The following is a 59,725-nucleotide window of genomic DNA, read 5'->3' on the forward strand; positions in this document are numbered from 1 at the left end:
AGGTGGAAACTACTGACCGCAAAGCCTGAACTAACACCGCAACTAGAAGTAGCCGTGGGGTGTGCCTAACAAACCCTAGACACCTCGACGCAGCCGGAGGACTAAATACCCCTATAGATGGAAATAGGAATACTACCTTGCCTCAGAGCAGAACCCCAAAGGATAGGCAGCCCCCCACGAATATTGACTGTGAGTAGGAGAGGAAAGACACACGCAGGCAGAAAACAGGATTCAGCAAAAGAGGCCACTCTAGCTAAATAGGGAAAGATAGGACAGAATACTAAGCGGTCAGTATTAAAACCCTTCCAAAAATATCCACAGCAGATAATACAAAAAGTTCCACAATCTAACTAAAGACATGGAATGTATATCTGCCACTCCAGAGAATCCAACAAGACTGAGAAAATACTGACACAATCTAAGCTGGACAAAAAACACTGAATGGCACAGAATTATTAAGCACACAGCATGTGTGCCACAGAAACAAAACCAGACACTTATCTTTGCTGATTTGGCAGAAGGCAGAAGGAACCAAACCAGGACCAAAACCTCCCAACAACCATGGACAACTGGCAAGGACTAATGAATCCTGCACGCCTAAATACCCCAGTCAGAACTGCAATCAGCAGATACACCTGACCAGAACTGCAACTCGGGGACAACTACATTACCACCTACAACCACCGGAGGGAGCCCAAAAGCAGAATTCACAACAGCTCTGCACACAGATGCGAGCCTAGAGAGTTTGAGACAACTGGCCGAGACGCTCATCTCCAAGACTGATAAGGAGAGGTTGTTCTGGGAACGAGGAAGGTTGTACCGGGAGACAGTACTCGGAAAATCGCAAAAGGAGTGGTTGAGGGAAAGACAGCTGGTCGTCCCGCAGCAATTTCCGGGGTGAGTTGCTACGGATTGCCCATGAGATCCCGCTAGCTGGACACTTGGGGATCAGCAAAACAAAGGCCCGGCTGTCTCAACACTTCTATTGGCCTAGGATGGGGACAGATGTGTCAAACTACTGCCGCTCCTGTATCACCTGTCAAGAGTGGGGAAGGCGGGGCCTGCTCTTAAGGCTCGCCTGATCCCTTTGCCAGTGATAGAGGAGCCTTTCCAGAGGACATTGTGGGCCCGCTGGCCATCCCCAGCAGCTCTGGAAAGCGATATATCCTTACTGTGGTAGACTACTCTACCCGATACCCAGAGGCAGTAGCTCTGTCGTCAACTAGGGCAGATAAGGTGGCGGATGCCCTGTTGGCTATCTTTTCACGTGTAGGATTTCCCAGGGAGATGCTCACTGATCAAGGGACCCAATTCATGTCTCGCCTAATGGAGGCTCTCTGTAAGAGAATCCAGGTGAAGCACCTGGTATCGAGTGCGTATCACCCACAGACCAATGGCTTGTGTGAACGCTTCAATGGTACCCTCAAACAGATGCTACGCATGCTGGTTGAGACACAAGGGCGCGACTGGTAGCAGTACCTCCAACACCTGATGTTCGCTTACCGAGAGGTTCCGCAGGCCTCGGTGTTCTCCCCCTTCGAGCTCCTGTACGGCAGGCGAGTTCGGGGACCCCTTGGGTTGGTCAGAGTATCCTGGGAAGAGGAGCCGAACCCTTCTGAAGTGTCCATAGTGGAGTATGTCATGCGCTTCCGTGACAAGATGCAGACCTTGACGCAGTTGGTGCATGACAACATGACGCAGGCTCAGGCTGATCAGAAGCACTGGTACGACCAGAACGCCCGGGAGCGGACCTACCACGTGAGTCAAAAGGTGTGGGTGCTGGTCCCCGTGCCAACGGATAAGCTTCAGGCAGCCTGGGAGGGCCCATACGTTGTCCACCAACAGCTCAACCCTGTCACCTACGTGGTCACGCTTGACCACGCTCTGGGTAGGCGAAAGGCCTTTCACGTCAACATGATGAAGGCTCATCACGAACGTGAACCTTTCGTCCTACCGGTCTGCAGCGTACCCAAAGACGGGGAGGAAGACACCCTCCTGGACATGCTGGCCCAAGCCAAGGCCAGTGGGTCCATCGAGGACGTGGAGGTAAGCGCCTCGCTAACTGAACCACAGCGGTTGCAGTTGCAAACCACACTGGAACCCTTCCGGGTTGTGTTCTCCAACTGGCTTGGAAGGACTGAGTTAGCAGTCCACGAGGTGGACACCGGGAATCATGCCCCACTACCTCGAACACCCTATCGAATCTCCAACCAGGTGCAGCAGGTTATGCGCCAGGAGATCGATGAGATGTTACAGCGGGGGGTGATTCGACGGTCAAAGAGTGCGTGGGCCTCACCTGTAGTTCTCATGCCCAAGAAGGACCGGACCACCCGGTTCTGCGTGGGCTACAGGGGGCTCAACGCCATTACAGCCTCTGACTCGCACCCAATGCCACGCATCAAGGAGCTGCTTGAGAAGTTAGCTGGCGCAAAATACCTGACCATAATGTATCTGAGTCGAGGATACTGGCAGATTCCCCTGAGCCCCGAGGCGCAGGAGAAGTCCGCCTTTATCACTCCCTTTGGACTGTACGAGTCCACGGTCATGCCCTTCGGCATGAAGAATGCCCCTGCCACTTTCCAGCTTATGGTCAACCTCCTGCTTCAGAGACTGGAGGAGTACGCCGTGGCATACTTGGATGACATTGCCATCTTCAGTCCCTCCTGGAAGGAAAACCTGCAGCATCTCGAGGAGGTGCTCAGTCGAATTCACCGAGCAGGACTGACTATCAAGCCCGGAAAGTGCCAGATGGGCATGAGGGAGGTCCACTACCTGGGGCACCGGGTAGGCGGAGGCACCCTAAAGCCAGAGCCTGAGAAAGTGGGAGCGATCGTGAACTGGCCCACTCCTGGGACCAAGGAACAGGTGATGTCCTTCCTGGGCACTGCAGGGTACTATAGGCGCTTCGTACACTATAGTAGCCTGGCAAAACCTTTGACGGACCTCACCAGGAAGAAGCTACCCCACATCTTCAACTGGACCGATGGCTGTGAGGGTGCCTTCCAGGCGTTGAAAACAGCACTGTGCAACGCCCCTGTGTTGAAAGCAGTTGACAGCAGTCGACCGTTCATGGTACAGACTGACGCCAGCGAGTTTGGCCTCGGTGCTGTGCTCAGCCAGGTTGACTCGGAGGACCAAGAGCACCCAGGGTTGTACCTGAGCCAGAAACTTTTGCCGAGGGAAGTGGCCTACTCCACCATTGAGAAGGCGTGCCAGGCCATAGTCTGGGCCCTGCAGTGCTTGCAGCCCTACTTGTACGGTCGCACCTTCACCGTGGCCAACCGACCACAACCCTCTGCGCTGGCTAAACGCCATGTGTGGAACCAACGGCAGGTTGCTACGCTGGAGCCTTGCCCTTCAGCAATTTGACTTCACCATTGAACACAAAACGGGCAGGAAACATGGGAATGCAAATGGACTGTCCCGCCAGGGTGAACCTACTGAGGTGTGCATGGAGGCATACTGAGAGGTTCTGCCTCCGTAGCACACACCAAAAGGGGGAGGTGTCAAGATATTGTATGAAATATCATATAAGTTTAGTTTCTTTTGTTAGCCCAGGCTGTGGGCTAAAAACCCTCCTTCCCTTTCACTCAGGCAAGAGCTCGCCTTGTCAATGTATGTGGGGGAGTTTTATTGAAGAAAGGTATTTACGACTGGCATAGCTGCAGTGAAAAAAAAAATTGTGCTAGCAGAAACTGGTCTGATCTCCCTTTTAATCCATGAGGGTCTTTGTTCTGTTTTAGTAAGATATTGGGCCAACCATTTAAGCTAGAAAAATACTACGTCCAGTTTGTGAATCTTCATCGACGCATCTATCCATCACTGTAAGCATGAGCTTCTAACTCCATCAGGTAAAAAATATGGATTTCTCACATTGTAGCAGTGGAGGGATATCTAAGATAAGCCCCCCTGCACAGGTGATAGCCGTCTGTTGGCCTAAAGTCACCCCGATCCGTGACATAGGGGTGACGGTCACGGTGTGAATCCGTGACATATTGGCAGAGGTGCGGAGTCGTGACAACGGCTTCTGGTGACTGCAGTGTATTATTGTAGTGACGATTCCAGTGACAGCAGTGTATTACTGTAGTGACAGCTCCTGGTGACAGCAGTGTATTACTGTAGTGACGGCTCCTGGTGACAGCAGTGTATTACTGTAGTGACAGTTCCTGGTGACAGCAGTGTATTACTGTATTGACAGTTCCTGGTGACAGCAGTGTATTACTATAGTGACAGCAGTGTCTTAGCGTAATGACGGTTCCAGTGACAGCAGTGTATTACTGTAGTGACGGCTCCTGGTGACAGCAGTGTATTACTGTAGTGACAGTTCCTAGTGACAGCAGTGTATTATTGTAGTGACGGTTCCAGTGACAGCGGTGTATTACTGTAGTGACGGTTCCTGGTGACAGCAGTATATTACTGTAGTGATGGCTCCTGGTGACAGCGGTGTATTACTGTAGTGACAGTTCCTAGTGACAGCAGTGTATTACTGTAGTGATGGTTCCAGTGACAGCAGTGTATTACTGTAGTGACGGTTCCTGGTGACAGCAGTATATTACTGTAGTGACGGCTCCTGGTGACAGCAGTGTATTACTGTAGTGACGGCTCCTGGTGACAGCAGTATATTACTGTAGTGACGGCTCCTGGTGACAGCAGTATATTACTGTAGTGACGGCTCCTGGTGACAGCAGTGTATTACTGTAGTGACGGTTCCTGGTGACAGCAGTATATTACTGTAGTGACGGCTCCTGGTGACAGCAGTGTATTACTGTAGTGACGGCTCCTGGTGACAGCAGTATATTACTGTAGTGACGGCTCCTGGTGACAGCAGTATATTACTGTAGTGACGGCTCCTGGTGACAGCAGTGTATTACTATAGTGACAGCAGTATCTTACCGTAATGACGGTTCCAGTGACAGCAGTGTATTACTGTAGTGACGGTTCCTGGTGACAGCAGTATATTACTGTAGTGACGGCTCCTGGTGACAGCAGTGTATTACTGTAGTGACGGCTCCTGGTGACAGCAGTATATTACTGTAGTGACGGCTCCTGGTGACAGCAGTATATTACTGTAGTGACGGCTCCTGGTGACAGCAGTGTATTACTATAGTGACAGCAGTATCTTACCGTAATGACGGTTCCAGTGACAGCAGTGTATTACTGTAGTGACGGTTCCAGTGACAGCAGTGTATTACTGTAGTGACGGCTCCTGGTGACAGCAGTGTATTACTGTAGTGACGGCTCCTGGTGACAGCAGTATATTACTGTAGTGACGGCTCCTGGTGACAGCAGTGTATTACTATAGTGACAGCAGTATCTTACCGTAATGACGGTTCCAGTGACAGCAGTGTATTACTGTAGTGACGATTCCAGTGACAGCAGTGTATTACTGTAGTGACAGCTCCTGGTGACAGCAGTGTATTACTGTAGTGACGGTTCCAGTGACAGCAGTGTATTACTGTAGTGACGGTTCCAGTGACAGCAGTATATTACTGTAGTGACAGTTCCTGGTGACTGCAGTATATTACTGTAGTGACGTCTCCTGGTGACAGCAGTGTATTACTGTGGTGACGGCTCCTGGTGACAGCAGTGTATTACTGTAGTGACGATTCCAGTGACAGCAGTGTATTACTGTAGTGACGTCTCCTGGTGACAGCAGTGTAGTACTGTAGTGACGACTCCTGGTGACAGCAGTATATTACTGTAGTGACTGCTCCTGGTGACAGCAGTGTATTACTGCAGTGACGGTTCCAGTGACAGCAGTGTATTACTGTAGTGACGGTTCCAGTGACAGCAGTATATTACTGTAGTGACGGCTCCTGGTGACAGCAGTATATTACTGTAGTGATGGTTCCAGTGACAGCAGTGTATTACTGTAGTGACGGCTCCAGTGACAGCAGTATATTACTGTAGTGACAGTTCCTGGTGACAGCAGTGTATTACTGTAGTGACGATTCCAGTGACAGCAGTGTATTACTGTAGTGACGGCTCCTGGTGACAGCAGTGTATTACTGTAGTGACGATTCCAGTGACAGCAGTATATTACTGTAGTGACGGTTCCAGTGACAGCAGTATATTACTGTAGTGACGGCTCCTGGTGACAGCAGTATATTACTGTAGTGATGGCTCCTGGTGACAGCAGTGTATTACTGTAGTGACGGCTCCTGGTGACAGCAGTGTATTACTGTAGTGACGGTTCCAGTGACAGCAGTATATTACTGTAGTGACGGTTCCAATGACAGCAGTATATTACTGTAGTGACGGTTCCAGTGACAGCAGTGTATTACTGTAGTGACGGTTCCAGTGACAGCAGTATATTACTGTAGTGACGGCTCCTGGTGACAGCAGTATATTACTGTAGTGACGGCTCCTGGTGACAGCAGTATATTACTGTAGTGACGGCTCCTGGTGACTGCAGTGTATTACTGTAGTGACGGCTCCTGGTGACAGCAGTATATTACTGTAGTGACGGCTCCTGGTGACAGCAGTATATTACTGTAGTGACGGTTCCAGTGACAGCAGTATATTACTGTAGTGACGGTTCCAATGACAGCAGTATATTACTGTAGTGACGGTTCCAGTGACAGCAGTGTATTACTGTAGTGACGGTTCCAGTGACAGCAGTATATTACTGTAGTGACGGCTCCTGGTGACAGCAGTATATTACTGTAGTGACGGCTCCTGGTGACAGCAGTATATTACTGTAGTGACGGCTCCTGGTGACTGCAGTGTATTACTGTAGTGACGGCTCCTGGTGACAGCAGTATATTACTGTAGTGACGGCTCCTGGTGACAGCAGTATATTACTGTAGTGACGGTTCCAGTGACAGCAGTATATTACTGTAGTGACGGTTCCAGTGACAGCAGTGTATTACTGTAGTGACGGTTCCAGTGACAGCAGTGTATTACTGTAGTGACGGTTCCAGTGACAGCAGTGTATTACTGTAGTGACGGTTCCAGTGACAGCAGTATATTACTGTAGTGACGGTTCCAGTGACAGCAGTATATTACTGTAGTGACGGTTCCAGTGACAGCAGTATATTACTGTAGTGACGGCTCCTGGTGACAGCAGTATATTACTGTAGTGACGGCTCCTGGTGACTGCAGTGTATTACTGTAGTGACGGCTCCTGGTGACAGCAGTGTATTACTGTAGTGACGGTGTCACGATTCACACCGTGACTGTCCAGATCCCTTAGCCGCGGCCAGCAGTTTGTCACGAAATCCACAGGGATTCCTGACCACTGCCACCAATATGTCACGGATTGGGGTGACTTTAGACCAGCAGACGGCTATCACATGTGCTGGGGGCTTATCCTAGTTATCCCTCCACTGTCACAATGTGATAAAAAAAACACACACAAGTTTATTTACCTCTTAGGTTACAGCAGGGGCTTATTTTAGGCATCCCACTGCTCTTCAATATATCATGAACTGCAGGGATTTGTGTATCCCGCTTACAGTTCCACTTAAACCTTGCAGCTCTCTGGCGCCCCCTTACCGTCAGGTCAGATTAGGTACTGCACCTGGTTAATTAGTCGCCAGAAATGCCTGCTTTGTACTGGCTATTGGGCACGCTGCAGCGAGGCGATATAACTACTCCCACTAAGGCAGGAACAATAATTATCAAGCCGCAGTCGCTGAAACAACCCCCAAAAGCCTGCACAGTACACGGTATCACTGCCACCAGCCTCGATTAAATGGGTCCGAAGCTAACCCCAAAACAGTAGCGTAATTTCCCTTCAAGAGACTTAGGGTACGTTTTTAGAGCAGGGAGAAAGAACTGGCATGAAATGATATACCCCACAAAATGTAGACAGTGCTTTATCAAAATATTTTACAAGGATGTTACAAATGAGACAATTGCAAATATGTACAAGGTAATTATGAAAATAAAAAGATTAAATGAAGAAAAGATAACACTCACATTTCTCAGATCATTGCATTGCAGGCAACCATACGGCCCAGCTCATTGGACGTGCTCTGGTCTGTCCAGGAAAAACTCAAATCTGCCTTCTGAAAGTCTCCCAGCAACTTAAAACCTGCAGTCTGTGACCTCACAGAAAGGGCTGGCTTTTCCAACCCCTCCTACTTCTTCAGTATTACTCACTGGGCATTAAATATATCTGATGCCCGTAACTTCGCTACAGAACATATCATAATCGTACCATACCCAGCATTCATCTCGTATTATCGCTGGCATTCTAGTGAGATCAAATACAGGTCCTTCTCAAAAAATTAGCATATAGTGTTAAATTTCATTATTTACCATAATGTAATGATTACAATTAAACTTTCATATATTATAGATTCATTATCCACCAACTGAAATTTGTCAGGTCTTTTATTGTTTTAATACTGATGATTTTGGCATACAACTCCTGATAACCCAAAAAACCTGTCTCAATAAATTAGCATATTTCACCCGTCCAATCAAATAAAAGTGTTTTTTAATAACAAACAAAAAAAACATCAAATAATAATGTTCAGTTATGCACTCAATACTTGGTCGGGAATCCTTTGGCAGAAATGACTGCTTCAATGCGGCGTGGCATGGAGGCAATCAGCCTGTGACACTGCTGAGATGTTATGGAGGCCCAGGATGCTTCAATAGCGGCCTTAAGCTCATCCAGAGTGTTGGGTCTTGCGTCTCTCAACTTTCTCTTCACAATATCCCACAGATTCTCTATGGGGTTCAGGTCAGGAGAGTTGGCAGGCCAATTGAGCACAGTAATACCATGGTCAGTAAACCATTTACCAGTGGTTTTGGCACTGTGAGCAGGTGCCAGGTCGTGCTGAAAAATGAAATCTTCATCTCCATAAAGCATTTCAGCCGATGGAAGCATGAAGTGCTCCAAAATCTCCTGATAGCTAGCTGCATTGACCCTGCCCTTGATGAAACACAGTGGACCAACACCAGCAGCTGACATGGCACCCCACACCATCACTGACTGTGGGTACTTGACACTGGACTTCAGGCATTTTGGCATTTCCTTCTCCCCAGTCTTCCTCCAGACTCTGGCACCTTGATTTCCGAATGACATGCAAAATTTGCTTTCATCAGAAAAAAGTACTTGGGACCACTTAGCAACAGTCCAGTGCTGCTTCTCTGTAGCCCAGGTCAGGCGCTTCTGCCGCTGTTTATGGTTCAAAAGTGGCTTTACCTGGGGAATGCGGCACCTGTAGCCCATTTCCTGCACACGCCTGTGCACGGTGGCTCTGGATGTTTCCACACCAGACTCAGTCCACTGCTTCCTCAGGTTCCCCAAGGTCTGGAATCGGTCCTTCTCCACAATCTTCCTCAGGGTCCGGTCACCTCTTCTCGTTGTACAGCGTTTTCTGCCACATTTTTGCCTTCCAACAGACTTACCATTGAGGTGCCTTGATACAGCACTCTGGGAACAGCCTATTTGTTGAGAAATTTCTTTCTGGGTCTTACCCTCTTGCTTGAGGGTGTCAATGATGGCCTTCTTGACATCTGTCAGGTCGCTAGTCTTACCCATGATGGGGGTTTTGAGTAATGAACCAGGCAGGGAGTTTTTAAAAGCCTCAGGTATCTTTTGCATGTGTTTAGAGTTAATTAGTTGATTCAGAAGATTAGGGTAATAGGTCGTTTAGAGAACCTTTTCTTGATATGCTAATTTATTGAGACAGGTTTTTTGGGTTATCAGGAGTTGTATGCCAAAATCATCAGTATTAAAACAATAAAAGACCTGACAAATTTCAGTTGGTGGATAATGAATCTATAATATATGAAAGTTTAATTGTAATCATTACATTATGGTAAATAATGAAATTTAACACTATATGCTAATTTTTTGAGAAGGACCTGTATGTCCTATTATTTACAGAGCAATCCCTACTTCACCTGGTGGAGTTAGACGCCCGTGTTTAGAGTGATGCGTAGATCCTCCGAGTGTGATTATGACGATATATTTTGGTGTTCGTATTTTAAATCGTTTGCCTAATATCTTACAAAAACAGAACAAATGACTCATGATTCTAGAAGTTTCTAGTCCAGTGATAGCTGGACAAGAGCTTACATGGCAGGAAATGCCGGTCGTAAATACCTTTCTTCAATAAAACTCCCCTCTCACATACATTGGCAAGGCAAGCTCAACTCTGAAGTAAAAGAGAAGGGGGGTTTCTTAGCCCACATCCTGGGCTGACAAGAGAAACTCAACTTATATGATATTTCCTACCATATCGTGACAGATGGCTCCTGGTGACAGCAGTGTATTACTGTAGTGACTAGTGTTGAGCGATACCGTCCGATGCTTGAAAGTATCGGTATCGGAAAGTATCGGCCGATACCGGCAAAGTATCGGATCTAATCCGATACCGATACCCGATACCAATACAAGTCAATGGGACTCAAGTATCGGACGGTATTCCTGATGGTTCCCAGGGTCTGAAGGAGAGGAAACTCTCCTTCAGGCCCTGGGATCCATATTAATGTGTAAAATAAAGAATTAAAATAAAAAATATTGCTATACTCACCTCTCCGACGCAGCCTGGACCTCACCGAGGGAACCGGCAGCGTTCTTTGCTTAAAATGCGCGCATTTCCTGCCTCCCGTGACGTCACGGCTTGTGATTGGTCGCGTGCCGCCCATGTGGCCGCGACGCGACCAATCACAGCAAGCCGTGACGTAATTTTCAGGTCCTGAATGCCTAATTCTAGGCATTCAGGATTTTAAAATTACGTTCCGGCTTGTGATTGGTCGCGTCGCGGTCACATGGGCGACGCGACCAATCACAAGCCGTGACGTCACGGGAGGCAGGAAACGCGCGCATTTTAAAATTACGTCACGGCTTGTGATTGGTTGCGTGCCGCCCATGTGACCGCGACGTGACCAATCACAGCAAGCCGTGACGTAATTTCAGGTCCTGAATGCAGAAATAGGCATTCAGGACCTGAAATTACGTCACGGCTTGCTGTGATTGGTCGCGTCGCGGTCACATGGGCGGCACGCGACCAATCACAAGCCGTGACGTCACGGGAGGCAGGAAACGCGCGCATTTTAAGCAAAGAACGCTGCCGGTTCCCTCGGTGAGGTCCAGGCTGCGTCGGAGAGGTGAGTATAGCAATACTTTTTATTTTAATTCTTTATTTTACACATTACTGTTGTTTCGATACCGATACCCGATACCACAAAAGTATCGGATCTCGGTATCGGAATTCCGATACCCGCAAGTATCGGCCGATACCCGATACTTGCGGTATCGGAATGCTCAACACTAGTAGTGACGGTACCAGTGACAGCAGTGTATTACTGTAGTGACGGTTCCAGTGACAGCAGTGTATTACTGTAGTGACGGTTCCAGTGACAGCAGTATATTACTGTAGTGACGGTTCCAGTGACAGCAGTATATTACTGTAGTGACGGTTCCAGTGACAGCAGTGTATTACTGTAGTGACGGCTCCTGGTGACAGCAGTATATTACTGTAGTGACGGCTCCTGGTGACAGCAGTGTATTACTGTAGTGACAGTTCCAGTGACAGCAGTGTATTACTGTAGTGACGGTTCCAGTGACAGCAGTATATTACTGTAGTGACGGTTCCAGTGACAGCAGTGTATTACTGTAGTGACGGTTCCAGTGACAGCAGTGCAGTACTGTAGTGACGGTTCCAGTGACAGCAGTGTATTACTGTAGTGACGGTTCCAGTGACAGCAGTATATTACTGTAGTGACGGTTCCAGTGACAGCAGTGTATTCCTGTAGTGACGGCTCCTGGTGACAGCAGTATATTACTGCAGTGACGGCTCCTGGTGACAGCAGTACTGTATATTACTGTAGTGACGGTTCCAGTGACAGCAGTATATTACTGTAGTGACGGTTCCAGTGACAGCAGTGTATTACTGTAGTGACGGTTCCAGTGACAGCGGTGTATTACTGTAGTGACGGTTCCAGTGACAGCGGTGTATTACTGTAGTGACGGTTCCAGTGACAGCAGTGTATTACTGTAGTGACGGTTCCAGTGACAGCAGTGTATTACTGTAGTGACGGTTCCAGTGACAGCACTATATTCCTGTAGTGACGGTTCCAGTGACAGCACTATATTCCTGTAGTGACAGGTCCTGGTGACGGCAGTGCATTACTGTATTTTGACATCTCTTTGTCTATAAACAGTTACTTTTGTTATTGTCAGACATAAACTGCTGTTCATAAAGTTTATTCAGGAAGAAAATCAGTTCTGTAATCACGTGGTTTACGTTGGTTTCGCTAGGCGGGACAAAGGAGAGCTCGACATTGACTACAACCAATAGGCTTACTCACACTGGGATCCGGCCAATCAAGTGTTCGTAACATGGGCGGGAGTATCTCTTCTGCTGACTGATGCAATTTCCAGCCGCGCTCAGAGGGCGGGGCCACGGGGATAGGCTGACAATCCAATAGCATTGGAGAGTGTGGTCGTTAGGGGCGGGATACAGTTTGAGTGGTAGCTCTGGTAGCCAATGACGGTGTGTAGTGACCGGAACAGCTGCGGCGAAGTAGCGGGCGGTGACTGAGCTCGGAGAAGCAGGAAACTGACGGAGACCCTGGCGCTCGGCTCTGCAGCTTAGCGGCGTCCCTCGGTCCTGGACCAGGGGACGGACATCTGTGAGGAGCTCGCAGGAAAGCCCCGGTAAGTTGTGCCGAGCTACCTAAACATAAGGCTTTCATGTCATCTTCGGAGGCGGGGCTTTTAGGAGGGCGGAGTCTGACATTAAACGCTGTGTTGGGGTGGAATCCCTTGTGACAGGTGTGGGATCTGGTAACACACATTTGGGAAGGCGGGGCTTGTTTACCTGTGTGGCTCTTTGGGGGCAGGCCTGAAATGGAAGGCAGCTGTTTGTCGCCCCTCGTGGGTGGGGCATGGGCTAGATGGCAACTGGTGTGTCACTCCTCAGGGGCGGTGTCTGTACGTCAGCTGATTAATAGTACAGCTCCTTCACTGGACCATTGGCTTCATCATGTTGGATCCTCTTTGACATTGCATCATGTTCTTCTTTGTGAGTGGTCCCTGGGTTCTGGTGCCACCTATTGGTATGTCATGGCTGGAGTCACCATGGTTGGTTGATTTTCGGAGCTCCACGTTCTTCTCCTGACAACCTGCAGCATTGGATGAGAGGAGAAATCGGGTCGCTGCATTTTATTGGGGTACATGCATGAGAGCTGTGATGTGATTGGTTGCTGTCGTTCCTACTCGGCGGCTCAGAACCTAAATAATGACAGGTCTTTATATTGCAAATTGAGATTCTGATTTGGCTATTTTTCTAAGTCATTGTAAGACTCGTTAAAGAGTTGATTGTGACTTGTGGGATCACTACTTGCAACACGTGGCGCTATAGAGTTCCTCTCTAAAGAGGCAATTTGCATATAGGTCTTTATCAAAACCTTTTACCTTCTGGGGGTGGTTGGGGGAGGAGCCTATGGGGGATTCAGTGGTGGAGGTGAATGTTGGGTTATTCGAGGCACTGGGAAAATTGAGGGGTATTCGGGCTGGCAGAGAATTTAGGGGTATCCTGGGGGAAGGTGGGGGTGTCAGGGGGAGACAAAGCGACAGGGGAAGGTGAATGTGAGATTATTTGAGGAAGGGGAAAGGTATTTAGTGGGGTATAAAGGGCGGCAGGGGGAGGCGCCGTCTGTGGCATTATTCAGAGAATGTTGGGGGGAAGCCTATGGGGGTAGAAGATATTGGGGCGGTGGAGAATGCAGAGGGTGTTTGGCGGAATGTAGGGTTTTTGGGCCTGCGGAGGGGAGTATTTGGGCGGGGAGAAGAATGTGGGGGTATTCGGGACAGTGGGGGAGGAGAATGTTGGGTTATTCAGGGCGGTGGCGGGAAAGTGGGAGTATTCAGGGCGGTAGGGGGGAGGAGAAAGTGGTGATTTTCGGTTGGGGGAGGAGAATGGTGGTATTGGTGAGGAGAATGTGGGGGTATTCAGGGCGGTTGGGGAGGAGAATGTGGGGGTATTCAGGGCGGTTGGGGAGGAGAATGTGGGGGTATTCCGAGCGGTTGGAGGAGGAGAATGTGGGGGTATTCCGAGCGGTTGGGGGAGGAGAATGTGGGGGTATTCCGGGCGGTTGGGGGAGGAGAATGTGGGGGTATTCCGGGCGGTTGGGGGAGGAGAATGTGGGGGTGTGGTGAAATCTGGATATATCTATATGTGTGTAGTGATATGTCTAGGGTTATATGTGTAACTAGCAGTAGTTGAACATCTGTCCTGAAACTGCAGGCCTCACAAAGGTCACAGCATACATATCTTGAGAAGGCAGACTACTGTCTCCACTCTTGCCTGGGGGTCATGCTGGGAATTAAGAAAAAAGGGAAACATTTGACACCTCCTAGCTCTTTGAAAAGAGATGTCAATTACAGCCTGACACTATCTATTTGTGAGAACTTTTACACAGGGAATCTCAGAGCAAATAATATATTCATTGGGGGAGCGGCCGCTGTCCAATCAAAAAACAAGCAATTATGATATTAACCTGAGGGGCTAGTCTAGAAATCTGAGCTCCAGAGTAAAGCTATAAATTAGGCCTGTATACATAGAATCGTGTTCACATGTGAGGGCAGCCTGATGTGTTCCACCAACTCCATATTCAACCGCCCTCAGGGAGCGGAAAGCAGGCTGCAAAGTTAGATGTTTCTGTAAGTTTTCTCCTGTTTATTTTATACTGTTTTGCATACCTGTATGTCTTTTTATTATCATATTTTTATACCTTTTTCTTTACTGTAAGCACTGAATTTTTTTGTATTAAAGCATAAAACTTTAACAGTGAACCTTGAATGTTCTAAAAGAATCCATAGCCTTAAACTGTATGATCCGTATGAGTGGTAGACAGTATTAGTAATTTCCGGGACTCATCGCCCGTGTATTCGGTGAGTGGTGGCAGCGTGTATGAGTTGGTGTGTGATTTATGCTCCCATTACAGCATAGGACAGAGGTTGAATGCTGGACTGAGAGAGGGGAGATAGATTTACCCTTGCAGGCACAACCCCAAGTCACGTGCTGTGAGCGAGTACGTGACAAATTAGTGACACCACGGAGTGGGATTCGTGACAGGGTATTCAGGGCGGTTAAGGGAGGAGAATGTGGGGGTATTCAGAATGGTGGTGGGAGAATGTGGGGGTATTCAGGGCAGTGAGAGGGACTGGAGATATTTGGGGTGGTGGGTAGAGGACAAATTAGTGGCACCACAGAGTGGGATCCGTGACAATTGGTGGCAGAGTGGTTGGATAGAATTATTTCTATTAGAGCATTAGTGCATGGTTTAAGTAATTATTCCCTGTACTAAAGAATTGGTATCCTTGCGAGGAGTGCACCACTTCTACAAGGTTCAACTCGGTGCTTACTTAGACATACTTGCAAACAGTTTCCCCTCCCCGTTTTTCTTTTCTATCTTTTATTTGGCAAAGGCTGTTCATCGATATGGCAGCCCAGTGCAAGAAGGAGAGCAAAGAGGCTCTGACCGACCTCTGTGAGCAGAGAGTAATAGAGATGGCCGACAGATCCAGGGAGCTGTTGATACGCGCCTTGGTCGAGCAGGACATCGAGCAAAGTGCTTGAACATCCGGGCAAGGAGAGAGTTCATCTCAGACCGAGGAATGCCAGCTCTTGCACCAGAGATGCCTGATGGAAGTGTCAGCAATGCCAATGCTGAGGAGCCTATGGACTGTACTTTACAAATGGACTTATAATGGCTGGGAACAAGTGATCCCAATCTGCGCATGCAGCTTATTCTACATTACCGACAGGCTGAGAGAGAGGCTGCAGAACCCCGGGAGGACAGAGCTTTCCAGCTTCAGATGGCTCAAATAGAGAGGGGTATCAGTCCTCAGATAGCCCCCTCCCAGGACATAAATCCGAGGAGACCACTTCTGGAAAACTTCCATGTGATGGAGAAGGATACGGACTTGGATACTTTTCTTCGGGGGTTTGAAAAAAACCTGCAGGCAATACCATCTACCCCGTGAGCAGTGGGCGCAGTATCTAACCACAGGGTTGAGAGGCAAAGCCCTGGAAGTTTTTGCTGGCCTCCCACCAGAACTAGATGGGAACTATGAGGCCATAAGAGGCCCTGATCAGGAAATACAACCTAACATCAGAAGTATATCAGAGAAAGTTCCGGAACCTACAACGTGGATCAACTGACAGCTATGTGGATGTTGTGAGCCCCTTGAGGACCACCTTCCACCAATGGATCAGGGGACTATGTGTGAACAGTTTTGAGGACTTAACGGATCTTATGGTCAAGGATCAATTTCTTTACATGTGCCCCACGGATGTACGGCAATTTGTGTGTGATCGGGAGCCACCAACTTAGGATCAATCTGCAAAGATTGCGGACTGCTATGTGGCTAACAGGATGCCTGAGGTGCGGAAGCCATCGGGATTCAGCTGGAAGGGAGGTAAGCCAAACGGGGACCCTTCTCCCTCTGCCGGTTGATCACCAGTGCTGTCCAAGTCCACCTCCTATGGGATCCCGGGGAATAGACATTCTCTAGGTGTTGCATGCCGGTGCTTCTCCTGCAACAAAGTGGTACATGTTATCGCTGTCAGCCCTGATAGGGTGAAATGACCAACCACAACCACCAAGCCGTCTGTGTCCCCACCATCTGTCCTCTTCATGGCCGGCTCTGACGCGAGGGATAATGAGAACTGTCAATCTCTCACTGTTGGCAATAAAGTCACCATTGGTCTCAGGGACACTGGGGCAGAGGTGACCCTGGTGCGTCCAGCCATGATAACCCCTGCCGATATCATACCAGGAAAGACTATGTCTATAACCGGGATTGGAGGGGTCAGCCCTGCCGTGCCCATGGCCCGTGTGTACCTGGACTGGGGAGCAGGGAAAGGATTGAGAGAAGTGGGAGTATCAGGCTATTCCCACCAATGTGTTGCTAGGCACGGACCTGGGGAGGATGGTGTCCCACTATGTTCCTCCCTTGCAAGTAAATGCTACAGAGAAGGTGGAAGCAAGTGACCCAACTGAGATCCCATGCGAGGAGGGAAAATGTCCCATTGCACAGGACTGTACATATGTGGCAGCCGTGACCCGGAGTCAGGCTGTGGCTCAGACTCAGGCCCAGAGATTAGAGGTATAGTCTCAGCCAGAACTGCTAAGACAGGAGGCCCATACTGTGGCCCCGGAGCCTCCTCACATGGCAGAACCAACAAGGTCCCTGATAACAGACACTGAAGACTCGGCTTCAGACCAGGGCCTGGCAGTCACACTAGGCCAGGGCGTGCAGACTGACAGTCAGAGCTTCCAGGAGGCCCTGTGGACAGATGTCAGTCTGGAGGAGCTCAGATGTCTTGCAGACCGACCCCCTGCTGCTTCTGGCGAAGAGAGAGTATACTGGGACCAGGGCAGACTGTATAAAGAGACACTCCCAACAGATACTACAGAACATTGGAACTTTGAAAAGCAGCTGGTCGTTCCTTATCCATTTAGGGAACAATTATTGAGAATTGCTCATGAAATTCCTCTTCCCGGACACCTTGGAATACAAAAGACTAACGCTCGCCTGGCACATAATTTCTATTGGCCCAAGATGGGGACAGGTATTGCCAATTCCTGTGTAGTTTGTCAGAGGGTTGGATAGTCCGGGAATGTACAGAGAGCTCCATTGATACCACTGCCTGTGATCGATGAGCCTTTCCAGCGAGTGGCTGTGGATATCATAGGGCCACTTGCAATCCCTAGCAGCTCTGGCAAAAAGTACATCCTCACAGTGGTGGACTATGCTACACGATACTCGGAAGCTGTGGCACTGTCCTCCATCCGAGCAGACAAACTGGCGGATGCTTTACTGAATGTGTTCTCTCGTGTGGGTTTCCCCAGCGAAATGTTAACCGATCAGGGGACCCAGTTCATGTCCGATCTGATGGAAAGCCTCTGCGAGAAAATACAAGTGCAGCATTTTGTGGCCAGCGCCTATCATCCTCAAACCAACGGACTCTGCGAGTGTTTTAACGGAACATTAAAGCAAATGCTCAAAATGCTGGTGGAGACTGAAGGGAGAGACTGAGAGCGGTATCTTCCCCATCTGTTGTTTGCCTGCAGAGAGGTACCCCAGGCGTCTACAGGATTCTCCCCCTTTGGTTTATGGGAGGAGGGTCAGGGGGCCACTTGATTTGATTAAGGACTGTTGGGAGGACGACGCAAAAACTATGGGCGTCTCAGTGGTTGAATATGTACTGCGGCTCAGAGAGAGAATGCAAAAACTGAGCAACCTGGCCCATGAGAACGTGACGCAGGCCCAAATCAACCAGAAGGTCTGGTACAACCTTAATGCCAGACTGAGGGCCTACGGGGAGGGGCAGAAGGTTTGGGTGTTGGTCCTTATGTTACAGAATAAATTACAGGCCGCATGGGAGGGACCATACACTGTACACAAGCGGCTAAATGATGTTAATTATGTGGTGACACTAGATGAGCATGCAAAGGGTCAGAAAGTATTTCATGTAAATATGTTGAAGGCTCATCATGACAGGGAGACCTGTGTCTTACCTGTCTGTAGCCTGCCTGAAGAGGGGGAGGCTGATCTGTTACTAGATGTGCGGGCTGGGACTCGGTACATGGAGTCCCTGGAGTCAGCAGAGTTTAACCCTGAGCTATCCCACAGTCAGCGGTCTGAGCTGATGGGGGCGCTCAGTGAGTTCACCAAAGTCTTCACAGGGGAGCCTGGGAGGACACACTTAGCAGCTCACCATGTGGACACTGGTACTAATCCCCCAGTACGGGAGTCTGCATACCGGGTGTCAGCAGAGGTGAAGACACACATGAGGGAACAGGTAGAGGAGATGCTGAACCTCAGGGTGATACAAAAATCCCAGAGTGCCTGGGCCTCGCCTGTGGTTCTTGTCCCAAAAAAGGACCAAACTACCCTGTTCTGTGTAGACTACAGGAAATTATATGTACTGACTACATGTGAGGTCTACCCCATGCAAAGGATAGATGAGCTGTTAGAGCAGCTAGCTAAGGCATTGTACCTCACCATCATGGACCTAAGTAGGGGATACTGGCAGATACACCTGGCCAGAGAAGCTCAGGAGAGGTCTGCCTTTATATCGCCATTTGGGCTGTTTGAGTTTCTGGTGATGCCATTTGGTATGAAGAATGCCCCTGCCACCTTCCAGAGGTTGGTCAATCACATATTGGAAGGATGTGATGATTTTGCCATTGCTTATCTTGATGATATAGCCATTTTTAGTAATTCCTGGGAAGAACACCTCGTACATCTTTCTCAGGTGTTGCAAAGGCATAAAACTGCAGGTCTTACTGTTAAGCCAGGGAAGTGTCAGGAAGCCATGCAGGAAGTACAATACCTAGGACACCGGGTGGGGGGAGGACTGCTAAAACCTGAGCCAGGGAAGGTAGAAGCCATTACGGCCTGGTCCACCCCACGAACCAAGAAACAGGTACTGTCCTTTCTGGGTACGGCTGGCTACTATAGGAGGTTTGTACCAAACTACAGTGCTGTGGCGAAACTGTTAACTGATCTAACCAGGAAGAAACTTCCCAAAATTGTCTCCTGGAGTCCTCAGTGTGAGGAATCATTTTCTGCCTCAAAGTCTGCATTGGTTAATTCACCCGCCCTGCAGGCCCCAGATTTCACTCGCAGATTTGTAGTGCAGACGGACGCCAGCACCTGTGGGCTAGGTGCGGTTCTCAGCCAGGGGAACCAACAAGGTGAGGGGCACCCAATTCTTTACCTACCTAAGCAGGAAACTCCTGCCCAGAGAAGTGGCTTATGCCACCATTGAAAGGGAATGTTTGGCAATTGTGTGGGCTCTGCAGAAGCTGCGACCATACCTCCTATGGACGCAACTTCACCATGATCACAGATCTTAACCCATTGAGTTGGCTCAACAGAGAAGTTGGGGACAACGGGAAATAGCTTAGATGGAGTCTGATATTACAGCAATGTGATTTCACAATCATCTACTATATAATTGTCTAAGGGTACTTCCGCCTGTCCTTCTGTCTGTAACGGTTATTCGTTCGCTGATTGGTCTCGGCAGCTGCCTGTCATGGCTGCCTCGACCAATCAGCGACGCGCACAGTCCGGAAGAAAATGGCCGCTCCTTACTCCCCGCACTCGCTGCCCGGCACCTGCATACACCCCTCCGGTCGGCGCTCAGACAGGGTTAATGCCGGCGGTAACAGACCGCGTTATGCCGCGGGTAACGCACTCCGTTACCGCCGCTATTAACCCTGTGTGTCCCCAAATTTTGTACTATTGACGCTGCCTATGCTGCATCAATAGTACAAAATGTAATGTTAAAAATAATAAAAAAAAAAAAAACCTGCTATACTCACCCTCTGTAGTCCGCTCGCGCAGCCCGCCATCTTCCGTAGCAGGTTGCGGTGGCAAAGATGGTATGGCAGAAGGACCTGCCATGACGTCACGGTCATGTGACCGCGACGTCATCACACCCTGCGCCCGGAAGCTGCCGCCTGCACCCCAGACAGGAAACAGAGCTACAACGCGCCTGCGGAAAGGTGAGTATATGTTTTTTTTATTTTTTTAACCTGTCATACGTGGCTGGGCAATATACTACGGCGCTGGGCAATATACTACATGGCTCTGTGCTGTATACTACGTCACTGGGCAATATACTACGTCACTGGGCAATATACTACATCGCTGGGAAATATACTACGTGGCTCTGTGCTGTATACTACGTCACTGGGCAATATACTACGTGGCTGGGCAATATACTACGTGGACATTCATATTCTAGAATACCCGATGCGTTAGAATCGGGCAACCATCTAGTTAAGCATAAGAAGGGAGTCAATCATGGCAATGCTGATGGCCTATCTCGCCAAGGTGGGACAAAACCAGATACGTGCTTGGGAGCTGACCTGTTAGTCAACCCCCATGCCCGTTCTTAAGGAGGGAGGTGTGGTGAAATATGTATTTATCTAAATGTGTGTAGTGACATATGTCTAGGGTTATATGTGTAACTAGCAGTAGTTGAACATTTGTCCTGAAACTGCAGGCCTCACAAAGGTCACATCATACATATCTTGAAAAGGCAGACTACTGTCTCCACTCTCGCTAGGGGGTCATGCTGGGAATCAAGAAAAAAGGGAAACATTTGATACATCCTAGTTCTTTGAAGAGAGATGTCAATTACAGCCTTACACTATCTATTTGTGAGAACCTTTACACAGGGAATCTCAGAGCAAGTAATATATTCATTGGGGGAGCGGCCGCTGTCCAGTCAAAAAACAAGCAATTATGATATTAACCTGAGGGGCTGGTCTAGAAATCTGAGCTCCAGAGTAAAGTTGTAAATTAGGCCTGTATACATAGAATCGTGTTCACATGTGAGGGCAGCCTGGGAAGCTGATGTGTTCCACCAACTCCATATTCACCCCCCTCAGGGAGCAGAAAGCAAGACTACAATTTTAGTCGTCTCTGTAAGTTTTCTCCTGTTTATTTTATACTGTTTTGCATACCTGTATGTCTTTTTATTATCATATTTTTATACCTTTTTCTTTACTGTAAGCACTGAATCTTTTTTGTATTAACCCCTTCCCGACCTTTGACACAGCGTATGGGTCATTAAAACCTGTGCCAATCCGACTTGTGACGCGCTCCTGCAGACCGGGTGAAAGGGTTAACTGTAATCTCACCCGACCTGCAGGGACAGGGGGAGTGGTACCTGAGCCCAAGGGGGGTGGCTTCGCCCCAACCCCCCCCCCCCCCCCCCGTGGCTACGATTGCTCTGATTGGCTGTTGAAAGTGACGTTTCACTGTCAATCGTAGCGATAGTAATATTTCACCAAGGAAAATTGGTGAAACATTACAATCCAGCCGTGCCCGATGCTGCAATAGCATCAGCCATGGCTGGAGATCGCGATCCGCCACCGATCTCCTCCCCGCCATCCTCCATCCTGTCACCTGCTGTCCTCCGCTCCCCCCGCAGTCCGATCTCTTCTCCCCCCCCCCCCCCCCCCCCATACTTACGGACCTCCGGTGTCCCTCCCGGTGTCCGTCCGTCTGCTCCATGGGCGCCGCCATCTTCCAAAATGGCGGGCGCATGCGCAGTGCGCCTGCCGAATCGGCTGGCAGATTCGTTCCAGGTACATTTTGATCAAAATAAAAAAAAATAATAAATAACCCCCCCTTTATCATCCCCATAGGTAGGGACAATAATAAAATAAAGAAAAAATATTTACTTTTATTTTTCCACTAGGGTTAGGGTTAGAGTTAGGGTTAGAATTAGGCTATGTGCACACTGTGCGGATTTGGCTGCGGATCCACAGCAGATTGGCCGCTGTGGATTCGTAACCGTTTTCCATCACGTTTACAGTACCATGTAAACCTATGGAAAACCAAATCCGCTGTGCCCATGGTGCGGAAAATACCACGCGGAAATGCTGCGTTGTATTTTCTGCACTCAATTATTTGTGCGGATTCCACAGCGTTTTACACTGTTCATCAATAGGAATCCGCAGGTGAAATCTGCACAAAAAACACTGGAAATCCGTGGTAAATCCGCAGGTAAAACGCAGTGCGCTTTACCTGCGGATTTTTCAAAAACTGTGCGGAAAAATCCTCACAGGAATCCGCAACGTGGGCATCATAGCCTTAGGATTAGGGTTGTAATTAGGGTTAGGGTTGGAAATAGGGTTAAGAATAGGGTTCGGGGTGTGTTGGGGTTAGGGTTAGGCTTGTTGTTAGGGTTATGGTTAGGGGTGTGTTGGGGCTAGTGTTGGAGTTAGAATTGAGGGGTTTCCACTGTTTAGGCACATCAGGGGTCTCCAAACGCGACATGGCGCCACCATTGATTTTCAGCCAATCTTGCGTTCAAAAAGTCAAATGGTTCTCCCTCCCTTCCGAGCCCCAACTTGCGCCCAAACAGTGGTATACCCAAACATATGGGTTATCGCCGTACTCAGGAAAAATTGCACAACAATTTCTCCTGTTACCCTTGGGAAAATAAAAAAATAAGGGGCTAAAAACTTATTTTTGTGGGAAAAAAAAAGTTTTTTTATTTTCACGGCTCTGCATTATAAATTTATGTGAAGCACTCGGGGGGATCAAAGTGCTCCACACATCTAGATAAGTTCCTTGGGGAGTCTAGTTTCCAAAATGGGGTCACCTGTGGGGGGTGTCTACTGTTTAGGCACATCAGGGGCTCTGCAAATGCAACGTGACGCCCGCAGACCATTCCATCAAAGTCTGCATTTCAAAACGTCACTACTTCCCTTCTGAGCCCTGACGTGTGCCCAAACAGTGGTTCCCCCCACATATGGGGTATCAGCGTACTCTGGACAACAACTTTTGGGGTCCAATTTCTCCTGTTACCCTTGTGAAAATAAAAAATTGCTTGCTAAAACATTTTTGAGGAAAGAAAAAAGAATTTTTATTTTCATGGCTCTGCATTATAAACTTCTGTGAAGCACTTGGGGGTTCAAAGTGCTCACCACACATCTAGATAAGTTCCATGGGAGGTCTAGTTTCAAAAATGGGGTCACTTGTGGGGGAGTTCCAATGTTTAGGCACACAGGGGCTCTCCAAACGTGACATGGTGTCCGCTAACGATTGGAGCTAATTTTTCATACAAAAAGTAAAATGGCACTCCTTCCCTTCCGAGCCCTGCCGTGTGCCCAAACAGTGGTTTACCCCCACATGTGAGGTATCAGTGTACTCAGGAGACATTGCCCAATAAATTTTAGGATCCCATTTATCGTGTTGCCCATGTGGAAATGAACAAATTGAGGCTAAAATACATTTTTTGTGAAAAAAAAAAGTACTTTTTCATTTTTACGGATCAATTTGTGAAGCACATGGGAGTTCAAAGTGCTCACTATGCATCTAGATAAGCTCCTTGGGGGGGTTTAGTTTCCAAAATGGGGTCACTTGTGGGAGAGCTCCAATGTTTAAGCACACAGGGGCTCTCCAAACACGACATGGTGTCCGCTAAAGATTGTAGCCAATTTTTCATTGAAAAATTCAAATGGCGCTCCTTCCCTTCCGAGCCCTGTCATGCGCCCAAACAATGGTTCCCCCCCACATATGGGGTATCGGCGTACTCAGGACAAATTGTACAATAACTTTTGGGGTCCAGTTTCTCCTTTTACCCTTGGGAAAATAAAAAAATTGTTGCTAAAAGATCATTTTTGTTACTAAAAAGTCCAATGTTCATTTTTTCCTTCCATGTTGCTTCTGCTGCTGTGAAGCACCTGAAGGGTTAATAAACTTCTTGAATGTGGTTTTGAGCACCTTGAGGGGTGCATTTTTTAGAATGGTGTCACTTTTGGGTATTTTCAGCCATATAGACCCCTCAAACTGACTTATTAGATATTTGTAGTGGGAGAGGAGAATGTGGTGGTATTTGGGGCGGTGGGGGAGGGTAATGCGGTGGTATTCGGACCGGTGGGGGGAGGAGAATGAGTGGGTATTCGGGGTATAGGGGGAGGAGAATGTGGGGGTATTCAGGGTAGTGGAGGGTAGAATGTGGAGATATTCAATGGGGGGAGGAGAATGTGGGGTATTCAGGGAGGTTGGGAGCTGAGAATGTGGAGGTATTCAGGGTGGTTGGGGAAAGAGAATGTGGGGGTATTCAGGGCGGTGGAGGGAAGAGAAGGTGGTATTCAGGGAGGTGGGGGAGGATAATGTGGGGGTATTACGTGCGGTGGGGGGAGGAAAATGTGATGGTATTCGGGGCAGTGGGAGGAGGGGAATGTGGTATTCGGGGCGGTGGGGGGGAAAGAATGTGGCAACATTTGGTGGCAGTGGGGGAGGAGAATGTGGTGGTATTTGGGGCAGTGGGAGGAGGAGAATGGTTTTTGGGGCGGTGGGGGGAGGAGAATGTGGTGGTATTCGGGGTGCTGGTATTGTGAGGGAGGAGAATGTGGGGATATTCAGGGTGGTAGGGGGGAAAATTGGAGTATTCAGGGTGGGGGGGGAGAGGAGAATGTGGGGGTATTCGAGGCGGTGGGTGGGAGAATGTGGTTATATTCGGTGGGGGGAAGAGAATGTGGGGTTATTCAGAGGGCGGTTGAGGGAGGAGAATGGTGTTGTTGATGGTGGTGGGGGGAGGAGAATGTTGTGATATTCTGGGTGGTGGGTGCAGGAGAATGTGGTATTCGGGGCGGTGGGGGTGGAGAATGTGGGGGTATTCAGGGTGGTGGGGGAGGAGAATGGTGATATTTGGTGTGGAGAGGAGAATGTGGTATTCAGGGCCGTGGGGGAGGAGAATATGGTGGTATTCAGGGCAGTGGGGGAGGAGAATATGGTGGTATTCGGTGAGGTGGGGGAGGAGAATGTGGTGATATTCTGGCTGGGGAGGAGAGTGTGGAGGTATTCAGGTGGGGGAGGAGAATGTGGGATTTGGTGAGGTGGGAGGAGAATGGTGGTATTTTCAGGTGGTGGGGAGAGGAGAATGTGGTGGTATTCGGTGGAGAGAGCAGAATGTAGGGGTATTCGGGATGGTGGGGTGTGACAATGTGGTTGTATTCAGCGGTGGAGGAGAATGTGGGGACATTTGGGAGGAGAAGAATGTGGAGGCGGTAGGTGAAGGAGAATGTGGGCTATTCGGTTGGGGGAGGAGAATGTGGTGATTTCCTGCTGGGGGGAAAATGTGGTGGTATTCGTGTTGGGGAGGAGAATGTGGTGGTATACGGGTTTGAGAGGAGAATGTGGTATACGGGTGGGGTAGGAGAATGGTGGTTTTCGGGTGGAGGATGAGAATGTGGTGGTATTCGGGGGATGTGGTGTTTGGGGGAGGAGAAGAATGTGGGGGTATTTGGGGGGAGGAGAATGGTGGTTTTCGGGGGACGAGAATGTGGGGGTATTCGGGGGGACGTGGGGGTATTTTGGGGGGATGAGGGTATTTTGTGAGGTGGGGGAGGAGAATGTGGTGGTGTTCGGATGGTGGGGGGAGGAGAATGTGGTGGTATTTGGGGCGGTGGGGGAGGAGAATGTGGTATTCAGGTCCGTGGGGAGGGGAGAAAGTGGTGATATTCGGGGCAGCCGGTGGAGGAGAATGTGGTGGTGTTCAGGTGGTGGAGAGAGGAGAATGTGGTGATATTCGATGGGGGGAGGAGGATGTGGGGATGTTCAGGGTGGTGGGGGAGGAGAATGTGGTGGTATTCAGGGTGGTGGGGGAGAGGAATGTTGGGATATTGGGATATTTGGGGCGGTGGGGGAGTAAAATGTGGTGTTATTTGGTAGGGGGAGGAGAATGTGGTGGTATTCAGGTTGGTGGGGGGAGGAGAATGGTGATATTCGGGGGGATATGTGGTGGTATTTGGGAGGGAGAATTTGGTGGTACTCGTGGCTGTGTGGGAGGAGAATGTAGTGGTATTTGGGGCGATGGGGGAGGAGAGTTTGGTGGTATTCAAGGAGAAGGAGAATGTGGGCCTGTATGGGTGGAGGAGAATGTGTGGACATTTGGGTGGTGGAGAATGTGGGGGAGGAGAATCTAGTGATATTCTGGTGGGGGAGGAGTATGTGGTGGTATTCGGGGCAGCAGGTGGAGAAGAATGTGGGTATTCGGGGCGGTGCAGAAAGTAGAATGGTGGTATTCAGGGGAGGATAATGTGGGTGTGTACGGGTGGAGGAGAATGTGGAGTATTCGGTTGGGAGAGGAGAACGTGGTGATTTCCTGGTGGGGGAGGAGAATGTGGTGGTATTCGTGTTGGGGAGGAGAATGTGGTGATATTGGTGTTGGGGAGGAGAATGTGGTGGTATACGGGTGGGGTAGGAGAATGTGGGGGTATTCGGGAGGGATGTGAGGGTGTTCGGGAGGAGGAGAATGTGGAGGTATTTGGGAGGAGAATGTGGAGGTATTTGAGGGGGGAAGATAATGGGAGTATTTGGGGAGGAAAAGAATGAATGGGGGTAATTGGGGGGGATTAGAATGGGGGGTATTTGAGAGGAGGAGAATGTGGGGGTATTCAGGAGGGATGTGAGGGTGTTCGGGAGGAGAATAATTTGGGGGGGAGAAGAATCTAGGGCTGTTTGGGGGGAGAGGATGTGGGGGTATTTTGGAGGGGGAAATGTGGGAGTATTCGGGAGGAGGATGTGGGGGTATTCGGGGGGAGTTGAATGTGGGGGTATTCAGGGCAGGGTTGGGAAGGAGAAAGTTAATGCTTTCCTTTCTTGGGGAGGGGTGTTTCGGCGGTGGGGACCCCTGTGGCTGTGGAATGGGCAGGTCATTGCTGAGGAAGGTGTGTGCTGAGCTATGCCTCTCTGTTATCAGTTACATGTGTTGGGGGAAGGGATATATTGTAGTCTCCATTGTATGTATACAGGAGCTAAGGAGTTAAGTGTGCTGCTTGCTCCACTCCCAGAATCCAGTGCAGGAAGCAAATGTTTTGCTGTGGTGGGGCCCACCCTGACCCTGTGATGTCACCGTCACATGGTGTAGCCTGGGTTCCCATGAAACTGAGCAGCTCCTGGTGCAGCAGGTCAGCGACTGCGGCCTGTGTCTGGAGCAGCGAGTACAGGAGAGTGTGGAGGAGAGCGTACTGCAGAGGGCTCCAACAGGTGTGTACTGGGAACGAACTGGTCCTTGCTGAGGAGAAGTCAGTGCATACACTGGGGTCACAGTTATCACAGGATTAGACACTACGGTGTGTTAGGCCGGCGCCACACTTGCAAGTGCAGTGCGAGAGACTCGTGCGAGTTTTCCGTCCCCGTGCGGCAGATGCTCCCTTTCCGTCCCCGTGCGGCGGACGCTCCCTTTCCGTCCCCGTGCGGCGGACGCTCCCTTTCCGTCCCCGTGCGGCGGACGCTCCCTTTCCGTCCCCGTGCGGCGGACGCTCCCTTTCCGTCCCCGTGCGGCGGACGCTCCCTTTCCGTCCCCGTGCGGCGGACGCTCCCTTTCCGTCCCCGTGCGGCGGACGCTCCCTTTCCGTCCCCGTGCGGCGGACGCTCCCTTTCCGTCCCCGTGCGGCGGACGCTCCCTTTCCGTCCCCGTGCGGCGGACGCTCCCTTTCCGTCCCCGTGCGGCGGACGCTCCCTTTCCGTCCCCGTGCGGCGGACGCTCCCTTTCCGTCCCCGTGCGGCGGACGCTCCCTTTCCGTCCCCGTGCGGCGGACGCTCCCTTTCCGTCCCCGTGCGGCGGACGCTCCCTTTCCGTCCCCGTGCGGCGGACGCTCCCTCCTCCCCCCGTCCCTGTGGGGCGGACGCTCCCTCCTCCCCCCGTCCCTGTGGGGCGGACGCTCCTTCTTCAACCCATCCCTGTGCGGCGGACGCTCCTTTCTCCCCACGTCCCTGTGCGGCGGACGCTTCTTCCTCAACCCCCCCCCCCCATCCCTGTGCGGCGGACGCTCCTTCCTTCCCACGTCCCTGTGCGGTGGACGCTCTTAACCCCCCACACGAACCCCCTCCCCGAGCAGCGGATGCTCTTTGCCTCTCCCCTTTCCCTGTCCCCCTGCTCTCTCTGATCAGACTTGGACTGACATTTGGGCTTCTGTATGTTGTCCTGCTTTTTGTTACTGTGGCCCATCTTGTTTTGGTGGTCTCTCAGCCTGCTGCTGTGCCCCCTTTCAGGCCATGTGATATAGGTCTGGCCTCCTTACAAGTGCAGGACAATGGCTGTCTGTCCTTCCAGCCCACAGAGACAGGAGATCCTGTTGCAGATATTGGTGGTGGGGAGGGTACCATGTGGCATAGTGTGGAGGAGAGGCTGAGGAGTCCTGCACATGGCTGCTCACTAGACAGGGCTGGGATTAACTCCGCCGCTGCTGGAGTGTATGAATGGCAGGGCTAGCACTGCTCCTTTATAATCACTTGTGTATTGTGTTCAATCTTCTGTCCGGTCACATTGGGGTTAACATCAGGCTCTGTCCTCCCCTAGGCCCTCTGTGAAATTTACCATGGGCGACATGAAGACCCCTGACTTTGATGATCTCTTAGCTGCATTTGATATTCCAGACATGGACGCAAATGAAGCGATTCACTCAGGACCAGAGGACTCGGAGGGACAAGGAAAGCCATCATCAGGGGAAGCGGTGAGCACCGAACATGGGCTGCCACCAGCCGACATCACCGCTGTCAGCGTCATTGTGAAGAACACAGTCTGTCCTGAGCAGCCAGACTTACTGGACCTTCATGGAAAGGATCCCCCGAGTCTAGGCACCCGACTCATTCAGAATGGATTCAACCCACCCGAGGTGTCCCGGACACTGGCAGCTGCCTCTCCAGCCTCTAATGGAGGAGAGAACTGGACATCCAGATCCAAAGCCGGGAAATCCTTAGAGCTGTTCACGGATTTCTCGCCGGTGGACAACCCCATCGACAACAGAGTGGCTGAACTGATTGACAAGCCGCGGGAGGTGAAACTAAAGGAGAGGCTGATGTTTGAACCCCCAGAGTCCGACCTCTGCCCTCCGACAGCTGACCCTTCAGCAGATCAAGGCCGTAGAGTCATCCCTCCACCCTTCACTATCAGTAAAGTCGCTGGAGGCATCGGATCCCTGGGAATTTGTCTAGGAACGCATTCCTTCAAGAAAGAACCAGATGATGAGGGTCCGGGGAGTCTTCCAGCCTCAGGGGAGTCTGTCCCTCCTGTTCATTACACTGAACCCCCAGTACCTGCGTGGACCAGCCCTGAGCACAAGAATGACGTTGCATTCATCAAAAGCACCTCACATGATGCCGATGGTCCAGTGTCCAATCCCCCAGCAAACCCTGAATCCCATCCGGAGTTCACTGATCCCCCAAAGGACCCGAAAACCAGCAGTGACCCCGATCCTCCTGGATTAAAAGAGGAACCAAACTGGAGCCCACGGAGCTTAGCCAGTGACCTCGAGGAGGAAGATGGCATCAGCTCCCCATCATCAAACTCTTCACGACCCCTCAAAGTCCGGATCAAAACCATAAAGACCCAATCTGGGAGTATCACCAGGACTGTCACTCGCGTGTCCTCTGACTCCGACACCATCACTTCTGCCCAGATGTCAGAGGGATCTCCGCAGCCTCCAGAGGCCAGTCAAGATAAGACCCCTAACTACAAGGAAGACGCCAGTATTTCCGCACCGAAAGATAAGAGCGGGCTTCCATCAAGTCCATCAAAAGCGGAAGCTGCTTCGGTGGTGAAGGTGCCACTTGGCAACGCCTTAAAGCTGCAGGGCTCCATTCTGCCTGTGTCCACAATTCAGAATGCCAGCAGTGTCATGCTCATGGCGGCAAGCGTGGCTCAGCAGAAGGCGGTGGTCATGCCCTCCAAGGCCAATAAGGTCATGGCCAAGAACATCATCCACCTGGTGCAGCAGCCGTTGTCCAGCACAGCCCCTCTCACCACTGTGAATGTGACCACCCAGGTGGCTACCAGCTCTAATATCAGCACGACCAGTAGCCCACAGCGCAGCGCTACCATAGTCATGGTGCAGTCCCAGAAACCTACGCCAGCTGTAGCAGGCACAGTCATCTCCCGCACACAGTCTAGTCTGGTGGAAAACTTCAATAAAATCCTCAACAGCAAAAATTTACTTCCCACCTACAAACCGAACCTCACCCCCCCTGCAGAGTCCAGCCTGAGCTTGCCCCTGTCCGGTTTCCGCTGCTTGGAGTGTGGAGACTCTTTCGCCCTGGAGAAGAGCCTGGCCAGACACTACGACCGCCGCAGCATGAGGATCGAGGTGACCTGCAACCACTGCACCAAGCGCCTGGTCTTCTTCAATAAGTGCAGCCTCCTCCTGCACGCCCGCAAGCACAAGGATAACGGCCTGGTCATGCAGTGCTCCCACCTGGTCATGAGGCCTATTGCCCTGGAGCAGATGATCGGACAGCCGGATGTCACACCACTTGTGTCAGTGGCTGTGCTAACTCCAGGAAATGCCTCAATGCCTGGCCCAGCTCAGGACACTGCCGCTACTGCCAGCCCAACCAGTGATTCTGCCATCCTGCCAGAGCAGTCCACTTACTCCACCTTCCGCTGCTTAGAGTGTAAGGAGCAGTGTAAGAACAAGGCAGGCCTGGCCATCCACTTTCAACAGATTTCCCCCTCCACAGCCAGCGGCAGCACGGTAAGTGGACGAGGGGTTGACCAAGGGAGAGTGCGGGGTCCCTGAGGTGACCTAGGGAGTGTGCGAGGGGGGGGGTTCGAAGAGTGACCTAGGGAGGGTGCGGGGGGGTCCGAGGGGTGACCAAGGGAGGGTGCGAGGAGGGGGTCTGAGGGGTGACCTAGCGAAGGGTGCGAAGGGGGGTCCGTGGGGTGACCTAGGGACGATGCGAGGGGGGGTACTGAGGGGTGACCTAGGGATGTTGCAAGGGAGGGCCGACAGGTGACCTAGGGATGGTGCGAGGGGGTTGTCTGAGGGATGACCTAGAAATGGTGCGAGGGGTGACCTAGGGAAGGGAGGGTGAGTCTGAGTGCAGAGCTAGGGGCTAGTGAGGGAGGGTGGTCTGAGGTGTGGGCTAGGGAAGGGAGGGTGAGTCTGAGCGGAGATCTAGGGGCTAGTGAGAGAGGGTGAGTCCGAGGGGTGACCTAGGGGCTAGGGAAGGGAGGATGCGAGGTGGGGTGACCTATGGGCTAGGGAAGGGAGGGGGGTTCAGAGGTCCGCCTACTCCACCTTTCGCTTCTTTGAGTATAAGAGCATTGTAAGAACAAGGCAGGCCTTGACCCTCCACTTCCATGAGATTTCCGCCATCACAGCCAGTGACTGCACGGTGGCCAAGGGGTGACCTATGGAGAGTTTGGGGGCTCCGAGGGGTGACCAAGGGAGGGTGCGAGGAAAGAGGGGGGGCCCCGAGGGGTGACCTCTAGTGAGGGTGGTGGAGGGGACCAAAGGGTAAACTAGGAAGGGTGCGAGGAGTGACTAATGAGGGTCCGAGGGCTGATCCGGGTCCGAAGGGTGAGCTAGGGAGAGTGCGGGGGTTCTGATGAGTGATCCAAGGGCTAGGGAAGGGAGGCTGCGGGGGGGGGGGGTTGTCTGAGGGTTGATTCGGGGTGCCTCGAGTACTGGTCTGGATAGGGGAGTGGTCCGACAAGGCACAGTCTAGTGGGAGGTGGCAGGATGATAATGGAGTCAGTTGCTGTCATTACTTCTTCCAGGTTTGTTCTTTGTGCCCTATGATGATGCCAAATCGATGCAGCTATGAAGCCCACCAGCGCATGCACAAGCAAAGCCCCCCAAATGTGTGTCCTGAGTGTGGGGGCAACTTCCGCATTGAAAACTTTCAGACTCACCTGAAGGAGATCTGTCTCCACTTCTCACGGAGGATTGGCTACAGGTACTGTCTTAAAGGGTTGGTCAGATAGGATGGTGGGACCCATGTAGTGCCTGGTTAACACCGTGTGTCCTTGGCAGGTGCCAGAGCTGTTCCGTGGTGTTCGGAGGAGTAAACTCCATCAAGTCTCACATTCAGACGTCTCATTGTGAGGTTTTCCATAAGTGTCCAGTCTGCCCCATGGCCTTCAAGTCTGCACCCAGCGCTCATGCCCACATCTACACCCAGCACCCGGGATTTAACAACCAACAGGCCAAGTAGGTGGCAGGCAGTGTGTGGGCGCCGCTCATTTGGGAGAAGGGGCTGATCATGTCTCTTACTCCCCAGGATGATCTATAAGTGTGCCATGTGCGACACCGTCTTTACCCACAAGCCTTTGCTCTGCTCCCATTTGGATCATGCCCATTTTGATCAGCAGTTGGGAAACCAGAGGGTGAGCGTCTTCAAGTGCCCAGACTGCCCATTGCTATTTGCCCAGAAGCGCACAATGCTTGAGCATTTGAAGGTAAGAGCCCACAGTATGGGGGGCCGCCCTCACGGGTGTGTCGGGGGCCGGCATCTTATTATGTCTCCTGTGTTGTATAGACGACACATAACAGTGTGGTGAAGGAGGACCCCCCACAGTCTCAGGAGCTTGTGACCCCCAAACCAGAGCCCATGGAGATTCCTGTGAGTAAGCAATCCGATCCGGAGCCAGAGGTGGAGGAGTCTTCATCTTCAGATCTCCCTAGCTCCCCCGAAGTAAAGAAGAAGAGCAAGACTAAAGACGTGCAGAAGCCAGGGCCCCCCAGACAGAGGAGCAACTGCTGCACATGCGGGATTTGCCACTCATGGTTCCCTGAGCGGGACGAGTACGTGCTGCACATGAAGAAGGAACATGGGAAGGTCAGAAAGCCGAGGGAAAACAGTGGATGGGGGGATGCAGGGGTATGAAGGGAGTAGGGGGCTGCGCGCTGTGTAAACAGAGGAAGGAGAGGACAGGGGCTGCCAGCTGTATGGACAGAGGAAGGAGAGGACAAGTGGGCCTGCGGGCTACCTGTATGGGGGTAGAGTATGGGGGGGGGCTCCTGTGGGCTGTGAATGTGCAGGATGGCGGGGCTGGGGGCTGTGTGGAGGGAGCTGGTAGCGGAAGGGGGGTTGCGGGTCGTGTGGAGGGAGGTGGAAGAGGATGAGGGGGATGCGGGCCATGTGGAGGGAGGTGGGAGAGGACGGGGGGCTGGGGGCTGTGTGTAGGGAGGTGGAAGAGGAAGGGGGGCTGTGTGAAGGGAGGTGGGAGAAGACGGGTGCTGCGGGCTGTGTGGAGGGAGGTGGTAGAGGACAGGGGTGCTGCGGGCTGTGTGGAGGGAGGTGGGAAAGGATGAGGGGCTGCGGGCCATGTGGAGGGAGGTGGGAGATGACAGGGCAGGTTGTGTGGAGGGAAGTGGGATACGACGGGGTTGCTGGGTTCTGAGATTAGAGTCTGCGGACCCGAGGGTCTCTTACAGTCTTCTGCTCTTTTCCAGTCTGTGAAGAAGTTTCCATGCCGTCTTTGTGAACGCTCCTTCTGCTCTGCCCCCAGTCTGCGGCGTCACGTCCGAGTGAATCACGAGGGCATTAAGCGAGTTTACCCCTGCAGGTAGATGCCCGCTGTGTGTGGGGCACATGAACCCTTCCAGTATTCAGGTGTGATCTACCATGACACTGTGCCCCCTTTCTCAGGTACTGCACGGAGGGAAAGCGCACCTTCAGCAGCCGTCTGATTCTGGAGAAGCACATTCAAGTGCGTCACGGCATTAAAGTGACAGACCAGGCACGGAGCCAGGAGGTCCTGGTGCCTCGGAACAGCAGCAAATCCCAGGTAGTGAATGGTGCGGCTGGCCATTATTGGTAGTGTGATACATATTAGCTATGGCATGGTGGTACTCGTCCGTCTCCTGCCTGGCCACAGTCGGGTTCATACTTCATGGGGTGTGTAGAGTTACAGTGTCCTGGTAGGGGACGGACGAGTACTACCGTGGGGACGGCCAGTACTGGTCGTGGGATACATACTGGCTATGGCGGGGTGGTACTGGTCCGTCTCCTGAAGGGACACAGGTTCCTTCCTCATGGGGGTGTGGGGTTACAGTGTCCAGGTAGGGAATGGTGGGGACATACTTGTCCGTCTCCTGGAGTGACAGGCTCCTTCCTCATGGGGTGGTACTCGTCTGTCTCTTGCCTGGACACAGTATGATTCATTCTTCATGGGGTGTGTGGGTCTTACAGCCTCGGCCATTTACCCTCAGTGCTTGCCATTTGCACCTTGTAAACTGAGACTCTATGAATCCCCCACAGGTCTCATCAAAGAAGAGGAAACTCTCATCAGACGAGTCTGGGAGCGATGAAACCCTGAAAAATAAGCCCGCCCCTCAGAAACCGAAGCGCAGCTTTCAATGCCGAGCCTGTGGCTACAAGACTGGCAGCCTGGCTGACTTCCGGCAGCACATCCCCCAGCATTGTACCAGCGAGAGCTCTCACCAGTGCAGAGAGTGTGGGATGTGCTTCACCTCGCAGGGTTCCTTGAGCCGCCATCGCTTTATGATGCACAAAATGAAGGACGTGGCCGAAGAGGAGACAGAGCCCACCCACAAGGTGGAAGAGTCCTCTGAACGGAGATTGACCTGTCAGGTCTGTAATAAAAGCTTTGACAGTCAGCTCAACCTCAACACTCACTTCCGTACACATGGTATGGCCTTTATCAAACAGCGGCAGAGCAGCGGAATGGAAAACTGATGGGACGGGGACGTCAGACCATTGGTTACTAAAGCCACCAAGTGCCTTAATGTCCAACCACCTTCCCTGCCCAGCATGGAGCCCACATGTCCTACCTACAAGGCTCCCAGGTGCTTCCTTCTGACCTTGCTCCTTGTGGGCGGACCTTATAAATATGTAACCTATGTGAAATAGAAATCTATTTTTCTGCAATTAGTTCATGGGGATGTCTCCAGATTTGGGACATTTTTAGTTTCAGTAGCGGCGGCTCTTATTTATCTTTGCTGCTTCCACTATGTTCTCTGTGAGAGCGGCAGGAAGACATTGTACCCTTGCCCTTCCCTAGCAGGGCACAGCTGTCACCCCAGGAGGAGGTCAGTTACATCTCTGGTGTGGTCATCCTGCTCCTCATGACCCCGCTGGATGTCTCTTTTTGGGCTGTGCATACGTGGGGGGGGGGGGGGAATCTGCTCCTCAGATGTTGATGTGCTTTGCCGTTTTGCTTTTACTCCATGATCAATTTTTTATATAAAAAGCGAAGCCAATTACTTGTACATGAAATAAACCTGCTTCCCATGTGTCGAGGGCGAGAGTGTCAGCCACATGGGGGCACTGTGCAGGCTGCTGATGCCACAGAAAGTTATCATGATGATGAAATGAAAGGAGTTAGTATCACGACAAGTGGAGCGGAATGTGGAGTAGCAGTGGTATATGATACAACTAGAGAGTAGGCGATGTCTCCCCACAGGTGGAGCGGGATGTATAAGATGCTACCAGAGAGTAAGCTACATCTTCGAGCGGGATGTACAAGATACGACCAGAGTGTAAGCGACGCATCCCCACAGGTAGAACGGGATGTATAAGTTACGACCAGAGTGTAAGCGACTTATCCCCGCAGGTGGAGCGAGATGTATAGGATACGACCAGGATGTAAGAGACGTCTCCTCACAGGTGTAGCGAGATGTACAGGATACGCCCAGGGTGTAAGTGACATCTCACAGGTGGAGCGGGATGTACAGGATACAGCCAGAGTGTAAGTGACGTGTCTCCACAGGTGAAGCGGGATGTATAGGATACGACCAGAATGTAAGCAATGTCTCCCAGCAGGTGGATTGGCAGCGATATATGATACAACCAGAGTGCAACTTATGTCTCCCCTCAGGTGGAGCGCGATGTATAGGATATGACCAGGGTATAAGCGACGTCTCCCCGAGGGGGAGCGGGATGTATATGATACGACCAGACTAAGCGACGTTCTCACAGGCAGAGCTGGATGTACAGGATATCACCAGGGTGTAAGCAACGCATCCCCCCAGGTAGAAAGGGAAGTATGGGATATGACCAGAGCGTAAGCGACGTCTCCCCACAAGTGGAGCGAGATATACAGGATAAGACCAGGCTGTAAACGACACATCCCCACAGGTCACAGGTAGAACGGAAAGTATAGGATACGACCATGGTGTAAGCTACTTCTCCCCACAGGTCACAGGTAGAACGGGATGTATAGGATACGACCAGGATGTAAGAGACGGCTCCTCACTGGTGGAGCGAGATGTACAGGATAAGACCAGGGTGTAAGCGACATCTCCTCACAGGTGGAGCGGTGATGTACAGGATAAGATCAGGGTGTAAGCGACATCTCCTCACAGGTGGAGCGGGATATACAGGATACAACCAGAGTGTAAGCAACGTGTCTCCACAGATGAAGCTGGATGTATGGGATACAACCAGAATGTAAGCAATGTCTCCCAGCAGGTGGCGTGGCAGCGATATATGATACAACCAGAGTGCAACTTATGTCTCCCCGCAGGTGGAGCAGGATGTATAGGATATGACCAGAGTGCAAGCGACATCTCCACACAGGTAGAGCGGGATGTGTAGGATACGACCAGGGTGTAAGTTACATCTCCCTGAGGTGGAGCGAGATGTACAGGATATGACCAGGGTGTAAGCAACGTCTCCCAGCAGGTGGAGCGGGATGTATAGGATTCGAACAGAGTGTAAGCAACATCTCCCAGCCAGTGGAGCGGGATGTATAGGATAAGACCAGAATGGAATAAATGTATCCCAGCAGATAGAGCAGGAAGTATAGGATACGACCAGAGTGTCAGCGACGTCTCTGACCAGGTACAACTAGAGTGTAAGAGGCGCCTCCCCACAGGTAGAGCGGGATGTATAGGATACGACCAGAGTGTAAATGACATCTCCCCACTGGTGGAGCAGGATGTATAGGATACGACCAGACTAAGCGACATCTCACAGGTGGAGCTGGATGTACAGGATATGACCAGGGTGTAAGCAACAACTTCCCACAGGTCTAAGGTAGATCAGGATCTATAGGATACGACCAGGGTGTAAGTGATGTCTCCCCCCAGGTCACACGTAGAGCAGGATGTATAGGATATGACCAGAGTGTAAGCGAAGCATCCCCACAGGTAGAACAGGATGTATAGGATACAGCCAATGTGTAAGCGACGTCTCCCCACAGGTGAAGCGGGATGTACAGGATACAAACAGTGTAAGCGACGTCTCCCAGCAGGTGGAGCGAGATGTATAGGATACAGAGTGTAAGCGACGTCTCCTAGCAGGTAGAGCTAGATGTACAGGATACGACCAGGGTGTAAGCGACGCATCCCCACAGGTGGAGCGGGATGTATAGGATACGACCAGACTGTAAGCGACGTCTCCCCACAGGTGGAGCTGGATGTATAGGATATTACCAGAGTATAAAGCGGTATCTCCATTCAGGTGTAGCGTGATGTCTAGTTTAGGATAAGAGTGTAACCGATGTCTTCATTCAGGTGAAGATGGATGTATAGGATACGACCAGAGTGTAAGCGACGTCTCCGAGCAGGTGAAGCGGGATGTATAAGATACAACCAGAGTGTAAGTGACGTCTCCCCACAGGTCGAGCGGGATGTATAGAATACAACCAAAGTATAAGCGACGTCTTCCAGCAGGTGGAGCAAGATGTAAAGCATACGACCAGGGTGTAAGCAACGTATCCCCACAGGTAACAGGTAGAACAGGATGTATAGGATACAGCCAAAGTGTAAGCGACGTCTCCCCACAGGTCAAGCGGGATGTATAGGATACAAACAGAGTGTAAGCGACGTCTTCTAGCAGGTAGAGCGGGATGTACAGGATACGACCAGGGTGTAAGCGATGCATCCCCACAGGTGGAGCGGGATGTATAGGATACGACCAGACTGTAAGCGACGTCTCCCCACAGGTGGAGCTGGATGTATGGGATACAACCAGAATGTGAGCAGTGTCTCCCAGCAGGTGGAGTGGCAGCGATATATGATACAACCAGAGTGCAACTTATGTCTCCGCAGGTGGAGCGGGATGTATAGGATACGACCAGACTGTAAGCGACGTCTCCCCACAGGTGGAGCTGGATGTATAGCAGGGGTGTCAAACTGCATTCCTCAAGGGCTGCAAACAGGTCATGTTTTCAGGATTTCCTTGTATTGCACAGGTGATCATTTAATCACCTGCACAGAATGATTCCAGCACCTTGTGCAATTAGAAGGAAATCTTGAAAACACGCATGGTTTGAGGCCCTCGAGGAATGCAGTTTGACACCCCTGATGTATAGGATATTACCAGAGTATAAAGCAACATCTCCCCACAGGTGTAGCGAGATGCAGGTGTAGCGAGATGTACAGGATATGACGAGAGAGAGACTTTTTCCCCTTGTGAAAAATGTGAAAATCCTTCCAGGTATGCTCAGAGGGGAAAAACGTGATATGTCGCTGGATTCCTGTGTGTGACGGTCAGCGACGGATCCTGCGTCCATAGACTTCCATTGTAGCCAACGACGGGCAGCGCAGGATGCATCGCTGACCGATTTTTCCGACTTGCAGAAAAAACGTTCCTCTGAACGTTTTCTCCGCCCGATGGACCATTTTTTGCCGACGAATCCAGTGCATGACTGATGAAACGGATGGCCATCCATCGCTAATACAAGTCTATGGGAAAATGCAGGATCCTGCATTCTCAAAATCGACGGATTGTGACGGAAGCTGAAAAACGCAAGTGTGAAAGTAGCCTTAGGCTACTTTCACACTAGCGTCGTGCACTGCACGTCGCTATGCGACGTTGCGGCGCACTCACGCTAGCTGTGAAAGCGCCGCACAACGGGGGCAGCGGATGCAGTTTTCCAACGCATCCGCTGCCTCATTGTGAGGTGTGGGGGCGGAGTTCCAGCCGCGCATGCGCGGTCGGAAATGCTGCAGACGACGCACCAAACAACGTTACAAGCAACATTTTTTTGGTGGTGACTGTCCGACGCAACCGTCGCATGACGGTTGCGACGTGTGGCAATGCGTCGCTAATAAAATTCTATGGAGAAAAAGCGCATCCTGCAAGCACTTTTGCAGGATGCGTTTTTTCTGCAAAACGACGCATAGCGACATGCAGTGCACGACGCTAGTGTGAAAGTGGCCTTAGCGACATCTCCCCGCTGGTGGAGCGGGATGTATATAATACAACCAAAGTGTAAGCGACGTCTCCCCACAGGTGACGTGGAATGTATAGGATACAACGAGAATGTAAGCGACGACTTCCCACAAGACACAGATGGAGCAGCATGTTTAGGATACGACCAGGGTGTAGGTGACGTCTCCAGTGTTAGCGGTATCTCCATTTAGGTGTAGCGGGATGTACAGGTCCTTCTCAAAAAATTAGCATATAGTGTTAAATTTCATTATTTACCATAATGTAATGATTACAATTAAACTTTCATATATTATAGATTCATTATCCACCAACTGAAATTTGTCAGGTCTTTTATTGTTTTAATACTGATGATTTTGGCATACAACTCCTGATAACCCAAAAAACCTGTCTCAATAAATTAGCATATTTCACCCGTCCAATCAAATAAAAGTGTTTTTTAATAACAAACAAAAAAACCATCAAATAATAATGTTCAGTTATGCACTCAATACTTGGTCGGGAATCCTTTGGCAGAAATGACTGCTTCAATGCGGCGTGGCATGGAGACAATCAGCCTGTGACACTGCTGAGATGTTATGGAGGCCCAGGATGCTTCAATAGCGGCCTTAAGCTCATCCAGAGTGTTGGGTCTTGCGTCTCTCAACTTTCTCTTCACAATATCCCACAGATTCTCTATGGGGTTCAGGTCAGGAGAGTTGGCAGGCCAATTGAGCACAGTAATACCATGGTCAGTAAACCATTTACCAGTGGTTTTGGCACTGTGAGCAGGTGCCAGGTCGTGCTGAAAAATGAAATCTTCATCTCCATAAAGCATTTCAGCCGATGGAAGCATGAAGTGCTCCAAAATCTCCTGATAGCTAGCTGCATTGACCCTGCCCTTGATGAAACACAGTGGACCAACACCAGCAGCTGACATGGCACCCCACACCATCACTGACTGTGGGTACTTGACACTGGACTTCAGGCATTTTGGCATTTCCTTCTCCCCAGTCTTCCTCCAGACTCTGGCACCTTGATTTCCGAATGACATGCAAAATTTGCTTTCATCAGAAAAAAGTACTTGGGACCACTTAGCAACAGTCCAGTGCTGCTTCTCTGTAGCCCAGGTCAGGCGCTTCTGCCGCTGTTTATGGTTCAAAAGTGGCTTTACCTGGGGAATGCGGCACCTGTAGCCCATTTCCTGCACACGCCTGTGCATGGTGGCTCTGGATGTTTCCACACCAGACTCAGTCCACTGCTTCCTCAGGTTCCCCAAGGTCTGGAATCGGTCCTTCTCCACAATCTTCCTCAGGGTCCGGTCACCTCTTCTCGTTGTACAGCGTTTTCTGCCACATTTTTGCCTTCCAACAGACTTACCATTGAGGTGCCTTGATACAGCACTCTGGGAACAGCCTATTTGTTGAGAAATTTCTTTCTGGGTCTTACCCTCTTGCTTGAGGGTGTCAATGATGGCCTTCTTGACATCTGTCAGGTCGCTAGTCTTACCCATGATGGGGGTTTTGAGTAATGAACCAGGCAGGGAGTTTTTAAAAGCCTCAGGTATCTTTTGCATGTGTTTAGAGTTAATTAGTTGATTCAGAAGATTAGGGTAATAGGTCGTTTAGAGAACCTTTTCTTGATATGCTAATTTATTGAGACAGGTTTTTTGGGTTATCAGGAGTTGTATGCCAAAATCATCAGTATTAAAACAATAAAAGACCTGACAAATTTCAGTTGGTGGATAATGAATCTATAATATATGAAAGTTTAATTGTAATCATTACATTATGGTAAATAATGAAATTTAACACTATATGCTAATTTTTTGAGAAGGACCTGTATAGGATTTGTCCAGAGTGTTAGCGGTATCTCCATTCAGGTGTAGCGGGATGTCTAGGATAGGACAAGAGTGTAACCGATGTCTTCATTCAGATGGAGCTGGATGTATAGGATACGACCAAAGTGTAAGCGACGTCTCCCCACAGGTCGAGCGGGATGTATAGAATACAACCAGAGTATAAGCGACGTCTTCCAGCAGGTGGAGCAAGATGTAAAGCATACGACCAGGGTATAAGCAACGCATCCCCACAGGTAACAGGTAGAACAGGATGTATAGGGTACAGCCAAAGTGTAAGCGACGTCTCCCCACAGGTCAAGCGGGATGTATAGGATACAGAGTGTAAGCGACGTCTCCCAGCAGGTGGAGCGAGATGTATAGGATACCGAGTGTAAGCGACATCTCCCAGCTGATAGAGCTAGATGTACAGGATACGACCAGGATGTAAGTGACGCATCCCCACAGGTGGAGCGGGATGTATGGGATACGACCAGACTGCAAGCAATGTCTCCCCACAGGTGTCGTTGGATGTATTGGATATTACCAGAGTATAAAGCGACATCTCCCCACAGGTGGAGCTAGATGTACAGGATATGACCAGGGTGTAAGCAATGCATCCCTACAAGTAGAACGGGAAGTATAGGATACGACCAGAGCGTAAGCGACGTTTCCCCACAGGTGGAGCGTGATGTACAGGATACGACCAGGATGTTAGCGACAACTTCCCACAGGTAGAAGGTAGATCAGGGTGTAAGCTACGTCTTCCTACAGGTCATAGGTAGAGCGGGATGTAGAGGATATGACCAGGTTGTAAGCTACGTCTCCCCACAGGTCACACGTACAGCAGGATGTATAGGATACCACTAGAGCTTAAGCGACATCTCCCCACCAGTGAAGCGTGATGTATAAGATACGACCAGAAGTAAGCGACGCGTCCACACAGGTCACAGGTAGAGTGTTAGCGATGTCTCTCCGCAGGTGAAGTGGGATTTATTGGATATGACCAGAATGTAAGTTACGACTTCCCACAGGTCAGAGGTAGAGCAGGATATATAGTATACAACCAGAGAGTAAGCGTCGTCTCCCCACAGGTGAAGCGGGATGTAAAGGATATGACTAGAGTGTAAGTGACGTCTCCGAGCACGTGGAGCAGGATGTATAGAACACAACCAGAGTGAAAGCGATGCCTCCCAACAGGTCGAGCGGGATGTATAGAATATTACCTGAGTGTAAGAGACGCCACCCCACAGCGATGTCTCCAAGCAGATGAAGCAGGATGTATAAGATACGACCAGAGTCTAAGCGTCGTCTTCCAGCAGGTGGAGCGGGATGTATAGAATATGACCAGAGTGGAACCGACGTCTCCCCTCAGGTTGAGCGGGCTGTATAGGATACGACCAGAGTGTAAACAACGTCTCTCCTCAGGTGGAGCGGGATATATACCATACGACCAAAGTGTAAGCGACATCTCCAAGCAGGTGGAGCGGAATGTATAAGATACGACCAAAGTGTAAGCGACGCATCCCCACAAGTAGAGCGGGATGTATAGGATACGACCTTAGTTTAAGAGACGCCTTCCCACAGGTCTGAGGTAGAGTGGGATGTATATGATAAGACCAGGGAGTAAGAGTTGTCTACCCACAGGTGGAGCTGGATGTATAGGATACAACCAGGGTGTAGGCGACGTTTCCCCGCAGGTGGAGCGGGCTGTATAGGATACGACCAGGGTGTAAGGGTTGTCTCCTTGCAGGTGGAGCGAGATGTATAGAAGCAGCTGTATAGTGTATGATACAGCCAGGGTTTAAGGGACGCCTCCCCACAGGTGGAGATGTATAGTAGCGGCAGTGTATGATTCAACTGGTATAAGGGATGTCTCCCCACAGGTGGAGCGGGATGTATAGTAGCCACCGTGTATGATACAACCAGGGAGAAAGGAAAGTCTCCTTACAGGTGAAGCGGGATGTTTAGGATACGACCAGGGTGTAATCGACGTCTTCCTGCAAGTGGAGCCGGATGTATAGGCTATGACCAGAGTGTAAGCAACGTCATCACACTGGTGAAGTGGGATGTATAGGATACGACCAGGGTGCAAGCGACGTCTCCCCGCAGGTCACAGGTAGAGCGGGATGTATAGTATACAACCGCAGTGCAAGCGACGTCTCCCCACAGGTGGAGCAGGATGTATAGGATACGACCAGAGTGTAAGTAACGTCTCCAAGCAGGTGGAGGCGGATGTATAGGATATGACCAGAGTATAAGAGACTCCTGCCCACAGGTAGAGTGGGATGTGTAGGATACGACCAGAGGTTAAATGACGTCTCCCCACAGGTGGAGCGGGATGTATAGGATATGACCAGACTGTAAGCGACATCTTCCTACTGGTGGAGCTGGAAGTATAGGATTTTACCAGGGAGTAAGCAACATTTCCCCACAGGTGGAGCAGGATGTATACACCACATTCCAAATTATTATGCAAATGACATTTTTCTAGGGTTTTCCTAAATGGTCAGTGCAAATGACAGTCAGTCTGATAAACGTCATCACCCAATAGCGTATACATTGAATTTTATTGAAGAAACCTCCCAATGATAACAGTATAATCTCCAAAATATAAAAACTCTAAATGCACTGTTCCAAATTATTAGGCAGAGTAGAATTTCTAAACATTTGATATGTTTTAAAGAATAGAAAATGCTCATTTGTGGAATTTGCAGCATTAGGAGGTCACATTCACTGAACAAAAAAGCTATTTAACTCCAAAACATCCTAACAGGCCAAGTTACATGTTAACATAGGACCCCTTCTTTGATATCACCTTCACAATTCTTGCATCTGTTGAACTTGTGAGTTTTTGAAGAGTTTCTGCTTGTATTTCTTTGCATGAAGTCAGAATAGCCTCCCAGAGCTTCTGTTTTGATGTGAACTTCCTCCCACCCTCATAGATCTTTTGCTTGATGATACTCCAAAGGTTCTCTATAGGGTTGAGGTCAGGGGAAGATGGTGGCCACACCATGAGTTTATCTCCTTTTATGCCCCTAGCAGCCAATGACTCAGAAGTATTCTTTGCAGCATGAGATGGTGCATTGCCATGCATGAAGATGGTTTTGCTCCTGAAGGCACGTTTCTGCTTTTTAGTCCATGGAAGAAAGTTGTCAGTCAGAAACTCTATTTACTTTGCAGAGGTCATTTTCACACCTTCAGGAACCTTAAAGGGCCCTACCAGCTGTTTCCCCATGATTCCGGCCCAAAACATGGCTCTTCCACCTCCTTGCTGACGTCGCAGCCTTGTTGGGACATGGTGACCATCCACTACTCCATCCATCTGGATCATCCAGGGTTGCTCGACTCTCATCTGTAAAAAAGACTGTTTGAAAATTAGTCCTCATGTATGTCTGGGCCCACTGCATCCGTTTCTGCTTGTGAACACTGTTTAGGCGTGGCTGAATAGATGGTTTATGCACCACAGCAAGCCTTTGAAGGATCGTATACCTTGAGGTTCCAGGGACTCCAGAGGCACCATCAGCTTCAAATAACTGCTGCTTTGTAATGGTATTTTGGCAGCTGCTCTCTTAATCCAATGAATTTGGCAGAAACCTTCCTCATTATGCCTTTATCTGCATGAACTCTGCTCTGTTTCAGTCACAAATCTCTTCACAGTATGATGATCACTCTTAAGTTTTCATGAAATCTCTAATGTTTTCATACCTTGTCCAAGGCATTGCACTATTTAACGCTTTTCAGCAGCAGAGAGATCCTTTTTGTTTCCCATATTGCTTGAAACCTGTTGCCTGCTTAATAATGTGGAACATCATTTTTAAGTAGTTTTCCTTTAATTAGAATTACCTGGAACACTAATTATCACATGTGATTAAAGGGAACCTGTCACCCCCAAAATCGACGGTGAGCTAAGCCCCCCCGGCATCAGGGGCTTATCTACAGCATTATGGAATGCTGTAGATAAGCCCCCGATGTAACCTAAAAGATGAGAAAGAGAGGTTAGATTATACTCACCTGGGCGAGCGGTCTGATCCGATGGGCGTCGCGGTCCGGTCCGGGGCCTCCCATCTTCATAGGATGACGTCCTCTTCTGGTCTTCATGCTGCGGCGCAGGCATACTTTGTCTGCCCTGTTGAGGGCAGAGCAAAGTACTGCAGTGCACAGGTCGAGCGGGATGTTTTGGATACCGGCAGAGTGTAAACGATGTCTCCCAGCAGGTGGAGCGGGATGTATAGGATACGACCAAAGTGTAACCGATGTCTCCCCTCAGGTGAAGCGGGATGTATAGTATACGACCAGAGTGTAAGCAACATCTCTCCTCAGGTGGAGAGGGATATATAGGATACACCCAGAGTGTAAGCGACATCTCCAAGCAGATGGAACAGAATGTATAAAATACAACCAATGTGCAAGCAACGCATCCCCACAAGTAGAGCGGGATGTGTAGGATACGACCAGAGTGTAAGCCACGTCTCCCAGCAGGTGGAGTGAGATGTATAGGATACGAACAGACTGTAAGCGACGTCACCCCTCAGGTGGAGCGGGATGTATAGGATGCGACCAGGGAGTAAGGGTTGTCTCCCCACAGGTGGAGCTGGATGTATAAGATACGACCAGAGTGTAAGCGACGTCTCCCAACAGGTGGAGCTGTATGTATAGGATACGAACAGGGTGTAAACGAGATCTTCCAACAGGTGGAGCTGGATGTATAAGATACGAACAGGGTGTAAACGACTTCTCCCAAGAGGTCGAGCTGGATGTATGGGATACGACAAGGGTTTAAGCGACGTCTCCTCGCAGGTGGAGCGGGCTGTATAGGATACGACCAGCATGTAAGGGATGTCTTCTCACAGTTGTAGCGGGATGTATAGTAGCTGCTGTATAGTATATGATACAACCAGGGTGTAAGGGACGTCTCCTCACAGATGGAGCGGTATGTATAGTAGCCATGGTGTATGACACAACCAGGGAGCAAGGGACGTCTCCTTACAGGTGAAGCGGGATGTTTAGGATACGACCAGGGTATAAGGGATGTCTCCCCACAGGTGGAGTGGGATGTATAGGATACGACCAGAATGTAAGTGACAACTTCCCATAGGTAGAGCAGGATGTATAGGATACAACCAGGGTGTAGGTGACGTCTCCCAGTAGGTGAAGCGGGATGTATAGGATACGACCAGAGTGTAAGCATCGTCTCCCAGCAGGTGGAGTGGGATGTCTAGGATACAACCAGAGTGCAAGCGACATCTCCGAGCAGGTGAAGCGGGATGTATAGTATACGACCAGAGTGTAAGCGACATCTTCCAGCAGGTGGAGAGGAATATGAATATGACCAGAGTGGAACCGACGTCTCCCCTCAGGTTGAGCGGGCTGTATAGGATACGACCAGAGTGTAAACAACGTCTCTCCTCAGGTGGAGCGGGATATATACCATACGACCAAAGTGTAAGCGACATCTCCAAGCAGGTGGAGCGGAATGTATAAGATACGACCAAAGTGTAAGCGACGCATCCCCACAAGTAGAGCGGGATGTATAGGATACGACCTTAGTTTAAGAGACGCCTTCCCACAGGTCTGAGGTAGAGTGGGATGTATATGATAAGACCAGGGAGTAAGAGTTGTCTACCCACAGGTGGAGCTGGATGTATAGGATACAACCAGGGTGTAGGCGATGTTTCCCCGCAGGTGGAGCGGGCTGTATAGGATACGACCAGGGTGTAAGGGTTGTCTCCTTGCAGGTGGAGCGAGATGTATAGAAGCAGCTGTATAGTGTATGATACAGCCAGGGTTTAAGGGACGCCTCCCCACAGGTGGAGATGTATAGTAGCGGCAGTGTATGATTCAACTGGTATAAGGGATGTCTCCCCACAGGTGGAGCGGGATGTATAGTAGCCACCGTGTATGATACAACCAGGGAGAAAGGAAAGTCTCCTTACAGGTGAAGCGGGATGTTTAGGATACGACCAGGGTGTAATCGACGTCTTCCTGCAAGTGGAGCCGGATGTATAGGCTATGACCAGAGTGTAAGCAACGTCTTCACACTGGTGAAGTGGGATGTATAGGATACGACCAGGGTGCAAGCGACGTCTCCCCGCAGGTCACAGGTAGAGCGGGATGTATAGTATACAACCGCAGTGCAAGCGACGTCTCCCCACAGGTGGAGCAGGATGTATAGGATACGACCAGAGTGTAAGTAACGTCTCCAAGCAGGTGGAGGCGGATGTATAGGATATGACCAGAGTATAAGAGACTCCTGCCCACAGGTAGAGTGGGATGTGTAGGATACGACCAGAGGTTAAATGACGTCTCCCCACAGGTGGAGCGGGATGTATAGGATATGACCAGACTGTAAGCGACATCTTCCTACTGGTGGAGCTGGAAGTATAGGATTTTACCAGGGAGTAAGCAACATTTCCCCACAGGTGGAGCAGGATGTATACACCACATTCCAAATTATTATGCAAATGACATTTTTCTAGGGTTTTCCTAAATGGTCAGTGCAAATGACAGTCAGTCTGATAAACGTCATCACCCAATAGCGTATACATTGAATTTTATTGAAGAAACCTCCCAATGATAACAGTATAATCTCCAAAATATAAAAACTCTAAATGCACTGTTCCAAATTATTAGGCAGAGTAGAATTTCTAAACATTTGATATGTTTTAAAGAATAGAAAATGCTCATTTGTGGAATTTGCAGCATTAGGAGGTCACATTCACTGAACAAAAAAGCTATTTAACTCCAAAACATCCTAACAGGCCAAGTTACATGTTAACATAGGACCCCTTCTTTGATATCACCTTCACAATTCTTGCATCTGTTGAACTTGTGAGTTTTTGAAGAGTTTCTGCTTGTATTTCTTTGCATGAAGTCAGAATAGCCTCCCAGAGCTTCTGTTTTGATGTGAACTTCCTCCCACCCTCATAGATCTTTTGCTTGATGATACTCCAAAGGTTCTCTATAGGGTTGAGGTCAGGGGAAGATGGTGGCCACACCATGAGTTTATCTCCTTTTATGCCCCTAGCAGCCAATGACTCAGAAGTATTCTTTGCAGCATGAGATGGTGCATTGCCATGCATGAAGATGGTTTTGCTCCTGAAGGCACGTTTCTGCTTTTTAGTCCATGGAAGAAAGTTGTCAGTCAGAAACTCTATTTACTTTGCAGAGGTCATTTTCACACCTTCAGGAACCTTAAAGGGCCCTACCAGCTGTTTCCCCATGATTCCGGCCCAAAACATGGCTCTTCCACCTCCTTGCTGACGTCGCAGCCTTGTTGGGACATGGTGACCATCCACTACTCCATCCATCTGGATCATCCAGGGTTGCTCGACTCTCATCTGTAAAAAAGACTGTTTGAAAATTAGTCCTCATGTATGTCTGGGCCCACTGCATCCGTTTCTGCTTGTGAACACTGTTTAGGCGTGGCTGAATAGATGGTTTATGCACCACAGCAAGCCTTTGAAGGATCGTATACCTTGAGGTTCCAGGGACTCCAGAGGCACCATCAGCTTCAAATAACTGCTGCTTTGTAATGGTATTTTGGCAGCTGCTCTCTTAATCCAATGAATTTGGCAGAAACCTTCCTCATTATGCCTTTATCTGCATGAACTCTGCTCTGTTTCAGTCACAAATCTCTTCACAGTATGATGATCACTCTTAAGTTTTCATGAAATCTCTAATGTTTTCATACCTTGTCCAAGGCATTGCACTATTTAACGCTTTTCAGCAGCAGAGAGATCCTTTTTGTTTCCCATATTGCTTGAAACCTGTTGCCTGCTTAATAATGTGGAACATCATTTTTAAGTAGTTTTCCTTTAATTAGAATTACCTGGAACACTAATTATCACATGTGATTAAAGGGAACCTGTCACCCCCAAAATCGACGGTGAGCTAAGCCCCCCCGGCATCAGGGGCTTATCTACAGCATTATGGAATGCTGTAGATAAGCCCCCGATGTAACCTAAAAGATGAGAAAGAGAGGTTAGATTATACTCACCTGGGCGAGCGGTCTGATCCGATGGGCGTCGCGGTCCGGTCCGGGGCCTCCCATCTTCATAGGATGACGTCCTCTTCTGGTCTTCATGCTGCGGCGCAGGCATACTTTGTCTGCCCTGTTGAGGGCAGAGCAAAGTACTGCAGTGCACAGGTCGAGCGGGATGTTTTGGATACCGGCAGAGTGTAAACGATGTCTCCCAGCAGGTGGAGCGGGATGTATAGGATACGACCAAAGTGTAACCGATGTCTCCCCTCAGGTGAAGCGGGATGTATAGTATACGACCAGAGTGTAAGCAACATCTCTCCTCAGGTGGAGAGGGATATATAGGATACACCCAGAGTGTAAGCGACATCTCCAAGCAGATGGAACAGAATGTATAAAATACAACCAATGTGCAAGCAACGCATCCCCACAAGTAGAGCGGGATGTGTAGGATACGACCAGAGTGTAAGCCACGTCTCCCAGCAGGTGGAGTGAGATGTATAGGATACGAACAGACTGTAAGCGACGTCACCCCTCAGGTGGAGCGGGATGTATAGGATGCGACCAGGGAGTAAGGGTTGTCTCCCCACAGGTGGAGCTGGATGTATAAGATACGACCAGAGTGTAAGCGACGTCTCCCAACAGGTGGAGCTGTATGTATAGGATACGAACAGGGTGTAAACGAGATCTTCCAACAGGTGGAGCTGGATGTATAAGATACGAACAGGGTGTAAACGACTTCTCCCAAGAGGTCGAGCTGGATGTATGGGATACGACAAGGGTTTAAGCGACGTCTCCTCGCAGGTGGAGCGGGCTGTATAGGATACGACCAGCATGTAAGGGATGTCTTCTCACAGTTGTAGCGGGATGTATAGTAGCTGCTGTATAGTATATGATACAACCAGGGTGTAAGGGACGTCTCCTCACAGATGGAGCGGTATGTATAGTAGCCATGGTGTATGACACAACCAGGGAGCAAGGGACGTCTCCTTACAGGTGAAGCGGGATGTTTAGGATACGACCAGGGTATAAGGGATGTCTCCCCACAGGTGGAGTGGGATGTATAGGATACGACCAGAATGTAAGTGACAACTTCCCATAGGTAGAGCAGGATGTATAGGATACAACCAGGGTGTAGGTGACGTCTCCCAGTAGGTGAAGCGGGATGTATAGGATACGACCAGAGTGTAAGCATCGTCTCCCAGCAGGTGGAGTGGGATGTCTAGGATACAACCAGAGTGCAAGCGACATCTCCGAGCAGGTGAAGCGGGATGTATAGTATACGACCAGAGTGTAAGCGACATCTTCCAGCAGGTGGAGAGGAATATGAATATGACCAGAGTGGAACCGACGTCTCCCCTCAGGTTGAGCGGGCTGTATAGGATACGACCAGAGTGTAAACAACGTCTCTCCTCAGGTGGAGCGGGATATATACCATACGACCAAAGTGTAAGCGACATCTCCAAGCAGGTGGAGCGGAATGTATAAGATACGACCAAAGTGTAAGCGACGCATCCCCACAAGTAGAGCGGGATGTATAGGATACGACCTTAGTTTAAGAGACGCCTTCCCACAGGTCTGAGGTAGAGTGGGATGTATATGATAAGACCAGGGAGTAAGAGTTGTCTACCCACAGGTGGAGCTGGATGTATAGGATACAACCAGGGTGTAGGCGACGTTTCCCCGCAGGTGGAGCGGGCTGTATAGGATACGACCAGGGTGTAAGGGTTGTCTCCTTGCAGGTGGAGCGAGATGTATAGAAGCAGCTGTATAGTGTATGATACAGCCAGGGTTTAAGGGACGCCTCCCCACAGGTGGAGATGTATAGTAGCGGCAGTGTATGATTCAACTGGTATAAGGGATGTCTCCCCACAGGTGGAGCGGGATGTATAGTAGCCACCGTGTATGATACAACCAGGGAGAAAGGAAAGTCTCCTTACAGGTGAAGCGGGATGTTTAGGATACGACCAGGGTGTAATCGACGTCTTCCTGCAAGTGGAGCCGGATGTATAGGCTATGACCAGAGTGTAAGCAACGTCTTCACACTGGTGAAGTGGGATGTATAGGATACGACCAGGGTGCAAGCGACGTCTCCCCGCAGGTCACAGGTAGAGCGGGATGTATAGTATACAACCGCAGTGCAAGCGACGTCTCCCCACAGGTGGAGCAGGATGTATAGGATACGACCAGAGTGTAAGTAACGTCTCCAAGCAGGTGGAGGCGGATGTATAGGATATGACCAGAGTATAAGAGACTCCTGCCCACAGGTAGAGTGGGATGTGTAGGATACGACCAGAGGTTAAATGACGTCTCCCCACAGGTGGAGCGGGATGTATAGGATATGACCAGACTGTAAGCGACATCTTCCTACTGGTGGAGCTGGAAGTATAGGATTTTACCAGGGAGTAAGCAACATTTCCCCACAGGTGGAGCAGGATGTATACACCACATTCCAAATTATTATGCAAATGACATTTTTCTAGGGTTTTCCTAAATGGTCAGTGCAAATGACAGTCAGTCTGATAAACGTCATCACCCAATAGCGTATACATTGAATTTTATTGAAGAAACCTCCCAATGATAACAGTATAATCTCCAAAATATAAAAACTCTAAATGCACTGTTCCAAATTATTAGGCAGAGTAGAATTTCTAAACATTTGATATGTTTTAAAGAATAGAAAATGCTCATTTGTGGAATTTGCAGCATTAGGAGGTCACATTCACTGAACAAAAAAGCTATTTAACTCCAAAACATCCTAACAGGCCAAGTTACATGTTAACATAGGACCCCTTCTTTGATATCACCTTCACAATTCTTGCATCTGTTGAACTTGTGAGTTTTTGAAGAGTTTCTGCTTGTATTTCTTTGCATGAAGTCAGAATAGCCTCCCAGAGCTTCTGTTTTGATGTGAACTTCCTCCCACCCTCATAGATCTTTTGCTTGATGATACTCCAAAGGTTCTCTATAGGGTTGAGGTCAGGGGAAGATGGTGGCCACACCATGAGTTTATCTCCTTTTATGCCCCTAGCAGCCAATGACTCAGAAGTATTCTTTGCAGCATGAGATGGTGCATTGCCATGCATGAAGATGGTTTTGCTCCTGAAGGCACGTTTCTGCTTTTTAGTCCATGGAAGAAAGTTGTCAGTCAGAAACTCTATTTACTTTGCAGAGGTCATTTTCACACCTTCAGGAACCTTAAAGGGCCCTACCAGCTGTTTCCCCATGATTCCGGCCCAAAACATGGCTCTTCCACCTCCTTGCTGACGTCGCAGCCTTGTTGGGACATGGTGACCATCCACTACTCCATCCATCTGGATCATCCAGGGTTGCTCGACTCTCATCTGTAAAAAAGACTGTTTGAAAATTAGTCCTCATGTATGTCTGGGCCCACTGCATCCGTTTCTGCTTGTGAACACTGTTTAGGCGTGGCTGAATAGATGGTTTATGCACCACAGCAAGCCTTTGAAGGATCGTATACCTTGAGGTTCCAGGGACTCCAGAGGCACCATCAGCTTCAAATAACTGCTGCTTTGTAATGGTATTTTGGCAGCTGCTCTCTTAATCCAATGAATTTGGCAGAAACCTTCCTCATTATGCCTTTATCTGCATGAACTCTGCTCTGTTTCAGTCACAAATCTCTTCACAGTATGATGATCACTCTTAAGTTTTCATGAAATCTCTAATGTTTTCATACCTTGTCCAAGGCATTGCACTATTTAACGCTTTTCAGCAGCAGAGAGATCCTTTTTGTTTCCCATATTGCTTGAAACCTGTTGCCTGCTTAATAATGTGGAACATCATTTTTAAGTAGTTTTCCTTTAATTAGAATTACCTGGAACACTAATTATCACATGTGATTAAAGGGAACCTGTCACCCCCAAAATCGACGGTGAGCTAAGCCCCCCCGGCATCAGGGGCTTATCTACAGCATTATGGAATGCTGTAGATAAGCCCCCGATGTAACCTAAAAGATGAGAAAGAGAGGTTAGATTATACTCACCTGGGCGAGCGGTCTGATCCGATGGGCGTCGCGGTCCGGTCCGGGGCCTCCCATCTTCATAGGATGACGTCCTCTTCTGGTCTTCATGCTGCGGCGCAGGCATACTTTGTCTGCCCTGTTGAGGGCAGAGCAAAGTACTGCAGTGCACAGGTCGAGCGGGATGTTTTGGATACCGGCAGAGTGTAAACGATGTCTCCCAGCAGGTGGAGCGGGATGTATAGGATACGACCAAAGTGTAACCGATGTCTCCCCTCAGGTGAAGCGGGATGTATAGTATACGACCAGAGTGTAAGCAACATCTCTCCTCAGGTGGAGAGGGATATATAGGATACACCCAGAGTGTAAGCGACATCTCCAAGCAGATGGAACAGAATGTATAAAATACAACCAATGTGCAAGCAACGCATCCCCACAAGTAGAGCGGGATGTGTAGGATACGACCAGAGTGTAAGCCACGTCTCCCAGCAGGTGGAGTGAGATGTATAGGATACGAACAGACTGTAAGCGACGTCACCCCTCAGGTGGAGCGGGATGTATAGGATGCGACCAGGGAGTAAGGGTTGTCTCCCCACAGGTGGAGCTGGATGTATAAGATACGACCAGAGTGTAAGCGACGTCTCCCAACAGGTGGAGCTGTATGTATAGGATACGAACAGGGTGTAAACGAGATCTTCCAACAGGTGGAGCTGGATGTATAAGATACGAACAGGGTGTAAACGACTTCTCCCAAGAGGTCGAGCTGGATGTATGGGATACGACAAGGGTTTAAGCGACGTCTCCTCGCAGGTGGAGCGGGCTGTATAGGATACGACCAGCATGTAAGGGATGTCTTCTCACAGTTGTAGCGGGATGTATAGTAGCTGCTGTATAGTATATGATACAACCAGGGTGTAAGGGACGTCTCCTCACAGATGGAGCGGTATGTATAGTAGCCATGGTGTATGACACAACCAGGGAGCAAGGGACGTCTCCTTACAGGTGAAGCGGGATGTTTAGGATACGACCAGGGTATAAGGGATGTCTCCCCACAGGTGGAGTGGGATGTATAGGATACGACCAGAATGTAAGTGACAACTTCCCATAGGTAGAGCAGGATGTATAGGATACAACCAGGGTGTAGGTGACGTCTCCCAGTAGGTGAAGCGGGATGTATAGGATACGACCAGAGTGTAAGCATCGTCTCCCAGCAGGTGGAGTGGGATGTCTAGGATACAACCAGAGTGCAAGCGACATCTCCGAGCAGGTGAAGCGGGATGTATAGTATACGACCAGAGTGTAAGCGACATCTTCCAGCAGGTGGAGAGGAATATGAATATGACCAGAGTGGAACCGACGTCTCCCCTCAGGTTGAGCGGGCTGTATAGGATACGACCAGAGTGTAAACAACGTCTCTCCTCAGGTGGAGCGGGATATATACCATACGACCAAAGTGTAAGCGACATCTCCAAGCAGGTGGAGCGGAATGTATAAGATACGACCAAAGTGTAAGCGACGCATCCCCACAAGTAGAGCGGGATGTATAGGATACGACCTTAGTTTAAGAGACGCCTTCCCACAGGTCTGAGGTAGAGTGGGATGTATATGATAAGACCAGGGAGTAAGAGTTGTCTACCCACAGGTGGAGCTGGATGTATAGGATACAACCAGGGTGTAGGCGACGTTTCCCCGCAGGTGGAGCGGGCTGTATAGGATACGACCAGGGTGTAAGGGTTGTCTCCTTGCAGGTGGAGCGAGATGTATAGAAGCAGCTGTATAGTGTATGATACAGCCAGGGTTTAAGGGACGCCTCCCCACAGGTGGAGATGTATAGTAGCGGCAGTGTATGATTCAACTGGTATAAGGGATGTCTCCCCACAGGTGGAGCGGGATGTATAGTAGCCACCGTGTATGATACAACCAGGGAGAAAGGAAAGTCTCCTTACAGGTGAAGCGGGATGTTTAGGATACGACCAGGGTGTAATCGACGTCTTCCTGCAAGTGGAGCCGGATGTATAGGCTATGACCAGAGTGTAAGCAACGTCTTCACACTGGTGAAGTGGGATGTATAGGATACGACCAGGGTGCAAGCGACGTCTCCCCGCAGGTCACAGGTAGAGCGGGATGTATAGTATACAACCGCAGTGCAAGCGACGTCTCCCCACAGGTGGAGCAGGATGTATAGGATACGACCAGAGTGTAAGTAACGTCTCCAAGCAGGTGGAGGCGGATGTATAGGATATGACCAGAGTATAAGAGACTCCTGCCCACAGGTAGAGTGGGATGTGTAGGATACGACCAGAGGTTAAATGACGTCTCCCCACAGGTGGAGCGGGATGTATAGGATATGACCAGACTGTAAGCGACATCTTCCTACTGGTGGAGCTGGAAGTATAGGATTTTACCAGGGAGTAAGCAACATTTCCCCACAGGTGGAGCAGGATGTATACACCACATTCCAAATTATTATGCAAATGACATTTTTCTAGGGTTTTCCTAAATGGTCAGTGCAAATGACAGTCAGTCTGATAAACGTCATCACCCAATAGCGTATACATTGAATTTTATTGAAGAAACCTCCCAATGATAACAGTATAATCTCCAAAATATAAAAACTCTAAATGCACTGTTCCAAATTATTAGGCAGAGTAGAATTTCTAAACATTTGATATGTTTTAAAGAATAGAAAATGCTCATTTGTGGAATTTGCAGCATTAGGAGGTCACATTCACTGAACAAAAAAGCTATTTAACTCCAAAACATCCTAACAGGCCAAGTTACATGTTAACATAGGACCCCTTCTTTGATATCACCTTCACAATTCTTGCATCTGTTGAACTTGTGAGTTTTTGAAGAGTTTCTGCTTGTATTTCTTTGCATGAAGTCAGAATAGCCTCCCAGAGCTTCTGTTTTGATGTGAACTTCCTCCCACCCTCATAGATCTTTTGCTTGATGATACTCCAAAGGTTCTCTATAGGGTTGAGGTCAGGGGAAGATGGTGGCCACACCATGAGTTTATCTCCTTTTATGCCCCTAGCAGCCAATGACTCAGAAGTATTCTTTGCAGCATGAGATGGTGCATTGCCATGCATGAAGATGGTTTTGCTCCTGAAGGCACGTTTCTGCTTTTTAGTCCATGGAAGAAAGTTGTCAGTCAGAAACTCTATTTACTTTGCAGAGGTCATTTTCACACCTTCAGGAACCTTAAAGGGCCCTACCAGCTGTTTCCCCATGATTCCGGCCCAAAACATGGCTCTTCCACCTCCTTGCTGACGTCGCAGCCTTGTTGGGACATGGTGACCATCCACTACTCCATCCATCTGGATCATCCAGGGTTGCTCGACTCTCATCTGTAAAAAAGACTGTTTGAAAATTAGTCCTCATGTATGTCTGGGCCCACTGCATCCGTTTCTGCTTGTGAACACTGTTTAGGCGTGGCTGAATAGATGGTTTATGCACCACAGCAAGCCTTTGAAGGATCGTATACCTTGAGGTTCCAGGGACTCCAGAGGCACCATCAGCTTCAAATAACTGCTGCTTTGTAATGGTATTTTGGCAGCTGCTCTCTTAATCCAATGAATTTGGCAGAAACCTTCCTCATTATGCCTTTATCTGCATGAACTCTGCTCTGTTTCAGTCACAAATCTCTTCACAGTATGATGATCACTCTTAAGTTTTCATGAAATCTCTAATGTTTTCATACCTTGTCCAAGGCATTGCACTATTTAACGCTTTTCAGCAGCAGAGAGATCCTTTTTGTTTCCCATATTGCTTGAAACCTGTTGCCTGCTTAATAATGTGGAACATCATTTTTAAGTAGTTTTCCTTTAATTAGAATTACCTGGAACACTAATTATCACATGTGATTAAAGGGAACCTGTCACCCCCAAAATCGACGGTGAGCTAAGCCCCCCCGGCATCAGGGGCTTATCTACAGCATTATGGAATGCTGTAGATAAGCCCCCGATGTAACCTAAAAGATGAGAAAGAGAGGTTAGATTATACTCACCTGGGCGAGCGGTCTGATCCGATGGGCGTCGCGGTCCGGTCCGGGGCCTCCCATCTTCATAGGATGACGTCCTCTTCTGGTCTTCATGCTGCGGCGCAGGCATACTTTGTCTGCCCTGTTGAGGGCAGAGCAAAGTACTGCAGTGCACAGGTCGAGCGGGATGTTTTGGATACCGGCAGAGTGTAAACGATGTCTCCCAGCAGGTGGAGCGGGATGTATAGGATACGACCAAAGTGTAACCGATGTCTCCCCTCAGGTGAAGCGGGATGTATAGTATACGACCAGAGTGTAAGCAACATCTCTCCTCAGGTGGAGAGGGATATATAGGATACACCCAGAGTGTAAGCGACATCTCCGAGCAGATGGAACAGAATGTATAAAATACAACCAATGTGCAAGCAACGCATCCCCACAAGTAGAGCGGGATGTGTAGGATACGACCAGAGTGTAAGCCACGTCTCCCAGCAGGTGGAGTGAGATGTATAGGATACGAACAGACTGTAAGCGACGTCACCCCTCAGGTGGAGCGGGATGTATAGGATGCGACCAGGGAGTAAGGGTTGTCTCCCCACAGGTGGAGCTGGATGTATAAGATACGACCAGGGTGTAAGCGACGTCTCCCAACAGGTGGAGCTGTATGTATAGGATACGAACAGGGTGTAAACGAGATCTTCCAACAGGTGGAGCTGGATGTATAAGATACGAACAGGGTGTAAACGACTTCTCCCAAGAGGTCGAGCTGGATGTATGGGATACGACAAGGGTTTAAGCGACGTCTCCTCGCAGGTGGAGCGGGCTGTATAGGATACGACCAGCATGTAAGGGATGTCTTCTCACAGTTGTAGCGGGATGTATAGTAGCTGCTGTATAGTATATGATACAACCAGGGTGTAAGGGACGTCTCCTCACAGATGGAGCGGTATGTATAGTAGCCATGGTGTATGACACAACCAGGGAGCAAGGGACGTCTCCTTACAGGTGAAGCGGGATGTTTAGGATACGACCAGGGTATAAGGGATGTCTCCCCACAGGTGGAGTGGGATGTATAGGATACGACCAGAATGTAAGTGACAACTTCCCATAGGTAGAGCAGGATGTATAGGATACAACCAGGGTGTAGGTGACGTCTCCCAGTAGGTGAAGCGGGATGTATAGGATACGACCAGAGTGTAAGCATCGTCTCCCAGCAGGTGGAGTGGGATGTCTAGGATACAACCAGAGTGCAAGCGACATCTCCGAGCAGGTGAAGCGGGATGTATAGTATACGACCAGAGTGTAAGCGACATCTTCCAGCAGGTGGAGAGGAATGTATAGGATAAGACCAGAATGTAAGCGACGTCTCCACAGGTGTAGAGGGATATATAAGATACAACCAGAGTGTAAGCGACATCTCCGAGCAGGTGGAGCAGAATGTATAAGAAACGACCAAAGTGTAAGCGACGCATCCCTACAAGTATAGTGGGATGTATAGGATACGACCATAGTGTAAGAGATGCCTCCACACAGGTCACAGGTTGAGCGGGATGTATATGATAAGACCACAGTGTAAGCGATGTTCCCCAGCAGGTGGAGCCAGATGTATAGGATATGACCAGGGAGCAAGGGTTGTCTCCCCACAGGTGAAGCGGGATGTATTGGATACAAATAGAGTGTAAGTGACGTCTCCCATCAGGTGGGAGTGAGATGTACAGGATATGACCAGGGTGTAAGTGATGCATCCCCACAGGTCACAGGTGGAGCGGGATGTATAGGATATGACCAGGGTATAAGCTACGTCTGTCCACAGGTGAAGCCGGATGTGTAGGATACACCCAGATAGTAAGCACAGGTGGCGTAAGATGTACAGGATATGACCAGGGTGTAAGCGACGCATCTCCACAAGTCACAGGTAGAACGGGAAGTATAAAATACAACCAGTGTGTAAGCGATGTTTTCCCACAGGTCACAGGTAGAGCGGGAAGTATAGGATGCGACCAGACCGTAAGCGATGTCTCCCCAGAGGTGGAGCGAGATGTACAGGATACGACCAGGATGTAAACGACGAATTCCCACAGGTCACAGAGTAGGATGTATAGGATACGACCAGGGTGTAAGCGACATCTCCCCACAGGTCACACGTAGAGCGGGATGTATAGGATCCGACCAGAGTGTAAGCGATGTCTCCCCACCGGTGAAGCGTGATGTATAAGATACGACCAGAGTGTAAGTGACGCATTCCCACAGGTCACAGGTAGAACAGGATGTGTAGGGTAAGACCAGGGTGTAAGCGACATCTCCCCACAGGTGGAGGGGGATGTATAGGATACGACCAGAGTGTCAGCCACGTCTCCCCGCAGGTGGAGCAGGATGTACAGTACAGACCAAAAGTTTGGACACACCTTCTCATTTATGATTTTTCTGCATTTTCATGACTATGAAAATTGTACATTCACACTGAAGGCATCAAAACTATGAATTAACACATGTGGAATTATATACTTAACAAAAAAGTGTGAAACAACTGAAATTATGTCTTATATTCTAGGTTCTTCAAAGTAGCCATCTTTTGCTTTGATGACTGC

The 59,725-nt window shown here is 49.7% G+C and overlaps 1 protein-coding gene across 1 annotated transcript; it reads left to right on the plus strand.

The window, feature by feature from the left end:
* Window positions 1-12,330: 12,330 nt before the first annotated feature.
* Window positions 12,331-35,565, plus strand: ZNF687 (zinc finger protein 687). The gene is made up of 9 exons (XM_077255701.1): window positions 12,331-12,625; window positions 28,818-30,987; window positions 32,016-32,194; window positions 32,272-32,448; window positions 32,519-32,696; window positions 32,777-33,076; window positions 33,694-33,806; window positions 33,890-34,028; window positions 34,502-35,565. Exons 2-9 carry the CDS (start codon window positions 28,837-28,839, stop codon window positions 34,937-34,939), a joined length of 3,675 nt encoding a protein of 1,224 aa, XP_077111816.1. The 5' UTR covers window positions 12,331-12,625; window positions 28,818-28,836; the 3' UTR covers window positions 34,940-35,565.
* The last annotated feature ends 24,160 nt before the right edge of the window (window positions 35,566-59,725 follow it).

The sequence above is a fragment of the Ranitomeya variabilis genome, chromosome 1 (genome assembly GCF_051348905.1).
Source record: "Ranitomeya variabilis isolate aRanVar5 chromosome 1, aRanVar5.hap1, whole genome shotgun sequence".
Lineage (NCBI taxonomy): Eukaryota > Metazoa > Chordata > Amphibia > Anura > Dendrobatidae > Ranitomeya > Ranitomeya variabilis.

What these genes read in the sequence shown, in the direction of transcription:
- ZNF687 (XM_077255701.1), top strand. Translation starts at nt 28,837, where the DNA reads ATGGGCGACATGAAGACCCCTGACTTTGATGATCTCTTAGCTGCATTT. An exon ending in TCACGGAGGATTGGCTACAG is followed by an intron (nt 32,195 to 32,271) that starts GTACTGTCTTAA and finishes TGTCCTTGGCAG; the next exon opens with GTGCCAGAGCTGTTCCGTGG. An exon ending in TTTAACAACCAACAGGCCAA is followed by an intron (nt 32,449 to 32,518) that starts GTAGGTGGCAGG and finishes CTTACTCCCCAG; the next exon opens with GATGATCTATAAGTGTGCCA.